The 72,089-nt window shown below is 46.2% G+C and overlaps 3 non-coding genes across 3 annotated transcripts; all 3 read right to left on the minus strand.

Moving 5' to 3' along the window:
- Window positions 1-8,349: 8,349 nt before the first annotated feature.
- Trnai-aau (transfer RNA isoleucine (anticodon AAU)) lies at window positions 8,350-8,421 on the minus strand. Its single transcript has one exon. It is a non-coding gene; the product is annotated as a tRNA-Ile (tRNA).
- Window positions 8,422-12,909: 4,488 nt separating this feature from the next.
- Trnai-aau (transfer RNA isoleucine (anticodon AAU)) lies at window positions 12,910-12,981 on the minus strand. Its single transcript has one exon. It is a non-coding gene; the product is annotated as a tRNA-Ile (tRNA).
- Window positions 12,982-17,464: 4,483 nt separating this feature from the next.
- Trnai-aau (transfer RNA isoleucine (anticodon AAU)) lies at window positions 17,465-17,538 on the minus strand. The gene has a single exon. It is a non-coding gene; the product is annotated as a tRNA-Ile (tRNA).
- Window positions 17,539-72,089: the final 54,551 nt, after the last annotated feature.

Here is a 72,089-nt window from a genome sequence, read left to right on the forward strand (position 1 = left end):
GGCACTCTGCCGACCATTTCGCTAGTTAACACCGGTCTTGTTGTGTGTGTTTCAAGCTCAAGAGCATCTCCAAGCAAAAAATGGTCAACAGCAACATTCAGACGGTTTCGTACTGCTCAATTGCTACATTAAAACGTTATGTTTCTTTTTCAGAACTGGAAAAACACAAGCGTGACAGCATTCGAACCTGTAATCTTCAGATCCGAAGTCCGACGCCTTATCCATTAGGCCACACGGTCACTGACGACCAACATTTACATGTATACGACTCATCTCGAAACGCTCACACCCCTGAGGATTTGTGTTTTCGTTCTACACAGCCGCTGCCCCTTGCTCTTTCCCACCCATTCGTTACATTCAACCTCTGACGAGACCGACCAAATATAGACTGAGAATCAAGACCACACACTTTGTGCATTCGGAATCGAAGGCAGGGCGACCCTCGCTGCATTTGCTACGATTGCCATTTGCTACTTCTGCAGAAGCGGCGGCGGCGGCGACGACGACGACGACGACGACGAATATCGCGAGAGGCTCTGAGATATGTGAGAAATACATCTATAAAATGTAATTCAGACTGCCTCGTCCCACATTATGCTGTACCGCTTTGGCAAATGCTTTATCTGCGCCATTCGCCTTAATCGCATATGAGAGTGATTCTTAAAAAAACGCCTGTCGCTAATTGTTCGTCATCACAGGTACTGTTTGCTATACGGCCACGACGCGCAACTGATTTCCAAAATTCATCTTTCTCCTGTGAGGATGGAACTTACGACCCCTGGTTTATTAGACCAGTGCTCTACCACTGAGCTAAAGAGGCGCGGCCTAGCGGTACTCTTGGGTACTTCGTCCTTACGGTCGTCTGCATCATCAGACTTTAGCTGACAACACTTCATATTACCGGCTAATATTTGCAGCTATGGCGACAAATTACTGCTTGGCTACACATCTGACACGTAACCGATGTGCTCTCCAAACAACAACACTTGCATTTCAGAACATGTCTTTCACACATGTCTACAAAATCACCTTCACCTTCAAATACAGCTTCCTTGCGACTGACAGAGACGTAGGCAAAGTTTAAAGTTGCTATTTCCATTAAATCTCGTTAATCAGAAAAACGGTAATTTACACCTGCAGCGGAACAAAATTCCGTTCCGCCCAGCGTCTGGCTCGAACCCACGACCCTGGGATTAAGAGTCTGACGCTCTACCGACTGAGCTAGCCGGCTACCTCGGTGAATACCTGCCGGGTAGCACGTCACACAGTAATCGTTTGGGTTGGGTGGTCCCATACAGAATCTCTCCATGATGCCTAATGTTTTCCTAACGTCACACTCGTCACGTACTTCACTTTTATGTCATAATCATTTCTGAGAGGTAAAGAAATTGCATGACAACATGCACAGCTAGTGGCGTCAAAATTAACGCACATACTTTATGTGACTCAAAAGCCGAACGAGTTACTTTCCAACGTTGTTTTAGATGTGCAAGTGATAGTCAAAACTCGCTGTGTCGGCACTCTGCCGACCATTTCGCTAGTTAACACCGGTCTTGTTGTGTGTGTTTCAAGCTCAAGAGCATCTCCAAGCAAAAAATGGTCAACAGCAACATTCAGACGGTTTCGTACTGCTCAATTGCTACATTAAAACGTTATGTTTCTTTTTCAGAACTGGAAAAACACAAGCGTGACAGCATTCGAACCTGTAATCTTCAGATCCGAAGTCCGACGCCTTATCCAATAGGCCACACGGTCACTGACGACCAACAACTACATGTATACGACTCATCTCGAAACGCTCACACCCCTGAGGATTTGTGTTTTCGTTCTACACAGCCGCTGCCCCTTGCTCTTTCCCACCCATTCGTTACATTCAACCTCTGACGAGACCGACCAAATATAGACTGTGAAACAAGACCACACACTTTGTGCATTCGGAATCGAAGGCAGGGCGTCCCTCGCCGCATTTGCTACGATTGCCATTTGCTACTTCTGCAGAAGCGGCGGCGGCGGCGACGACGACGACGACGACGACGACGACGAATATCGCGAGAGGCTCTGAGATATGTGAGAAATACATCTATAAAATGTAATTCAGACTGCCTCGTCCCACATTATGCTGTACCGCTTTGGCAAATGCTTTATCTGCGCCATTCGCCTTAATCGCATCTGAGAGTGATTCTTAAAAAAACGCCTGTCGCTAATTGTTCGTCATCACAGGTACTGTTTGCTATACGGCCACGACGCGCAACTGATTTCCAAAATTCATCTTTCTCCTGTGAGGATGGAACTTACGACCCCTGGTTTATTAGACCAGTGCTCTACCACTGAGCTAAAGAGGCGCGGCCTAGCGGTACTCTTGGGTACTTCGTCCTTACGGTCGTCTGCATCATCAGACTTTAGCTGACAACACTTCATATTACCGGCTAATATTTGCAGCTATGGCGACAAATTACTGCTTGGCTACACATCTGACACGTAACCGATGTGCTCTCCAAACAACAACACTTGCATTTCAGAACATGTCTTTCACACATGTCTACAAAATCACCTTCACCTTCAAATACAGCTTCCTTGCGACTGACAGAGACGTAGGCAAAGTTTAAAGTTGCTATTTCCATTAAATCTCGTTAATCAGAAAAACGGTAATTTACACCTGCAGCGGAACAAAATTCCGTTCCGCCCAGCGTCTGGCTCGAACCCACGACCCTGGGATTAAGAGTCTGACGCTCTACCGACTGAGCTAGCCGGCTACCTCGGTGAATACCTGCCGGGTAGCACGTCACACAGTACTCGTTTGGGTTGGGTGGTCCCATACAGAATCTCTCCATGATGCCTAATGTTTTCCTAACGTCACACTCGTCACGTACTTCACTTTTATGTCATAATCATTTCTGAGAGGTAAAGAAATTGCATGACAACATGCACAGCTAGTGGCGTCAAAATTAACGCACATACTTTATGTGACTCAAAAGCCGAACGAGTTACTTTCCAACGTTGTTTTAGATGTGCAAGTGATAGTCAAAACTCGCTGTGTCGGCACTCTGCCGACCATTTCGCTAGTTAACACCGGTCTTGTTGTGTGTGTTTCAAGCTCAAGAGCATCTCCAAGCAAAAAATGGTCAACAGCAACATTCAGACGGTTTCGTACTGCTCAATTGCTACATTAAAACGTTATGTTTCTTTTTCAGAACTGGAAAAACACAAGCGTGACAGCATTCGAACCTGTAATCTTCAGATCCGAAGTCCGACGCCTTATCCATTAGGCCACACGGTCACTGACGACCAACATTTACATGTATACGACTCATCTCGAAACGCTCACACCCCTGAGGATTTGTGTTTTCGTTCTACACAGCCGCTGCCCCTTGCTCTTTCCCACCCATTCGTTACATTCAACCTCTGACGAGACCGACCAAATATAGACTGAGAATCAAGACCACACACTTTGTGCATTCGGAATCGAAGGCAGGGCGACCCTCGCTGCATTTGCTACGATTGCCATTTGCTACTTCTGCAGAAGCGGCGGCGGCGGCGACGACGACGACGACGACGACGAATATCGCGAGAGGCTCTGAGATATGTGAGAAATACATCTATAAAATGTAATTCAGACTGCCTCGTCCCACATTATGCTGTACCGCTTTGGCAAATGCTTTATCTGCGCCATTCGCCTTAATCGCATCTGAGAGTGATTCTTAAAAAAACGCCTGTCGCTAATTGTTCGTCATCACAGGTACTGTTTGCTATACGGCCACGACGCGCAACTGATTTCCAAAATTCATCTTTCTCCTGTGAGGATGGAACTTACGACCCCTGGTTTATTAGACCAGTGCTCTACCACTGAGCTAAAGAGGCGCGGCCTAGCGGTACTCTTGGGTACTTCGTCCTTACGGTCGTCTGCATCATCAGACTTTAGCTGACAACACTTCATATTACCGGCTAATATTTGCAGCTATGGCGACAAATTACTGCTTGGCTACACATCTGACACGTAACCGATGTGCTCTCCAAACAACAACACTTGCATTTCAGAACATGTCTTTCACACATGTCTACAAAATCACCTTCACCTTCAAATACAGCTTCCTTGCGACTGACAGAGACGTAGGCAAAGTTTAAAGTTGCTATTTCCATTAAATCTCGTTAATCAGAAAAACGGTAATTTACACCTGCAGCGGAACAAAATTCCGTTCCGCCCAGCGTCTGGCTCGAACCCACGACCCTGGGATTAAGAGTCTGACGCTCTACCGACTGAGCTAGCCGGCTACCTCGGTGAATACCTGCCGGGTAGCACGTCACACAGTACTCGTTTGGGTTGGGTGGTCCCATACAGAATCTCTCCATGATGCCTAATGTTTTCCTAACGTCACACTCGTCACGTACTTCACTTTTATGTCATAATCATTTCTGAGAGGTAAAGAAATTGCATGACAACATGCACAGCTAGTGGCGTCAAAATTAACGCACATACTTTATGTGACTCAAAAGCCGAACGAGTTACTTTCCAACGTTGTTTTAGATGTGCAAGTGATAGTCAAAACTCGCTGTGTCGGCACTCTGCCGACCATTTCGCTAGTTAACACCGGTCTTGTTGTGTGTGTTTCAAGCTCAAGAGCATCTCCAAGCAAAAAATGGTCAACAGCAACATTCAGACGGTTTCGTACTGCTCAATTGCTACATTAAAACGTTATGTTTCTTTTTCAGAACTGGAAAAACACAAGCGTGACAGCATTCGAACCTGTAATCTTCAGATCCGAAGTCCGACGCCTTATCCAATAGGCCACACGGTCACTGACGACCAACAACTACATGTATACGACTCATCTCGAAACGCTCACACCCCTGAGGATTTGTGTTTTCGTTCTACACAGCCGCTGCCCCTTGCTCTTTCCCACCCATTCGTTACATTCAACCTCTGACGAGACCGACCAAATATAGACTGTGAAACAAGACCACACACTTTGTGCATTCGGAATCGAAGGCAGGGCGTCCCTCGCCGCATTTGCTACGATTGCCATTTGCTACTTCTGCAGAAGCGGCGGCGGCGGCGACGACGACGACGACGACGACGACGACGAATATTGCGAGAGGCTCTGAGATATGTGAGAAATACATCTATAAAATGTAATTCAGACTGCCTCGTCCCACATTATGCTGTACCGCTTTGGCAAATGCTTTATCTGCGCCATTCGCCTTAATCGCATCTGAGAGTGATTCTTAAAAAAACGCCTGTCGCTAATTGTTCGTCATCACAGGTACTGTTTGCTATACGGCCACGACGCGCAACTGATTTCCAAAATTCATCTTTCTCCTGTGAGGATGGAACTTACGACCCCTGGTTTATTAGACCAGTGCTCTACCACTGAGCTAAAGAGGCGCGGCCTAGCGGTACTCTTGGGTACTTCGTCCTTACGGTCGTCTGCATCATCAGACTTTAGCTGACAACACTTCATATTACCGGCTAATATTTGCAGCTATGGCGACAAATTACTGCTTGGCTACACATCTGACACGTAACCGATGTGCTCTCCAAACAACAACACTTGCATTTCAGAACATGTCTTTCACACATGTCTACAAAATCACCTTCACCTTCAAATACAGCTTCCTTGCGACTGACAGAGACGTAGGCAAAGTTTAAAGTTGCTATTTCCATTAAATCTCGTTAATCAGAAAAACGGTAATTTACACCTGCAGCGGAACAAAATTCCGTTCCGCCCAGCGTCTGGCTCGAACCCACGACCCTGGGATTAAGAGTCTGACGCTCTACCGACTGAGCTAGCCGGCTACCTCGGTGAATACCTGCCGGGTAGCACGTCACACAGTACTCGTTTGGGTTGGGTGGTCCCATACAGAATCTCTCCATGATGCCTAATGTTTTCCTAACGTCACACTCGTCACGTACTTCACTTTTATGTCATAATCATTTCTGAGAGGTAAAGAAATTGCATGACAACATGCACAGCTAGTGGCGTCAAAATTAACGCACATACTTTATGTGACTCAAAAGCCGAACGAGTTACTTTCCGACGTTGTTTTAGATGTGCAAGTGATAGTCAAAACTCGCTGTGTCGGCACTCTGCCGACCATTTCGCTAGTTAACACCGGTCTTGTTGTGTGTGTTTCAAGCTCAAGAGCATCTCCAAGCAAAAAATGGTCAACAGCAACATTCAGACGGTTTCGTACTGCTCAATTGCTACATTAAAACGTTATGTTTCTTTCTCAGAACTGGAACAACACAAGCGTGACAGCATTCGAAACTGTAATCTTCAGATCCGAAGTCCGACGCCTTAACCATTAGGCCACACGGTCACTGACGACCAACATTTACATGTATACGACTCATCTCGAAACGCTCACACCCCTGAGGATTTGTGTTTTCGTTCTACACAGCCGCTGCCCCTTGCTCTTTCCCACCCATTCGTTACATTCAACCTCTGACGAGACCGACCAAATATAGACTGAGAAACAAGACCACACACTTTGTGCATTCGGAATCGAAGGCAGGGCGACCCTCGCTGCATTTGCTACGCTGGTCATTTGCTACTTCTGCAGAAGCGGCGGCGGCGGCGACGACGACGACGACGAATATCGCGAGAGGCTCTGAGATATGTGAGAAATACATCTATAAAATGTAATTCAGACTGCCTCGTCCCACCTTATGCTGTACCGCTTTGGCAAATGCTTTATCTGCGCCATTCGCCTTAATCGCATCTGAGAGTGATTCTTAAAAAAACGCCTGTCGCTAATTGTTCGTCATCACAGGTACTGTTTGCTATACGGCCACGACGCGCAACTGATTTCCAAAATTCATCTTTCTCCTGTGAGGATGGAACTTACGACCCCTGGTTTATTAGACCAGTGCTCTACCACTGAGCTAAAGAGGCGCGGCCTAGCGGTACTCTTGGGTACTTCGTCCTTAGGGTCGTCTGCATCATCAGACTTTAGCTGACAACACTTCATATTACCGGCTAATATTTGCAGCTATGGCGACAAATTACTGCTTGGCTACACATCTGACACGTAACCGATGTGCTCTCCAAACAACAACACTTGCATTTCAGAACATGTCTTTCACACATGTCTACAAAATCACCTTCACCTTCAAATACAGCTTCCTTGCGACTGACAGAGCTGTAGGCAAAGTTTAAAGTTGCTATTTCCATTAAATCTCGTTAATCAGAAAAACGGTAATTTACACTTGCAGCGGAACAAAATTCCGTTGCGCCCAGCGTCTGGCTCAAACCCACGACCCTGGGATTAAGAGTCTGAAGCTCTACCGACTGAGCTAGCCGGCTACCTCGGTGAATACCTGCCGGGTAGCACGTCACACAGTACTCGTTTGGGTTGGGTGGTCCCATACAGAATCTCTCCATGATGCCTAATGTTATCCTAACGTCACACTCGTCACGTACTTCACTTTTATGTCATAATCATTTCTGAGAGGTAAAGAAATTGCATGACAACATGCAGAGCCAGTGGCGTCAAAATTAACGCACATACTTTATGTGACTCAAAAGCCGAACGAGTTACTTTCCAACGTTGTTTTAGATGTGCAAGTGATAGTCAAAACTCGCTGTGTCGGCACTCTGCCGACCATTTCGCTAGTTAACACCGGTCTTGTTGTGTGTGTTTCAAGCTCAAGAGCATCTCCAAGCAAAAAATGGTCAACAGCAACATTCAGACGGTTTCGTACTGCTCAATTGCTACATTAAAACGTTATGTTTCTTTTTCAGAACTGGAAAAACACAAGCTTGACAGCATTCGAACCTGTAATCTTCAGATCCGAAGTCCTACGCCTTATCCATTAGGCTACACGGTCACTGACGACCAACATTTACATGTATACGACTCATCTCGAAACGCTCACACCCCTGAGGATTTGCGTTTTCCTTCTACACAGCCGCTGCCCCTTGCTCTTTCCCACCCATTCGTTACATTCAACCTCTGATGTGACCGACCAAATATAGACTGAGAAACAAGACCACACACTTTGTGCATTCGGAATCGAAGGCAGGGCGTCACTCGCCGCATTTGCTACGATTGCCATTTGCTACTTCTGCAGAAGCGGCGGCGGCGGCGACGACGACGACGACGACGACGACGACGACGACGACGAATATCGCGAGAGACTCTGAGATATGTGAGAAATACATCTATAAAATGTAATTCAGACTGCCTCGTCCCACATTATGCTGTACCGCTTTGGCAAATGCTTTATCTGCGCCATTTGCCTTAATCGCATCTGAGAGTAATTCTTAAAAAAACGCCTGTCGCTAATTGTTCGTCATCACAGGTACTGTTTGCTATACGGCCACGACGCGCAACTGATTTCCAAAATTCATTTTTCTCCTGTGAGGATGGAACTTACGACCCCTGGTTTATTAGACCAGTGCTCTACCACTGAGCTAAAGAGGAGCGGCCTAGCGGTACTCTTGGGTACTTCGTCCTTACGGTCGTCTGCATCATCAGACTTTAGCTGACAACACTTCATATTACCGGCTAATATTTGCAGCTATGGCGACAAATTACTGCTTGGCTACACATCTGACACGTAACCGATGTGCTCTCCAAACAACAACACTTGCATTTCAGAACATGTCTTTCACACATGTCTACAAAATCACCTTCACCTTCAAATACAGCTTCCTTGCGACTGACAGAGACGTAGGCAAAGTTTAAAGTTGCTATTTCCATTAAATCTCGTTAATCAGAAAAACGGTAATTTATACCTGCAGCGGAACAAAATTCCGTTCCGCCCAGCGTCTGGCTCGAACCCACGTCCCTGGGATTAAGAGTCTGACGCTCTACCGACTGAGCTAGCCGGCTACCTCGGTGAATACCTGCCGGGTAGCACGTCACACAGTACTCGTTTGGGTTGGGTGGTCCCATACAGAATCTCTCCATGATGCCTAATGTTTTCCTAACGTCACACTCGTCACGTACTTCACTTTTATGTCATAATCATTTCTGAGAGGTAAAGAAATTGCATGACAACATGCACAGCTAGTGGCGTCAAAATTAACGCACATACTTTATGTGACTCAAAAGCCGAACGAGTTACTTTCCGACGTTGTTTTAGATGTGCAAGTGATAGTCAAAACTCGCTGTGTCGGCACTCTGCCGACCATTTCGCTAGTTAACACCGGTCTTGTTGTGTGTGTTTCAAGCTCAAGAGCATCTCCAAGCAAAAAATGGTCAACAGCAACATTCAGACGGTTTCGTACTGCTCAATTGCTACATTAAAACGTTATGTTTCTTTCTCAGAACTGGAACAACACAAGCGTGACAGCATTCGAAACTGTAATCTTCAGATCCGAAGTCCGACGCCTTAACCATTAGGCCACACGGTCACTGACGACCAACATTTACATGTATACGACTCATCTCGAAACGCTCACACCCCTGAGGATTTGTGTTTTCGTTCTACACAGCCGCTGCCCCTTGCTCTTTCCCACCCATTCGTTACATTCAACCTCTGACGAGACCGACCAAATATAGACTGAGAAACAAGACCACACACTTTGTGCATTCGGAATCGAAGGCAGGGCGTCCCTCGCCGCATTTGCTACGATTGCCATTTGCTACTTCTGCAGAAGCGGCGGCGACGACGACGACGACGACGACGACGACGACAAATATCGCGAGAGACTATGAGATATGTGAGAAATACATCTATAAAATGTAATTCAGACTGCCTCGTCCCACATTATGCTGTACCGCTTTGGCAAATGCTTTATCTGCGCCATTTGCCTTAATCGCATCTGAGAGTAATTCTTAAAAAAACGCCTGTCGCTAATTGTTCGTCATCACAGGTACTGTTTGCTATACGGCCACGACGCGCAACTGATTTCCAAAATTCATCTTTCTCCTGTGAGGATGGAACTTACGACCCCTGGTTTATTAGACCAGTGCTCTACCACTGAGCTAAAGAGGCGCGGCCTAGCGGTACTCTTGGGTACTTCGTCCTTACGGTCGTCTGCATCATCAGACTTTAGCTGACAACACTTCATATTACCGGCTAATATTTGCAGCTATGGCGACAAATTACTGCTTGGCTACACATCTGACACGTAACCGATGTGCTCTCCAAACAACAACACTTGCATTTCAGAACATGTCTTTCACACATGTCTACAAAATCACCTTCACCTTCAAATACAGCTTCCTTGCGACTGACAGAGACGTAGGCAAAGTTTAAAGTTGCTATTTCCATTAAATCTCGTTAATCAGAAAAACGGTAATTTATACCTGCAGCGGAACAAAATTCCGTTCCGCCCAGCGTCTGGCTCGAACCCACGTCCCTGGGATTAAGAGTCTGACGCTCTACCGACTGAGCTAGCCGGCTACCTCGGTAAATACCTGCCGGGTAGCACGTCACACAGTACTCGTTTGGTTTGGGTGGTCCCATACAGAATCTCTCCATGATGCCTAATGTTTTCCTAACGTCACACTCGTCACGTACTTCACTTTTATGTCATAATCATTTCTGAGAGGTAAAGAAATTGCATGACAACATGCACAGCTAGTGGCGTCAAAATTAACGCACATACTTTATGTGACTCAAAAGCCGAACGAGTTACTTTCCGACGTTGTTTTAGATGTGCAAGTGATAGTCAAAACTCGCTGTGTCGGCACTCTGCCGACCATTTCGCTAGTTAACACCGGTCTTGTTGTGTGTGTTTCAAGCTCAAGAGCATCTCCAAGCAAAAAATGGTCAACAGCAACATTCAGACGGTTTCGTACTGCTCAATTGCTACATTAAAACGTTATGTTTCTTTTTCAGAACTGGAACAACACAAGCGTGACAGCATTCGAAACTGTAACCTTCAGATCCGAAGTCCGACGCCTTATCCATTAGGCCACACGGTCACTGACGACCAACATTTACATGTATACGACTCATCTCGAAACGCTCACACCCCTGAGGATTTGTGTTTTCGTTCTACACAGCCGCTGCCCCTTGCTCTTTCCCACCCATTCGTTACATTCAACCTCTGACGAGACCGACCAAATATAGACTGAGAAACAAGACCACACACTTTGTGCATTCGGAATCGAAGGCAGGGCGTCCCTCGCCGCATTTGCTACGATTGCCATTTGCTACTTCTGCAGAAGCGGCGGCGGCGGCGACGACGACGACGACGATTATCGCGAGAGGCTCTGAGATATGTGAGAAATACATCTATAAAATGTAATTCAGACTGCCTCGTCCCACCTTATGCTGTACCGCTTTGGCAAATGCTTTATCTGCGCCATTCGCCTTAATCGCATCTGAGAGTGATTCTTAAAAAAACGCCTGTCGCTAATTGTTCGTCATCACAGGTACTGTTTGCTATACGGCCACGACGCGCAACTGATTTCCAAAATTCATCTTTCTCCTGTGAGGATGGAACTTACGACCCCTGGTTTATTAGACCAGTGCTCTACCACTGAGCTAAAGAGGCGCGGCCTAGCGGTACTCTTGGGTACTTCGTCCTTACGGTCGTCTGCATCATCAGACTTTAGCTGACAACACTTCATATTACCGGCTAATATTTGCAGCTATGGCGACAAATTACTGCTTGGCTACACATCTGACACGTAACCGATGTGCTCTCCAAACAACAACACTTGCATTTCAGAACATGTCTTTCACACATGTCTACAAAATCACCTTCACCTTCAAATACAGCTTCCTTGCGACTGACAGAGCTGTAGGCAAAGTTTAAAGTTGCTATTTCCATTAAATCTCGTTAATCAGAAAAACGGTAATTTACACTTGCAGCGGAACAAAATTCCGTTGCGCCCAGCGTCTGGCTCAAACCCACGACCCTGGGATTAAGAGTCTGAAGCTCTACCGACTGAGCTAGCCGGCTACCTCGGTGAATACCTGCCGGGTAGCACGTCACACAGTACTCGTTTGGGTTGGGTGGTCCCATACAGAATCTCTCCATGATGCCTAATGTTATCCTAACGTCACACTCGTCACGTACTTCACTTTTATGTCATAATCATTTCTGAGAGGTAAAGAAATTGCATGACAACATGCAGAGCCAGTGGCGTCAAAATTAACGCACATACTTTATGTGACTCAAAAGCCGAACGAGTTACTTTCCAACGTTGTTTTAGATGTGCAAGTGATAGTCAAAACTCGCTGTGTCGGCACTCTGCCGACCATTTCGCTAGTTAACACCGGTCTTGTTGTGTGTGTTTCAAGCTCAAGAGCATCTCCAAGCAAAAAATGGTCAACAGCAACATTCAGACGGTTTCGTACTGCTCAATTGCTACATTAAAACGTTATGTTTCTTTTTCAGAACTGGAAAAACACAAGCTTGACAGCATTCGAACCTGTAATCTTCAGATCCGAAGTCCTACGCCTTATCCATTAGGCTACACGGTCACTGACGACCAACATTTACATGTATACGACTCATCTCGAAACGCTCACACCCCTGAGGATTTGCGTTTTCCTTCTACACAGCCGCTGCCCCTTGCTCTTTCCCACCCATTCGTTACATTCAACCTCTGATGTGACCGACCAAATATAGACTGAGAAACAAGACCACACACTTTGTGCATTCGGAATCGAAGGCAGGGCGTCACTCGCCGCATTTGCTACGATTGCCATTTGCTACTTCTGCAGAAGCGGCGGCGGCGGCGACGACGACGACGACGACGACGACGACGACGACGACGAATATCGCGAGAGACTCTGAGATATGTGAGAAATACATCTATAAAATGTAATTCAGACTGCCTCGTCCCACATTATGCTGTACCGCTTTGGCAAATGCTTTATCTGCGCCATTTGCCTTAATCGCATCTGAGAGTAATTCTTAAAAAAACGCCTGTCGCTAATTGTTCGTCATCACAGGTACTGTTTGCTATACGGCCACGACGCGCAACTGATTTCCAAAATTCATTTTTCTCCTGTGAGGATGGAACTTACGACCCCTGGTTTATTAGACCAGTGCTCTACCACTGAGCTAAAGAGGAGCGGCCTAGCGGTACTCTTGGGTACTTCGTCCTTACGGTCGTCTGCATCATCAGACTTTAGCTGACAACACTTCATATTACCGGCTAATATTTGCAGCTATGGCGACAAATTACTGCTTGGCTACACATCTGACACGTAACCGATGTGCTCTCCAAACAACAACACTTGCATTTCAGAACATGTCTTTCACACATGTCTACAAAATCACCTTCACCTTCAAATACAGCTTCCTTGCGACTGACAGAGACGTAGGCAAAGTTTAAAGTTGCTATTTCCATTAAATCTCGTTAATCAGAAAAACGGTAATTTATACCTGCAGCGGAACAAAATTCCGTTCCGCCCAGCGTCTGGCTCGAACCCACGTCCCTGGGATTAAGAGTCTGACGCTCTACCGACTGAGCTAGCCGGCTACCTCGGTGAATACCTGCCGGGTAGCACGTCACACAGTACTCGTTTGGGTTGGGTGGTCCCATACAGAATCTCTCCATGATGCCTAATGTTTTCCTAACGTCACACTCGTCACGTACTTCACTTTTATGTCATAATCATTTCTGAGAGGTAAAGAAATTGCATGACAACATGCACAGCTAGTGGCGTCAAAATTAACGCACATACTTTATGTGACTCAAAAGCCGAACGAGTTACTTTCCGACGTTGTTTTAGATGTGCAAGTGATAGTCAAAACTCGCTGTGTCGGCACTCTGCCGACCATTTCGCTAGTTAACACCGGTCTTGTTGTGTGTGTTTCAAGCTCAAGAGCATCTCCAAGCAAAAAATGGTCAACAGCAACATTCAGACGGTTTCGTACTGCTCAATTGCTACATTAAAACGTTATGTTTCTTTCTCAGAACTGGAACAACACAAGCGTGACAGCATTCGAAACTGTAATCTTCAGATCCGAAGTCCGACGCCTTAACCATTAGGCCACACGGTCACTGACGACCAACATTTACATGTATACGACTCATCTCGAAACGCTCACACCCCTGAGGATTTGTGTTTTCGTTCTACACAGCCGCTGCCCCTTGCTCTTTCCCACCCATTCGTTACATTCAACCTCTGACGAGACCGACCAAATATAGACTGAGAAACAAGACCACACACTTTGTGCATTCGGAATCGAAGGCAGGGCGTCCCTCGCCGCATTTGCTACGATTGCCATTTGCTACTTCTGCAGAAGCGGCGGCGACGACGACGACGACGACGACGACGACGACGACAAATATCGCGAGAGACTATGAGATATGTGAGAAATACATCTATAAAATGTAATTCAGACTGCCTCGTCCCACATTATGCTGTACCGCTTTGGCAAATGCTTTATCTGCGCCATTTGCCTTAATCGCATCTGAGAGTAATTCTTAAAAAAACGCCTGTCGCTAATTGTTCGTCATCACAGGTACTGTTTGCTATACGGCCACGACGCGCAACTGATTTCCAAAATTCATCTTTCTCCTGTGAGGATGGAACTTACGACCCCTGGTTTATTAGACCAGTGCTCTACCACTGAGCTAAAGAGGCGCGGCCTAGCGGTACTCTTGGGTACTTCGTCCTTACGGTCGTCTGCATCATCAGACTTTAGCTGACAACACTTCATATTACCGGCTAATATTTGCAGCTATGGCGACAAATTACTGCTTGGCTACACATCTGACACGTAACCGATGTGCTCTCCAAACAACAACACTTGCATTTCAGAACATGTCTTTCACACATGTCTACAAAATCACCTTCACCTTCAAATACAGCTTCCTTGCGACTGACAGAGACGTAGGCAAAGTTTAAAGTTGCTATTTCCATTAAATCTCGTTAATCAGAAAAACGGTAATTTATACCTGCAGCGGAACAAAATTCCGTTCCGCCCAGCGTCTGGCTCGAACCCACGTCCCTGGGATTAAGAGTCTGACGCTCTACCGACTGAGCTAGCCGGCTACCTCGGTGACTACCTGCCGGGTAGCACGTCACACAGTACTCGTTTGGTTTGGGTGGTCCCATACAGAATCTCTCCATGATGCCTAATGTTTTCCTAACGTCACACTCGTCACGTACTTCACTTTTATGTCATAATCATTTCTGAGAGGTAAAGAAATTGCATGACAACATGCACAGCTAGTGGCGTCAAAATTAACGCACATACTTTATGTGACTCAAAAGCCGAACGAGTTACTTTCCGACGTTGTTTTAGATGTGCAAGTGATAGTCAAAACTCGCTGTGTCGGCACTCTGCCGACCATTTCGCTAGTTAACACCGGTCTTGTTGTGTGTGTTTCAAGCTCAAGAGCATCTCCAAGCAAAAAATGGTCAACAGCAACATTCAGACGGTTTCGTACTGCTCAATTGCTACATTAAAACGTTATGTTTCTTTTTCAGAACTGGAAAAACACAAGCGTGACAGCATTCGAACCTGTAATCTTCAGATCCGAAGTCCTACGCCTTATCCATTAGGCTACACGGTCACTGACGACCAACATTTACATGTATACGACTCATCTCGAAACGCTCACACCCCTGAGGATTTGCGTTTTCGTTCTACACAGCCGCTGCCCCTTGCTCTTTCCCACCCATTCGTTACATTCAACCTCTGACGTGACCGACCAAATATAGACTGAGAAACAAGACCACACACTTTGTGCATTCGGAATCGAAGGCAGGGCGTCCCTCGCCGCATTTGCTACGATTGCCATTTGCTACTTCTGCAGAAGCGGCGGCGACGACGACGACGACGACGACGACGACGACGACGACAAATATCGCGAGAGACTATGAGATATGTGAGAAATACATCTATAAAATGTAATTCAGACTGCCTCGTCCCACATTATGCTGTACCGCTTTGGCAAATGCTTTATCTGCGCCATTTGCCTTAATCGCATCTGAGAGTAATTCTTAAAAAAACGCCTGTCGCTAATTGTTCGTCATCACAGGTACTGTTTGCTATACGGCCACGACGCGCAACTGATTTCCAAAATTCATCTTTCTCCTGTGAGGATGGAACTTACGACCCCTGGTTTATTAGACCAGTGCTCTACCACTGAGCTAAAGAGGCGCGGCCTAGCGGTACTCTTGGGTACTTCGTCCTTACGGTCGTCTGCATCATCAGACTTTAGCTGACAACACTTCATATTACCGGCTAATATTTGCAGCTATGGCGACAAATTACTGCTTGGCTACACATCTGACACGTAACCGATGTGCTCTCCAAACAACAACACTTGCATTTCAGAACATGTCTTTCACACATGTCTACAAAATCACCTTCACCTTCAAATACAGCTTCCTTGCGACTGACAGAGACGTAGGCAAAGTTTAAAGTTGCTATTTCCATTAAATCTCGTTAATCAGAAAAACGGTAATTTATACCTGCAGCGGAACAAAATTCCGTTCCGCCCAGCGTCTGGCTCGAACCCACGTCCCTGGGATTAAGAGTCTGACGCTCTACCGACTGAGCTAGCCGGCTACCTCGGTGAATACCTGCCGGGTAGCACGTCACACAGTACTCGTTTGGTTTGGGTGGTCCCATACAGAATCTCTCCATGATGCCTAATGTTTTCCTAACGTCACACTCGTCACGTACTTCACTTTTATGTCATAATCATTTCTGAGAGGTAAAGAAATTGCATGACAACATGCACAGCTAGTGGCGTCAAAATTAACGCACATACTTTATGTGACTCAAAAGCCGAACGAGTTACTTTCCGACGTTGTTTTAGATGTGCAAGTGATAGTCAAAACTCGCTGTGTCGGCACTCTGCCGACCATTTCGCTAGTTAACACCGGTCTTGTTGTGTGTGTTTCAAGCTCAAGAGCATCTCCAAGCAAAAAATGGTCAACAGCAACATTCAGACGGTTTCGTACTGCTCAATTGCTACATTAAAACGTTATGTTTCTTTTTCAGAACTGGAACAACACAAGCGTGACAGCATTCGAAACTGTAATGTTCAGATCCGAAGTCCGACGCCTTATCCATTAGGCCACACGGTCACTGACGACCAACATTTACATGTATACGACTCATCTCGAAACGCTCACACCCCTGAGGATTTGTGTTTTCGTTCTACACAGCCGCTGCCCCTTGCTCTTTCCCACCCATTCGTTACATTCAACCTCTGACGAGACCGACCAAATATAGACTGAGAAACAAGACCACACACTTTGTGCATTCGGAATCGAAGGCAGGGCGTCCCTCGCCGCATTTGCTACGATTGCCATTTGCTACTTCTGCAGAAGCGGCGGCGGCGGCGACGACGACGACGACGATTATCGCGAGAGGCTCTGAGATATGTGAGAAATACATCTATAAAATGTAATTCAGACTGCCTCGTCCCACCTTATGCTGTACCGCTTTGGCAAATGCTTTATCTGCGCCATTCGCCTTAATCGCATCTGAGAGTGATTCTTAAAAAAACGCCTGTCGCTAATTGTTCGTCATCACAGGTACTGTTTGCTACACGGCCACGACGCGCAACTGATTTCCAAAATTCATGTTTCTCCTGTGAGGATGGAACTTACGACCCCTGGTTTATTAGACCAGTGCTCTACCACTGAGCTAAAGAGGCGCGGCCTAGCGGTACTCTTGGGTACTTCGTCCTTACGGTCGTCTGCATCATCAGACTTTAGCTGACAACACTTCATATTACCGGCTAATATTTGCAGCTATGGCGACAAATTACTGCTTGGCTACACATCTGACACGTAACCGATGTGCTCTCCAAACAACAACACTTGCATTTCAGAACATGTCTTTCACACATGTCTACAAAATCACCTTCACCTTCAAATACAGCTTCCTTGCGACTGACAGAGATGTAGGCAAAGTTTAAAGTTGCTATTTCCATTAAATCTCGTTAATCAGAAAAACGGTAATTTACACTTGCAGCGGAACAAAATTCCGTTCCGCCCAGCGTCTGGCTCAAACCCACGACCCTGGGATTAAGAGTCTGAAGCTCTACCGACTGAGCTAGCCGGCTACCTCGGTGAATACCTGCCGGGTAGCACGTCACACAGTACTCGTTTGGGTTGGGTGGTCCCATACAGAATCTCTCCATTATGCCTAATGTTATCCTAACGTCACACTCGTCACGTACTTCACTTTTATGTCATAATCATTTCTGAGAGGTAAAGAAATTGCATGACAACATGCAGAGCCAGTGGCGTCAAAATTAACGCACATACTTTATGTGACTCAAAAGCCGAACGAGTTACTTTCCAACGTTGTTTTAGATGTGCAAGTGATAGTCAAAACTCGCTGTGTCGGCACTCTGCCGACCATTTCGCTAGTTAACACCGGTCTTGTTGTGTGTGTTTCAAGCTCAAGAGCATCTCCAAGCAAAAAATGGTCAACAGCAACATTCAGACGGTTTCGTACTGCTCAATTGCTACATTAAAACGTTATGTTTCTTTTTCAGAACTGGAAAAACACAAGCGTGACAGCATTCGAACCTGTAATCTTCAGATCCGAAGTCCTACGCCTTATCCATTAGGCTACACGGTCACTGACGACCAACATTTACATGTATACGACTCATCTCGAAACGCTCACACCCCTGAGGATTTGCGTTTTCGTTCTACACAGCCGCTGCCCCTTGCTCTTTCCCACCCATTCGTTACATTCAACCTCTGACGTGACCGACCAAATATAGACTGAGAAACAAGACCACACACTTTGTGCATTCGGAATCGAAGGCAGGGCGTCCCTCGCCGCATTTGCTACGATTGCCATTTGCTACTTCTGCAGAAGCGGCGGCGGCGGCGACGACGACGACGACGACGACGACGACGACAAATTACGCGAGAGACTATGAGATATGTGAGAAATACATCTATAAAATGTAATTCAGACTGCCTCGTCCCACATTATGCTGTACCGCTTTGGCAAATGCTTTATCTGCGCCATTTGCCTTAATCGCATCTGAGAGTAATTCTTAAAAAAACGCCTGTCGCTAATTGTTCGTCATCACAGGTACTGTTTGCTATACGGCCACGACGCGCAACTGATTTCCAAAATTCATCTTTCTCCTGTGAGGATGGAACTTACGACCCCTGGTTTATTAGACCAGTGCTCTACCACTTTTTTTTTTTTTTTTTTTTTTTTTTTTTTTTTTTTTTTTTTTTCTATGGCCGTCGTGTGTCTGCTTCCCTCGTCTATATTCTGCTGACTGTCACGAAACAGTAGCTATATTGCGAGCAGGACGGGAAACGGCAGCTCGCACAGCTCAAACTTGTCACGAGTAGTGTGGAAAAAATTCCGTTCCGGTACCGGGAATCGAACCCGGGCCTCCTGGGTGAAAGCCAGGTATCCTAGCCACTTTTTTTTTTTTTTTTTTATCGCGAAACTTTCTGCTCGTTTGTACGCAAAATCGCACGCAGCCGGTAGGATACGAACCTACGCTCCCAGAGGGAATCTGATTTCGAGTCAGACGCCTTAACCACTTTTTTTTTTTTTTTTTTTACCCAGTCCTGTTGCTGAGGCGTGTCTTTATCATAGTTTTCAATAAGAAATTTTACATCTTGTGTATACGTAGATATATGCTGTTTTGCCTTCGAAATCCTGAACCAAAAGATGCTTCATTTGAAACAAAAAATTTATGTCATGCCGAGGCAATAGAGATTGAAGGTTATAGCTTTAGTGCTTTTTTTTTTTTTTTTTTTTTTTTTTCTCGTCCACTGCTTCTCGGCAACCTAGCATACTTCTTTGTAATATATAATAAAGTTGTAGGAAGTAGTGGACCCTGAACCTGTATATTATTTTTTTAATTTCTGTTTAGTTTTTTTATTGTTATTATTATTATTTTTGTTTGTTTGTTATTTTTTTTATTGTAAAAGAAAAATCTTCATGGAATGTGAAGAAGGAATTTTATGTTAAGGCACTAATTCCATAGCCTCCTTTCCTTCTTGAGATTAATAATAATAATAAAAAAGTATGTTCCCTTCCATGGAAACAAATGAGACTTCCTTCTCAGTCATAAAATGAATGTATAAGAAAACAATTTATCTTTAACCCTGCGATACTGGCTTTCGGCTTCGGCTTCTTCTGTGCAATAAACAAAATAGCCTTCTTTGCCAGCAGAGGATAAGTGATTGTAATATGAAACTGTAAAATTGTACTTCTCCCCAATTGTTTTTGTTTAAGCGTCGTTTCGCTTAAATAAACGATTTTTGTTTATCTCGTTGGCTTGTCAACCAATGCCCAGTCGCTCGAATACAATTTTAAGCATATTGCCGTAGTTTTTCTTGTGGTCTTTATATTTCAGGGCGTTATAAAAAGCACACTTCAAGTACATGTAAAAATCAGTGGAATTGTCATTTCCCAGGTGATTAATTACGTAATTCACATAGTGTCCCATTAACCAATGGACCGAGTTGTTTTTTGCTGCTGGAAAATAGCAAGTCTGAGGCCTGAGGAAAGTAACAGGGGGAAAATTTTCCACCGAAGATCTCGTAAGAAAAGCCAGTTGTTCCCTAATCCAATTACAGAGTTGTAGATTGCCACCGCACGTGAATCTGTGCACTAACGTGTCGATCAATTTACATTTGAGACATAGGTTCGTGTCGCTAACGCCGATTGCATGTAACCTTTCATTGGTGCTTACGGTCTCATTCACTGTTTTATACCACGCTGACTTGACGTCCGATGGTAGACCACGCATATTAATATTTTTCCATATGGCGTCCCAATCAGTGTGTGGGTATTTACTTTCCAATTTGTTTCTCCCCTCCATTTTCTTTCGATGGCACAGAATATCGCGGGCCGTGATCCGTCGTGAGTTGATGATGACACCGCCGAGATAGCTGAATTCCACAAAATATACACGAACGTACTGGAGCCGGTTATTTATTTTTTGCACATTCACCGGCGCCTGTAAACTGGCAGGCCTGACAACTTCAAATAATTTAGTTGTAATGCTATCAGCGTGGTCGCTAAGGATAGTGGCGGTCCTTTTTATAAAAAGCGCAGACGCCTTATTTCTGATGTCAACTAACCCCAAACCTCCATTCCTGGGATCTAAGGTCGCAGTTTTTGCGTCGACTCTGAATATGTCCCCTCTCCAAAGATAGCTGGCAATGGTAGACATTATCTTTTTTCCAATCATTTTCGGTAGTGGGAAGATCTGTGCTATAAAGTAACTCCTGGAGAGAATGCAGTGGTTAATGAAAATCACCCTCTGAACTTGGTTCATGTTACGGTGGAGGTTTTCCCTTGTTGTTCCAAGAAGTTGTCCCGACGTATTTCTCCAATTGATAGCTGCCATTTTTAACGGACAAGGTGTCAGTGTTATTCCTAGTGCTTTGCATTGGGTGACCATTGTGGCCCAGGCTAAGGTGGTATGTTGAAAACCCCGCAGGTTTAGGAGTTTGCTTTTGTTTGCGTTGACACCTGCTCCGGAGACTCTACAGTACATTTTAATTAGCGTTTCCAATTTCAAAATGTCGTCGGGATTTCGCAGGACGACTCCGACATCATCGGCATAGGCGTTTATGACTGTTCGGTGACCAGATAATGTGATGCCAGTTAGAGTGGCATGAACACTGCGGAGGAAAGGTTCTAATGAAAGCACGAATAGGAACATGGAAAGGGGGCTTCCTTGAGGAACGCCGCGCCTGATCTGAATCTGCTTTGTCCTCTGGCAGTTAACTGATATACAAGCGCTGATGCCTGTTGCAACATTTCTGATCACACTTACGACTCGCTCATTAAAACCTATTTTGTTCAGTGTGGCACTAAGGAATCTATGATCCACACGATCAAATGCTTTCTGGAAGTCAATAAACATGATAGCACATTTTATGGTGGTCACAGCAGTGATTGCAATTATATCTCTATATTCAGCTATGCTTTTGAAAATGCTCTTGGTAGGCACACAGGACTGGTATGGACTTACTATCTTTTTGGCCAACTGTGAGAGTCTGTTGTTTAAAATTCTGCCGATGATTTTATAATCGGAGTTTAACAGGGAGATAGGACGAAAGTTGTTGAGGTTTCTTTTTGCAGCATTTTTTGGGATTAGTACTATTGTGCTCTCTTTAAAAACAGCAGGTAAATGCTTTCCCTGAAGCACCTCGTTCGTCATTCGGGTAAACATGTCACCAATCAGTGGCCAGTATCGTTTATAAAATTCAACAGGCAAACCATCCGGTCCCGGCGATTTCCTCAGAGGAGATTTGCAGATGATTCTGTGGATATCTTCGTTAGTACACTCAACGAGAAGGTCTTCGTTTTCCTCGTCCGAGACCTGTGGAGCTATGTAACTAAGGAACTCATCGAAGGACTCTTCACATACCGGGTTGGCAGTGTATAGGTCTTCGTAATATTTGTGCACTGCATTGACGATGTCTCTCTGAGTCGTGAGTGTCTCGCCAGTTTCAGACTGAAGTCCATCAATGAAGGTGCGTCTCCTGTTTCTTTCGTGCTTCAGTAGATGGTACAAGGAAGCATGTTCATCCTCCACGACTGTCTTAGCCTTGGATTTTAATTTCAGACCCTCCATCTGCTGTCTTTTAAGACTGAGCAATTTGGCCTTAGTTTGCTTGATATCTGCCAGACGGACGTTGGAAGTGTTTGCCTGCTCATATAAATTTCGCAGCATGGTATAATAAAATTCTATGGAATTTTTCAAGTCTTTCGATCGTTGTACACTATACTGGATGAGAACTTTTCTCAGTTTAGGCTTTGCCCTGTTGCACCACCAGTCTAGTACTGAGACGTGTCTATCTGCAGAGCGGAGGCACAATGCCCACGCTTCTGTCAAACTTTCTTCTAATCCGTCGTCCTGCATCAGTGACGTATTAAGGTGCCATGAACTTCTAAAACGGCGAGTGGGTTGCGCAGTAAGGTTGATGGAAGCTAGCACGGAGCTATGATCAGAAAAGTAAACTGGAATCGTCTCTGCTTTAATGAAGGAGCTAACTAGACTTTGCGATATGTAGAGTCTGTCGATCCTGCTACGTGAGTGAGGACCTAGGAATGTAAATGCCACAAATGTGGGATACATTATTTCCCAAGCATCTTTAAGCTGTAAAACAGTGACGAAACGCTTCAGTTCACTGCAGGTATTAAAATTCGGAACCTGGTCTTTCTTATTTATCACACAATTAAAATCACCGCCTATTATAAGATCTTTTGGGTTTTTCCGTAATAAATAAATGATTTCTTCTTTATAGAACTGTGCTCTTTCCATTCTATTAGATGTGCCAGAAGGGGCATACAGATTGATAAGGGTAGAACCAAAGACTTTTATACCTATCGCTCTGCCGGAGTCCAACCTCTCGATATCCGAGACAGGAATCCCCTCCCTGACTAAAATTGCTGTACCGACGTTGGTGTCAAGTGAGACATTTAAAATCGCCAAATATCCAGGCACTGTAAGATTAGTCAGCACTACTTCCTGTAGGAAAGCAATGTCCGTCCCTGACTCATATAAATAATCCTTGAGCGCTGTAACTTTAGTCACGGATGTAATCCTGTTAATGTTGATAGTCGTAATTGTATATGCCTGGGACATTTAGTTTGCATAAAAAGTAAATAAGTGATTAAAAAGATAACAAAAAAAAAAAAAAAAAGAGATGTGCAGCTCCTAGAAGGGAGAAACGACTCTGCTTAAACAAACATCTAAAAGAATAGTCAGTATTTGAAGCTCGGTAAACACTTCATCTGGTTCCTCTGAAATATGACTAAGACAGTAGTACAATTAGAAATGAAACTGGTTCAACAAAATCCTTTTGTTTTTTCATCTTACAGCCTCATTTTGGTGCAGGATTCCGAACATCTCGGGTTTTAGTTTTACCGAGGGGCTTTGCATCACTAATGTCACTTGAAGGTACCTCCTTAGGTCTTTCCGTGATGATTTCATACAAGACGTTCTTGGCCGTCGCTTCCTCTTGTGCTGGTTGTTGTTTGCTTTGGTTACGGGAAGCTTTGAGATTAGGTTGCAGTTTGAGTCGGCGTCTTCGGACATCTTGGTTCAACGCGCCGTCATTCGGATTGTCTATCTTTACCACCGTTGTGACCGAAGCTGTCTCAACAGCGTCCTTTTTACGAGTGCCATTTCCTTGTTCATCCGTCACTAGCTCCAGAGCACTGACTGAGTCGGCGGTTTGTGGGTCTGTAAATTCTTGAGTTGGGTTCCGCTCCGTCACCTCTTGTGCTTCGGAGTGCGCCTCTTCCGTCTCCGCGACAATCGTTACTGCGTCCCCTCCGTGGACCGTTTGTACCCGTTCAGCCGCCGACAGTGGCCGGGTTGCCTTAGCGGCTGTCGTCACGTCAATACATGTACTGTTTGTTTCCTCGAGCACATCCGCATTACACTGCTTCTGCTTGCGGGTGGAAGGCGAATTACGGGCGGACTCGCCGTCCGAGCCGTCATCGGTCGTTTCCAACGGTCGCTTCTTATTCTGGAGATCGCAATCGGGAACAGAAGGGTGTGATGTAATGACGCTCAGGGGAGGGAACTCCGTAGTAGTTATGGCGGGCACTGCAGAAGTACATGCACCACTGTCGTTAACCGAAAGAAGGGAAGTGCTATTTGGTAAGACATCGCTGAGGGTCAGTTTTTGACGCTGTGTTAGATTGTTCCGAAGAACAAAAACACGGCGCGGACAATCTTGTCGGAAATGACCTGTCTCATTGCAAATATTGCACGTGCGCTCCTGACCAGAATACACAACATGTGCTTTATGGCCTGCAACGGATATATGGGACGGAATGTTGGCTTTCACCTCCATTTCAACGGATCTAATGCCATTAAAACACTGTATCTTGTATAGCTTCGACCATCTTTCGTTATAGATAGATTTAACTTCGCCATATTTAGATAGAGCGTCCTTGATCAACTGATTATCAATTTCAATTGGAACATTCAAAATCCTGACATTGGTGTACATGATATCAGCTTTTCGTACAGAGACATTACTTTTTGAACCGTCTCGATGAACAAATTCGACGGAATTACCCCATTTTGCAAGCAACTTATCGACTGTCACTGAGTTCAGAAATTTAACAAAAACACAGTATTTTTCAGCATCTAATTGCGTGGTATGAACAGAGTCAGAATTTATACCGATTACCTCAGTCAGCCAATCGTGGATTTCCAGCGCAGTGGGTTGGACCGGCCGTGTTTCTTTCTCGAACGAGAAGACTAAAGTATTCTTCCTGACGGTGTCAGACATGGTCGTCGGTTCCGACGAAATTCCGGCAACAACCGAAATTGCGGCGAAGCACGAGACGTGGAACGGACGAAAGCACTATAAAAACACTTATCAGAGACACCACTCAAAAAATAACAGCGAAAATGTACAGCGAACTTCACGTAAACACCAAACACCGGCGATAGCGCTAACGTACGCGGAGTAAACAACAAGCACGTCCGACCGCGGCGACGGCTAAAGCCAGAATGCCACTGAGCTAAAGAGGCGCGGCCTAGCGGTACTCTTGGGTACTTCGTCCTTACGGTCGTCTGCATCATCAGACTTTAGCTGACAACACTTCATATTACCGGCTAATATTTGCAGCTATGGCGACAAATTACTGCTTGGCTACACATCTGACACGTAACCGATGTGCTCTCCAAACAACAACACTTGCATTTCAGAACATGTCTTTCACACATGTCTACAAAATCACCTTCACCTTCAAATACAGCTTCCTTGCGACTGACAGAGACGTAGGCAAAGTTTAAAGTTGCTATTTCCATTAAATCTCGTTAATCAGAAAAACGGTAATTTATACCTGCAGCGGAACAAAATTCCGTTCCGCCCAGCGTCTGGCTCGAACCCACGTCCCTGGGATTAAGAGTCTGACGCTCTACCGACTGAGCTAGCCGGCTACCTCGGTGAATACCTGCCGGGTAGCACGTCACACAGTACTCGTTTGGTTTGGGTGGTCCCATACAGAATCTCTCCATGATGCCTAATGTTTTCCTAACGTCACACTCGTCACGTACTTCACTTTTATGTCATAATCATTTCTGAGAGGTAAAGAAATTGCATGACAACATGCACAGCTAGTGGCGTCAAAATTAACGCACATACTTTATGTGACTCAAAAGCCGAACGAGTTACTTTCCGACGTTGTTTTAGATGTGCAAGTGATAGTCAAAACTCGCTGTGTCGGCACTCTGCCGACCATTTCGCTAGTTAACACCGGTCTTGTTGTGTGTGTTTCAAGCTCAAGAGCATCTCCAAGCAAAAAATAGTCAACAGCAACATTCAGACGGTTTCGTACTGCTCAATTGCTACATTAAAACGTTATGTTTCTTTTTCAGAACTGGAACAACACAAGCGTGACAGCATTCGAAACTGTAATCTTCAGATCCGAAGTCCGACGCCTTATCCATTAGGCCACACGGTCACTGACGACCAACATTTACATGTATACGACTCATCTCGAAACGCTCACACCCCTGAGGATTTGTGTTTTCGTTCTACACAGCCGCTGCCCCTTGCTCTTTCCCACCCATTCGTTACATTCAACCTCTGACGAGACCGACCAAATATAGACTGAGAAACAAGACCACACACTTTGTGCATTCGGAATCGAAGGCAGGGCGACCCTCGCTGCATTTGCTACGCTGGTCATTTGCTACTTCTGCAGAAGCGGCGGCGGCGGCGACGACGACGACGACGAATATCGCGAGAGGCTCTGAGATATGTGAGAAATACATCTATAAAATGTAATTCAGACTGCCTCGTCCCACCTTATGCTGTACCGCTTTGGCAAATGCTTTATCTGCGCCATTCGCCTTAATCGCATCTGAGAGTGATTCTTAAAAAAACGCCTGTCGCTAATTGTTCGTCATCACAGGTACTGTTTGCTATAAGGCCACGACGCGCAACTGATTTCCAAAATTCATCTTTTTCCTGTGAGGATGGAACTTACGACCCCTGGTTTATTAGACCAGTGCTCTACCACTGAGCTAAAGAGTCGCGGCCTAGCGGTACTCTTGGGTACTTCGTCCTTACGGTCGTCTGCATCATCAGACTTTAGCTGACAACACTTCATATTACCGGCTAATATTTGCAGCTATGGCGACAAATTACTGCTTGGCTACACATCTGACACGTAACCGATGTGCTCTCCAAACAACAACACTTGCATTTCAGAACATGTCTTTCACACATGTCTACAAAATCACCTTCACCTTCAAATACAGCTTCCTTGCGACTGACAGAGACGTAGGCAAAGTTTAAAGTTGCTATTTCCATTAAATCTCGTTAATCAGAAAAACGGTAATTTACACCTGCAGCGGAACAAAATTCCGTTCCGCCCAGCGTCTGGCTCGAACCCACGACCCTGGGATTAAGAGTCTGACGCTCTACCGACTGAGCTAGCCGGCTACCTCGGTGAATACCTGCCGGGTAGCACGTCACACAGTACTCGTTTGGGTTGGGTGGTCCCATACAGAATCTCTCCATGATGCCTAATGTTTTCCTAACGTCACACTCGTCACGTACTTCACTTTTATGTCATAATCATTTCTGAGAGGTAAAGAAATTGCATGACAACATGCACAGCTAGTGGCGTCAAAATTAACGCACATACTTTATGTGACTCAAAAGCCGAACGAGTTACTTTCCGACGTTGTTTTAGATGTGCAAGTGATAGTCAAAACTCGCTGTGTCGGCACTCTGCCGACCATTTCGCTAGTTAACACCGGTCTTGTTGTGTGTGTTTCAAGCTCAAGAGCATCTCCAAGCAAAAAATGGTCAACAGCAACATTCAGACGGTTTCGTACTGCTCAATTGCTACATTAAAACGTTATGTTTCTTTTTCAGAACTGGAAAAACACAAGCGTGACAGCATTCGAACCTGTAATCTACAGATCCGAAGTCCGACGCCTTATCCATTAGGCCACACGGTCACTGACGACCATCATTTACATGTATACGACTCATCTCGAAACGCTCACACCCCTGAGGATTTGTGTTTTCATTCTACACAGCCGCTGCCCCTTGCTCTTTCCCACCCATTCGTTAAATTCAACCTCTGACGAGACCGACCAAATATAGACTGAGAAACAAGACCACACACTTTGTGCATTCGGAATCGAAGGCAGGGCGTCCCTCGCCGCATTTGCTACGATTGCCATTTGCTACTTCTGCAGAAGCGGCGACGACGACGACGACGACGACGAATATCGCGAGAGGCTCTGAGATATGTGAGAAATACATCTATAAAATGTAATTCAGACTGCCTCGTCCCACCTTATGCTGTACCGCTTTGGCAAATGCTTTATCTGCGCCATTCGCCTTAATCGCATCTGAGAGTGATTCTTAAAAAAACGCCTGTCGCTAATTGTTCGTCATCACAGGTACTGTTTGCTATACGGCCACGACGCGCAACTGATTTCCAAAATTCATCTTTCTCCTGTGAGGATGGAACTTACGACCCCTGGTTTATTAGACCAGTGCTCTACCACTGAGCTAAAGAGGCGCGGCCTAGCGGTACTCTTGGGTACTTCGTCCTTACGGTCGTCTGCATCATCAGACTTTAGCTGACAACACTTCATATTACCGGCTAATATTTGCAGCTATGGCGACAAATTACTGCTTGGCTACACATCTGACACGTAACCGATGTGCTCTCCAAACAACAACACTTGCATTTCAGAACATGTCTTTCACACATGTCTACAAAATCACCTTCACCTTCAAATACAGCTTCCTTGCGACTGACAGAGACGTAGGCAAAGTTTAAAGTTGCTATTTCCATTAAATCTCGTTAATCAGAAAAACGGTAATTTACACTTGCAGCGGAACAAAATTCCGTTCCGCCCAGCGTCTGGCTCGAACCCACGACCCTGGGATTAAGAGTCTGACGCTCTACCGACTTTTTTTTTTTTTTTTAAGTAACAGTTTTTTTTTAGACATAATAATTAACATTACCACTTGGAATCTTACTCTAAACAGAATATACAAGCATTTAGAACAATTATACACAGTAGTAGTTTTGTAGAGTATTCATCATTCATCTGGCGTCGAAAACAACTAATCTTTTTGTTCTCTTCTTGTACATAATTCTGTAGCCACATTCTCGACATCGAATTGGGTCGCGTGCTCTTATTTCATTTTCATGATGACATTCTCCACATGTGTATACCATCGGGATTTTAACTTGTTCCTTTGGCTGGTCCATGGCCACCTGCACAAAATGTCAGAAATCTTGATCCCAAATTCCATGACATTGTTGAATGAAAATAAGCAAAGTATACTGTGCAACTGAAAGACCTCCGTTTCTCTCTCACAGCGTGGCCAATGTGTAGGAAAAAAATTAAGACAGAAGCAACAAAAATCTTCCTTAGTTGATGAAGTGCATTTACGTTATACTCTACATGCGGATCCTTATTGAAAGTTTCTTTGTTGCTACACTGTATCGCTGTAAGTACAATTGTTGGTAGAACTGTTCTACCTTAGATCGCTGTGACAAACCTGTTGAACACAAGTTTGATCTTCTTCGCACCACTACTAACAGTAAGCAGCATAATGTTGGCCGTCACACCTCGTTGTGGATCGACTCAGTTAAGCATTCAAAATCTTCAATTAACTAACAACAATCATTTGTTTGGTCATAAAATTCATGCCCGTGAGAGTATTAGCTGTAATCATCCTAGGTACATAGAACATATTTTTTAAAAAAAACAATGTAACGCCAGATTTATTATAGCCCTACACTGAGCGTGAAGAATGAATAAGTAACTAAAAATAAAAATGTTTGACCCCGACGTGATTTTTTTTTTTTTTTTTTTTTTTTTTTTTGGAGAACAAAGTTTATTTACCACAACATAACAGTATCACAGTGGTATCAACACATGTATTCAGACAACAAAAACAAGTTCCTAGGCAATAGCCTTGATTTAAATAAAATTAAACAGTAAAATGAACTAGAATAGTACAATGAATTTATAGATTGGAGCGACTGGTGATTACCCTGTGAAATTTTGTCAATAAAGCATTTTTATAAGTTTTTTTTTAAATGTTTAAAGGGAATTATAGGAATTAAAGAAAACGCCCTCCTGGCAGAACAGACAAAGCAGCATCCGCGTCCCGCCAACTTGTGGGTAGACGCACACCGAATCCCAAGGCAGTCAAGCATGTTCCAGGCACGTCTTCACGAAGAATATTGCATTTTCCGGTACATGGGACTGAGTCCTGGTATTACACACTCTCATTGAAGTCATCTTCTCATACCTGGGACACCCCAGCTGCAGGGGGGATCGAAGAAGGCACTACCCAAAAGTTGGCATAGTACTGACGGTATCGCGGATGGTGCATGAGAAAAGTAAAGCGATCTTGCAGGAATGTCCAAAAATCAAGAACACTCTTATCACCTTCATGGAACAAATAAGAGATCGAGAGACCTTTTATCCAGATCACAGCGTTGGTCTTCGTACTTGGGAAGTATGTCTCATCTGGGAACAGAAGAGATTTCGGTGTAATGGCATGGGGATCCGTACGTAGAAGAAAGGCAAGCATCTTCTGAATCAGCTGCCACACCTCTGCAGAAGATCCACACATCAGTCGATGTTCGTCCGTATCAAGCGTTTGACAGCGAGGACACAGCGGCGAATCTGTCATTTTTATGGCATGTAGACGAAGTTGTGTCATGTATTTTCCATTAACGACCAAATACCAGGTCGCACGTGCGCTCGTGTCTAGGTATATATGGTGTACAGAACGCCATACCACGGGCCATGCGATCGTAGGATATCGCCTTTCCACAACATTCCAAGTGTGATTTCTCATCATGATTCGGTAAACATCACGTGCCATAGGGGGTCTGGTACTAGGCAAGTCGGCATGGACATAACTGTATTCGATGAAAAAGGTCCGGATATGTGAGAGAGGGGAAGAAATATGGGCTACTGCAACGGGTGCCACTCGAGAGGGAGGGGCCACTTCATCAATCAGGCTTCCCGATAATCCGTTTCGGTGGCGGATCCACGATTTAACCATCGTACTTACATAAAGGGCAGCTGCTCTCGCTCGGACGTTGACAAGGCCGAGGCCGCCATCTCGAGGAGGAAGTGTCAGCGTGTCGTAGCGGACTTTGAAGATAAGACCCGCGCTAACAAAGTGGCCGAACGCCGCCTGAAGTCTGTGTGCCATTGCCTTTGGCATCGGTAAAATCTGTGCTAAATGGGGTAGTCGCGAGACTAGATGAGTGTTAACAAAATCCACCCTTTGTAACATGTCCAATGCTCTCAGGAGGTTGCCACGAACGTTCGTGCGGATAGCTTGAAGCAGGCGTTTGTAGTTAAATGAGATCGTGCGCTGTATATCACGCGTGAAGGTGATCCCCAAACATTTGAGCTTGTCCACTAATGGCAATGGTGCCACACTCTCAGCTGGAAGGCCTCTACCGACGGACATAGCACTAGATTTCGTCAGGTTCACACGGCTGCCCGCAGCAGCCCCGTACTGGTTGATCCACGCCAGTGCCTCTCGCACTTCATCCTCCGATAGAACCAAGAACACCAAGTCATCTGCATAGGCGCGGCAGATGAAAGAAGTCCCCCTCATTGTTATGCCTGTCAACCGGCTCCTCAAACCGTGTAATAGTGGCTCAAGGGCAATGGCGAAAAGCAGCATCGACAGCGGACATCCTTGACGGACCGACCGCATGACGTTAATAGGGCCCGCCACACGGCCATTGACCAGCACCCGCGACGTGGCACCTCGGAGAAGCCGCAAGACGAGGTGTATAAACCTGTGGGGAAAGGCCATCCGTCGAAGTACGTTTTCGAGAAAGTCATGACTCACTCTATCAAAGGCGTGGACGAAGTCCACTGTCACTAAGGCACCACGACTGCGACAGGTCATGGTCAGGGCTATAACGTCACGGTAATCGCTGAGTGCCGTCTGAATGTTACTGTCACCTCCAAAGCACGTTTGATCCAGAGAGATAACTTGAGGGACGACGCGCCTAATGCGAGCGCCAAGAATATGGGTAAAAATCTTGAAGTCACAATTTAACATGGTCAGCGGCCGATAATGTTCCACTCCTCGACCTCCCGATGGCTTGGGGATCGGGATAAGCAAGCCTTCTACGAATTCGGGTGGGAGAGGAAAGTCAGGGTTCATCAGTTCTTCATACATCGCAGTCCAGCGTGAGCCCATGATGTCATGAAATGTGCGGTAAAACTCCAGCGGGAACCCATCTGGACCTGGGGCTTTGTTTGCCGCACCCTTATGAAGAGCATCGGCGACGTCATCAGCCGTAATTGTCGCCGTGAGAATCTCCGCAGCAGACTCGTCCAGGGTATCTGTCAAGGAACGGAGGACATCAGACATTACCGCCACGTTCCGGTCCTCTGCTGCATAGAACTCGTTGTAGTGATCCACAAAGGCTCTTACGATACCATTCTGGGACGTCAATCGACGACCATCTGGCATGTCGAGGGCGTTGATCAACTTTCTACGACACCGCTGCTTCTCTCGGATAACATGATGCATGGACGGGAGCTCTCCTGGTACACATTCGTGACATCTTGCGCGTACTACTGTGCCTTCAAGGCGGTGACGCATAAGAGAAATTATCTTCGCCTTAATACGTTGAATTTCAACCTGTCGTTGAACTGAGGGGGCAAGGTTTGAGAGTTCCCGGAGAATTGTGAAATAGTATTCCATGGTATGTCGGTGCCATAACATTTTATCGCGACCGTAATTCATCATAGAACGACGTAAAGCAGGCTTGGCGCAGTCGATCCACCACCGAAGTGTTGAAGGATACGCTGGAAGGCGTCTCACACAGTTGTTCCACGTCGTCTCTACGACCTGCCTAAATTCCGGATCCTTGAGATGGGCCACATTCAGCTTCCACAGGCCTCGACCGCGCCACACCTTCTGCCTCTGGAGCGAAACAGTGCAAATGTAGGCGATATGGTCGGAAAAGGCGGTAGGCCATAACTCAGCGTCAAGCGTGGCAGTTACGAGTCCTGGGGACACGTAGACACGGTCAAGACGACTTGCTGAATGGCTGGTGACGTACGTATATCCAGGCCGATCGCCATGCACGCGGTCCCAAGTATCGGTGAGTTTCAGTTCATGCACAAGCAGCTTGAGTTCCTGGCATGTGGTGAAATGGGGATGTTGGTCCTTTTGGGATAACACACAATTGAAGTCGCCGCCAAGAACAACATGGTCGTAGCGTCCGACAAACAAAGGAGCGATCTGTTCTGAATAGAATCGCGACCGCTCCCGTCGCTTGGCCGTGCCCGAGGGAGCGTAAACATTGATGACTCGAACACCGTGGAAAGTCACAGCAAGACCCCTAGCCGATGGTAGGTAAATCACGTCATCTACATCAATGCCTTCCTTTAAAAGAATAGCTGTCCCACTGCCACCGTCGGCACACGGCGTGAGGTAGGAAACATAGCCATAGACATTAGGAAACGTCGCCAGGCGAACTTCCTGCAAAAGGGCAACATCTAGGTCCGACGCCCTCAACATATCACGGAGCAATTGTAGTTTGACAGGGGTGCCAATGGTGTTGACATTGATGGAGCCAATCCTGTAAGCTTGTTGTAGAATTGGGACTACAGGGACGCTCATGGAGGCACGAAGAGCAGCAGCGAACAAGAATGTTGTCCCAGTAGGCTGCACATCCCCATCCTGTAACCCTGTCGATTAGGAGTCGTGGGCTGGAGCAGCGGCATTCGCGGCTGTCTCACTAGTTGGTGTTTCGTCGGCTACATCGTCAGACCACGCAAGGGTGCGTGGATGGTGTGCGTCCAGTGGAGTACCAGCAGAGTCCGAAGGCAGTGTCACGTCGGTGGTGGAAGAGTTGTCCTGGCTCAGCTGTTGTTCAACGTCCATAGGTACAGCGCCTGGTGCATGCAAGGATGGTTGTACGTCCGACGGAGTGCAAGTTGGTGCTTCCACCATAGATTCGTCCTTCGGAGGAACAACTTGATAATTTTGATCTTCATCGTCTTGAGACTGCGTCCTGCAGGTGTCAGACGGGGCGATCCGCCGTTTCCGACGTCTCTTCGGCGACCGTTGCTTGCGCACGTGATCTTCAGTGTCCGAAGACGCCTGGGGATCCGGATGTTCAGACACAAAAGCATCGGTAGGCACAATCATGGAGTCAAGGGCCATCCTCTGTCCTTGAGATTGCTCACCACTGCACACGTCGGGAGGAGGAGGCAAGGGCGTTGGTCCGTCCGCAACAGCCTGAGGCAGTACCGGAGACGACGATGTACCAGTAGTAGGAGCCAGTGGTGTTCGCGGTCGGGGGTCGCTATGGAGAGCTTCGACAAACGTCAGCGGTAGCGACGTCGGAGCGATCGTGGCCGGCAGGTCCGCAGGCGGTAACTGTGTGATTCTGCGCTGCAGACAGCTGGAACGGAGGTGTCCTTCTTTGCCACATCCCGAGCATGTCTTCGGCTGTCCATCATAAATAATAATTGCACGGCAGCCACCAATATATAAGTAGGACGGCACATGTTTGGTTAGTTCTATGCGGATCTGCCGTACTCCATTGAGAACCGGGTATGTAGTGAACTGAACCCACTTCTCAGCTGTGTGGCTAATCACTTTTCCATATGGATGGAATGCAGATACCACTACCTCTGAAGGCACCTCGAAAGGGAGTTCAAAAACACGTATCGTGCGCAGTCCAAGTCCCGCATGTTCCACAGTTACGTCACCGATGTGTCCATCAGAGTGACGGAACTTAAGACCACTTCGAGTTGCATCTAGAATTTTTTCACATATGTCTTCGTTGACCAATTTCACGTATACCACACTGCTCACTATAGAAAGGTGGATGCCAACAAGATCGTTGCAGTCAATCTTGACTTCATCTCTGATAAACTGTTCGATTTCCAGTGCTTTTGGTCGGGCATATTCAGGTGCAAAGCTAATCTTCAGTGTCGATTTTCGGTGGGCATAAGCCATTCTCTGTCGAATGAAATATAGCGCGCTAAGACGGCAGAATCACGTAAACAACTCCGCGAGCGAGCTGCGCGGCGAGGACGTAAACAAGACGTCCGTGCCGCTAGCGTGCCGAAAGGCGACTGGAATTCATCTTTCTCCTGTGACGATGGAACTTACAACCCCTGGTTTATTAGACCAGTGCTCTACCACTGAGCTAAAGAGGCGCGGCCCGACTGAGCTAGCCGGCTACCTCGGTGAATACCTGCCGGGTAGCACGTCACACAGTACTCGTTTGGGTTGGGTGGTCCCATACAGAATCTCTCCATGATGCCTAATGTTTTCCTAACGTCACACTCGTCACGTACTTCACTTTTATGTCATAATCATTTCTGAGAGGTAAAGAAATTGCATGACAACATGCACAGCTAGTGGCGTCAAAATTAACACACATACTTTATGTGACTCAAAAGCCGAACGAGTTACTTTCCGACGTTGTTTTAGATGTGCAAGTGATAGTCAAAACTCGCTGTGTCGGCACTCTGCCGACCATTTCGCTAGTTAACACCGGTCTTGTTGTGTGTGTTTCAAGCTCAAGAGCATCTCCAAGCAAAAAATGGTCAACAGCAACATTCAGACGGTTTCGTACTGCTCAATTGCTACATTAAAACGTTATGTTTCTTTTTCAGAACTGGAAAAACACAAGCGTGACAGCATTCGAACCTGTAATCATCAGATCCGAAGTCCGACGCCTTATCCATTAGGCCACACGGTCAATGACGACCAACATTTACATGTATACGACTCATCTCGAAACGCTCACACCCATGAGGATTTGCGTTTTCGTTCTACACAGCCGCTGCCCCTTGCTCTTTCCCACCCATTCGTTACATTCAACCTCTGACGTGACCGACCAAATATAGACTGAGAAACAAGACCACACACTTTGTGCATTCGGAATCGAAGGCAGGGCGACCCTCGCCGCATTTGCTACGATTGCCATTTGCTACTTCTGCAGAAGCGGCGGCGGCGGCGACGACGACGACGACGACGACGACGACGACGACGAATATCGCGAGAGGCTCTGAGATATGTGAGAAATACATCTATAAAATGTAATTCAGACTGCCTCGTCCCACCTTATGCTGTACCGCTTTGGCAAATGCTTTATCTGCGCCATTCGCCTTAATCGCATCTGAGAGTGATTCTTAAAAAAACGCCTGTCGCTAATTGTTCGTCATCACAGGTACTGTTTGCTATACGGCCACGACGCGCAACTGATTTCCAAAATTCATCTTTCTCCTGTGAGGATGGAACTTACGACCCCTGGTTTATTAGACCAGTGCTCTACCACTGAGCTAAAGAGGCGCGGCCTAGCGGTACTCTTGGGTACTTCGTCCTTACGGTCGTCTGCATCATCAGACTTTAGCTGACAACACTTCATATTACCGGCTAATATTTGCAGCTATGGCGACAAATTACTGCTTGGCTACACATCTGACACGTAACCGATGTGCTCTCCAAACAACAACACTTGCATTTCAGAACATGTCTTTCACACATGTCTACAAAATCACCTTCACCTTCAAATACAGCTTCCTTGCGTCTGACAGAGACGTAGGCAAAGTTTAAAGTTGCTATTTCCATTAAATCTCGTTAATCAGAAAAACGGTAATTTACACCTGCAGCGGAACAAAATTCCGTTCCGCCCAGCGTCTGGCTCGAACCCACGACCCTGGGATTAAGATTCTGACGCTCTACCGACTGAGCTAGCCGGCTACCTCGGTGAATACCTGCCGGGTCGCACGTCACACAGTACTCGTTTGGGTTGGGTGGTCCCATACAGAATCTCTCCATGATGCCTAATGTTTTCCTAACGTCACACTCGTCACGTACTTCACTTTTATGTCATAATCCTTTCTGAGAGGTAAAGAAATTGCATGACAACATGCAGAGCTAGTGGCGTCAAAATTAACACACATACTTTATGTGACTCAAAAGCCGAACGAGTTACTTTCCGACGTTGTTTTAGATGTGCACGTGATAGTCAAAACTCGCTGTGTCGGCACTCTGCCGACCATTTCGATAGTTAACACCGGTCTTGTTGCGTGTGTTTCAAGCTCAAGAGCATCTCCAAGCAAAAAATGGTCAACAGCACATGCAGACGGTTTCGTACTGCTCAATTGCTACATTAAAACGTTATGTTTCTTTTTCAGAACTGGAAAAACACAAGCGTGACAGCATTCGAACCTGTAATCTTCAGATCCGAAGTCCTACGCCTTATCCATTAGGCCACACGGTCACTGACGACCAACATTTACATGTATACGACTCATCTCGAAACGCTCACACCCCTGAGGATTTGCGTTTTTGTTCTACACAGCCGCTGCCCCTTGCTCTTTCCCACCCATTCGTTACATTCAACCTCTGACGTGACAGACCAAATATAGACTGAGAAACAAGACCACACACTTTGTGCATTCGGAATCGAAGGCAGGGCGTCCCTCGCCGCATTTGCTACGATTGCCATTTGCTACTTCTGCAGAAGCGGCGGCGGCGGCGGCGGCGGCGACGGCGACGACGACGACGACGACGACGACGACGACGAATATCGCGAGAGGCTCTGAGATATGTGAGAAATACATCTATAAAATGTAATTCAGACTGCCTCGTCCCACCTTATGCTGTACCGCTTTGGCAAATGCTTTATCTGCGCCATTCGCCTTAATCGCATCTGAGAGTGATTCTTAAAAAAACGCCTGTAGCTAATTGTTCGTCATCACATGTACTGTTTGCTATACGGCCACGACGCGCAACTGATTTCCAAAATTCATCTTTCTCCTGTGAGGATGGAACTTACGACCCCTGGTTTATTAGACCAGTGCTCTACCACTGAGCTAAAGAGGCGCGGCCTAGCGGTACTCTAGGGTACTTCGTCCTTACGGTCGTCTGCATCATCAGACTTTAGCTGACAACACTTCATATTACCGGCTAATATTTGCAGCTATGGCGACAAATTACTGCTTGGCTACACATCTGACACGTAACCGATGTGCTCTCCAAACAACAACACTTGCATTTCAGAACATGTCTTTCACACATGTCTACAAAATCACCTTCACCTTCAAATATAGCTTCCTTGCGTCTCACAGAGACGTAGGCAAAGTTTAAAGTTGCTATTTCCATTACATCTCGTTAATCAGAAAAACGGTAATTTACACCTGCAGCGGAACAAAATTCCGTTCCGCCCAGCGTCTGGCTCTAACCCACGACCCTGGGATTAAGAGTCTGACGCTCTACCGACGGAGCTAGCCGGCTACCTCGGTGAATACCTGCCGGGTAGCACGTCACACACTACTCGTTTGGGTTGGGTGGTCCCATACAGAATCTCTCCATGATGCCTAATGTTTTCCTAACGTCACACTCGTCACGTACTTCACTTTTATGTCATAATCCTTTCTGAGAGGTAAAGAAATTGCATGACAACATGCAGAGCTAGTGGCGTCAAAATTAACGCACATACTTTATGTGACTCAAAAGCCGAACGAGTTACTTTCCGACGTTGTTTTAGATGTGCACGTGATAGTCAAAACTCGCTGTGTCGGCACTCTGCCGACCATTTCGATAGTTAACACCGGTCTTGTTGTGTGTGTTTCAAGCTCAAGAGCATCTCCAAGCAAAAAATGGTCAACAGCAACATTCAGACGGTTTCGTACTGCTCAATTGCTACATTAAAACGTTATGTTTCTTTTTCAGAACTGGAAAAACACAAGCGTGACAGCATTCGAACCTGTAATCTTCAGATCCGAAGTCCTACGCCTTATCCATTAGGCCACACGGTCACTGACGACCAACATTTATATGTATACGACTCATCTCGAAACGCTCACACCCCTGAGGATTTGCGTTTTTGTTCTACACAACCGCTGCCCCTTGCTCTTTCCCACCCATTCGTTACATTCAACCTCTGACGTGACAGACCAAATATAGACTGAGAAACAAGACCACACACTTTGTGCATTCGGAATCGAAGGCAGGGCGTCCCTCGCCGCATTTGCTACGATTGCCATTTGCTACTTCTGCAGAAGCGGCGGCGGCGACGACGACGACGACGACGACGACGAATATCGCGAGAGGCTCTGAGATATGTGAGAAATACATCTATAAAATGTAATTCAGACTGCCTCGTCCCACCTTATGCTGTACCGCTTTGGCAAATGCTTTATCTGCGCCATTCGCCTTAATCGCATCTGAGAGTGATTCTTAAAAAAACGCCTGTCGCTAATTGTTCGTCATCACAGGTACTGTTTGCTATACGGCCACGACGCGCAACTGATTTCCAAAATTCATCTTTCTCCTGTGAGGATGGAACTTACGACCCCTGGTTTATTAGACCAGTGCTCTACCACTGAGCTAAAGAGGCGCGGCCTAGCGGTACTCTTGGGTACTTCGTCCTTACGGTCGTCTGCATCATCAGACTTTAGCTGACAACACTTCATATTACCGGCTAATATTTGCAGCTATGGCGACAAATTACTGCTTGGCTACACATCTGACACGTAACCGATGTGCTCTCCAAACAACAACACTTGCATTTCAGAACATGTCTTTCACACATGTCTACAAAATCACCTTCACCTTCAAATACAGCTTCCTTGCGTCTGACAGAGACGTAGGCAAAGTTTAAAGTTGCTATTTCCATTAAATCTCGTTAATCAGAAAAACGGTAATTTACACCTGCAGCGGAACAAAATTCCGTTCCGCCCAGCGTCTGGCTCTAACCCACGACCCTGGGATTAAGAGTCTGACGCTCTACCGACTGAGCTAGCCGGCTACCTCGGTGAATACCTGCCGGGTAGCACGACACACAGTACTCGTTTGGGTTGGGTGGTCCCATACAGAATCTCTCCATGATGCCTACTGTTTTCCTAACGTCACACTCGTCACGTACTTCACTTTTATGTCATAATCCTTTCTGAGAGGTAAAGAAATTGCATGACAACATGCAGAGCTAGTGGCGTCAAAATTAACACACATACTTTATGTGACTCAAAAGCCGAACGAGTTACTTTCCGACGTTGTTTTAGATGTGCACGTGATAGTCAAAACTCGCTGTGTCGGCACTCTGCCGACCATTTCGATAGTTAACACCGGTCTTGTTGTGTGTGTTTCAAGCTCAAGAGCATCTCCAAGCAAAAAATGGTCAACAGCAACATTCAGACGGTTTCGTACTGCTCAATTGCTACATTAAAACGTTATGTTTCTTTTTCAGAACTGGAAAAACACAAGCGTGACAGCATTCGAACCTGTAATCTTCAGATCCGAAGTCCTACGCCTTATCCATTAGGCCACACGGTCACTGACGACCAACATTTACATGTATACGACTCATCTCGAAACGCTCACACCCCTGAGGATTTGCGTTTTTGTTCTACACAACCGCTGCCCCTTGCTCTTTCCCACCCATTCGTTACATTCAACCTCTGACGTGACAGACCAAATATAGACTGAGAAACAAGACCACACACTTTGTGCATTCGGAATCGAAGGCAGGGCGTCCCTCGCCGCATTTGCTACGATTGCCATTTGCTACTTCTGCAGAAGCGGCGGCGGCGACGACGACGACGACGACGACGACGACGACGAATATCGCGAGAGGCTCTGAGATATGTGAGAAATACATCTATAAAATGTAATTCAGACTGCCTCGTCCCACCTTATGCTGTACCGCTTTGGCAAATGCTTTATCTGCGCCATTCGCCTTAATCGCATCTGAGAGTGATTCTTAAAAAAACGCCTGTAGCTAATTGTTCGTCATCACAGGTACTGTTTGCTATACGGCCACGACGCGCAACTGATTTCCAAAATTCATCTTTCTCCTGTGAGGATGGAACTTACGACCCCTGGTTTATTAGACCAGTGCTCTACCACTGAGCTAAAGAGGCGCGGCCTAGCGGTACTCTTGGGTACTTCGTCCTTACGGTCGTCTGCATCATCAGACTTTAGCTGACAACACTTCATATTACCGGCTAATATTTGCAGCTATGGCGACAAATTACTGCTTGGCTACACATCTGACACGTAACCGATGTGCTCTCCAAACAACAACACTTGCATTTCAGAACATGTCTTTCACACATGTCTACAAAATCACCTTCACCTTCAAATACAGCTTCCTTGCGACTGACAGAGACGTAGGCAAAGTTTAAAGTTGCTATTTCCATTAAATCTCGTTAATCAGAAAAACGGTAATTTACACCTGCAGCGGAACAAAATTCCGTTCCGCCCAGCGTCTGGCTCGAACCCACGACCCTGGGATTAAGAGTCTGACGCTCTAACGACTGAGCTAGCCGGCTACCTCGGTGAATACCTGCCGGGTAGCACGTCACACAGTACTCGTTTGGGTTGGGTGGTCCCATACAGAATCTCTCCATGATGCCTAATGTTTTCCTAACGTCACACTCGTCACGTACTTCACTTTTATGTCATAATCATTTCTGAGAGGTAAAGAAATTGCATGACAACATGCAGAGCTAGTGGCGTCAAAATTAACACACATACTTTATGTGACTCAAAAGCCGAACGAGTTACTTTCCGACGTTGTTTTAGATGTGCACGTGATAGTCAAAACTCGCTGTGTCGGCACTCTGCCGACCATTTCGATAGTTAACACCGGTCTTGTTGTGTGTGTTTCAAGCTCAAGAGCATCTCCAAGCAAAAAATGGTCAACAGCAACATGCAGACGGTTTCGTACTGCTCAATTGCTACATTAAAACGTTATGTTTCTTTTTCAGAACTGGAAAAACACAAGCGTGACAGCATTCGAACCTGTAATCTTCAGATCCGAAGTCCTACGCCTTATCCATTAGGCCACACGGTCACTGACGACCAACATTTACATGTATACGACTCATCTCGAAACGCTCACACCCCTGAGGATTTGCGTTTTCCTTCTACACAGCCGCTGCCCCTTGCTCTTTCCCACCCATTCGTTACATTCAACCTCTGATGTGACCGACCAAATATAGACTGAGAAACAAGACCACACACTTTGTGCATTCGGAATCGAAGGCAGGGCGTCACTCGCCGCATTTGCTACGATTGCCATTTGCTACTTCTGCAGAAGCGGCGGCGGCGGCGACGACGACGACGACGACGACGACGACGACGACGACGAATATCGCGAGAGGCTCTGAGATATGTGAGAAATACATCTATAAAATGTAATTCAGACTGCCTCGTCCCACCTTATGCTGTACCGCTTTGGCAAATGCTTTATCTGCGCCATTCGCCTTAATCGCATCTGAGAGTGATTCTTAAAAAAACGCCTGTCGCTAATTGTTCGTCATCACAGGTACTGTTTGCTATACGGCCACGACGCGCAACTGATTTCCAAAATTCATCTTTCTCCTGTGAGGATGGAACTTACGACCCCTGGTTTATTAGACCAGTGCTCTACCACTGAGCTAAAGAGGCGCGGCCTAGCGGTACTCTTGGGTACTTCGTCCTTACGGTCGTCTGCATCATCAGACTTTAGCTGACAACACTTCATATTACCGGCTAATATTTGCAGCTATGGCGACAAATTACTGCTTGGCTACACATCTGACACGTAACCGATGTGCTCTCCAAACAACAACACTTGCATTTCAGAACATGTCTTTCACACATGTCTACAAAATCACCTTCACCTTCAAATACAGCTTCCTTGCGTCTGACAGAGACGTAGGCAAAGTTTAAAGTTGCTATTTCCATTAAATCTCGTTAATCAGAAAAACGGTAATTTACACCTGCAGCGGAACAAAATTCCGTTCCGCCCAGCGTCTGGCTCTAACCCACGACCCTGGGATTAAGAGTCTGACGCTCTACCGACTGAACTAGCCGGCTACCTCGGTGAATACCTGCCGGGTAGCACGTCACACAGTACTCGTTTGGGTTGGGTGGTCCCATACAGAATCTCTCCATGATGCCTAATGTTTTCCTAACGTCACACTCGTCACGTACTTCACTTTTATGTCATAATCCTTTCTGAGAGGTAAAGAAATTGCATGACAACATGCAGAGCTAGTGGCGTCAAAATTAACACACATACTTTATGTGACTCAAAAGCCGAACGAGTTACTTTCCGACGTTGTTTTAGATGTGCACGTGATAGTCAAAACTCGCTGTGTCGGCACTCTGCCAACCATTTCGATAGTTAACACCGGTCTTGTTGTGTGTGTTTCAAGCTCAAGAGCATCTCCAAGCAAAAAATGGTCAACAGCAACATTCAGACGGTTTCGTACTGCTCAATTGCTACATTAAAACGTTATGTTTCTTTTTCAGAACTGGAAAAACACAAGCGTGACAGCATTCGAACCTGTAATCTTCAGATCCGAAGTCCTACGCCTTATCCATTAGGCCACACGGTCACTGACGACCAACATTTACATGTATACGACTCATCTCGAAACGCTGACACCCCTGAGGATTTGCGTTTTTGTTCTACACAGCCGCTGCCCCTTGCTCTTTCCCACCCATTCGTTACATTCAACCTCTGACGTGACAGACCAAATATAGACTGAGAAACAAGACCACACACTTTGTGCATTCGGAATCGAAGGCAGGGCGTCCCTCGCCGCATTTGCTACGATTGCCATTTGCTACTTCTGCAGAAGCGGCGGCGGCGACGACGACGACGACGACGACGACGACGACGACGAATATCGCGAGAGGCTCTGAGATATGTGAGAAATACATCTATAAAATGTAATTCAGACTGCCTCGTCCCACCTTATGCTGTACCGCTTTGGCAAATGCTTTATCTGCGCCATTCGCCTTAATCGCATCTGAGAGTGATTCTTAAAAAAACGCCTGTCGCTAATTGTTCGTCATCACAGGTACTGTTTGCTATACGGCCACGACGCGCAACTGATTTCCAAAATTCATCTTTCTCCTGTGAGGATGGAACTTACGACCCCTGGTTTATTAGACCAGTGCTCTACCACTGAGCTAAAGAGGCGCGGCCTAGCGGTACTCTTGGGTACTTCGTCCTTACGGTCGTCTGCATCATCAGACTTTAGCTGACAACACTTCATATTACCGGCTAATATTTGCAGCTATGGCGACAAATTACTGCTTGGCTACACATCTGACACGTAACCGATGTGCTCTCCAAACAACAACACTTGCATTTCAGAACATGTCTTTCACACATGTCTACAAAATCACCTTCACCTTCAAATACAGCTTCCTTGCGTCTGACAGAAACGTAGGCAAAGTTTAAAGTTGCTATTTCCATTAAATCTCGTTAATCAGAAAAACGGTAATTTACACCTGCAGCGGAACAAAATTCCGTTCCGCCCAGCGTCTGGCTCTAACCCACGACCCTGGGATTAAGAGTCTGACGCTCTACCGACTGAACTAGCCGGCTACCTCGGTGAATACCTGCCGGGTAGCACGTCACACAGTACTCGTTTGGGTTGGGTGGTCCCATACAGAATCTCTCCATGATGCCTAATGTTTTCCTAACGTCACACTCGTCACGTACTTCACTTTTATGTCATAATCCTTTCTGAGAGGTAAAGAAATTGCATGACAACATGCAGAGCTAGTGGCGTCAAAATTAACACACATACTTTATGTGACTCAAAAGCCGAACGAGTTACTTTCCGACGTTGTTTTAGATGTGCACGTGATAGTCAAAACTCGCTGTGTCGGCACTCTGCCGACCATTTCGATAGTTAACACCGGTCTTGTTGTGTGTGTTTCAAGCTCAAGAGCATCTCCAAGCAAAAAATGGTCAACAGCAACATTCAGACGGTTTCGTACTGCTCAATTGCTACATTAAAACGTTATGTTTCTTTTTCAGAACTGGAAAAACACAAGCGTGACAGCATTCGAACCTGTAATCTTCAGATCCGAAGTCCTACGCCTTATCCATTAGGCCACACGGTCACTGACGACCAACATTTACATGTATACGACTCATCTCGAAACGCTCACACCCCTGAGGATTTGCGTTTTCCTTCTACACAGCCGCTGCCCCTTGCTCTTTCCCACCCATTCGTTACATTCAACCTCTGACGTGACAGACCAAATATAGACTGAGAAACAAGACCACACACTTTGTGCATTCGGAATCGAAGGCAGGGCGTCCCTCGCCGCATTTGCTACGATTGCCATTTGCTACTTCTGCAGAAGCGGCGGCGGCGACGACGACGACGACGACGAATATCGCGAGAGGCTCTGAGATATGTGAGAAATACATCTATAAAATGTAATTCAGACTGCCTCGTCCCACCTTATGCTGTACCGCTTTGGCAAATGCTTTATCTGCGCCATTCGCCTTAATCGCATCTGAGAGTGATTCTTAAAAAAACGCCTGTCGTTAATTGTTCGTCATCACAGGTACTGTTTGCTATACGGCCACGACGCGCAACTGATTTCCAAAATTCATCTTTCTCCTGTGAGGATGGAACTTACAACCCCTGGTTTATTAGACCAGTGCTCTACCACTGAGCTAAAGAGGCGCGGCCTAGCGGTACTCTTGGGTACTTCGTCCTTACGGTCGTCTGCATCATCAGACTTTAGCTGACAACACTTCATATTACCGGCTAATATTTGCAGCTATTGCGACAAATTACTGCTTGGCTACACATCTGACACGTAACCGATGTGCTCTCCAAACAACAACACTTGCATTTCAGAACATGTCTTTCACACATGTCTACAAAATCACCTTCACCTTCAAATACAGCTTCCTTGCGTCTGACAGAGACGTAGGCAAAGTTTAAAGTTGCTATTTCCATTAAATCTCGTTAATCAGAAAAACGGTAATTTACACCTGCAGCGGAACAAAATTCCGTTCCGCCCAGCGTCTGGCTCTAACCCACGACCCTGGGATTAAGAGTTTGACGCTCTACCGACTGAACTAGCCGGCTACCTCGGTGAATACCTGCCGGGTAGCACGCCACACAGTACTCGTTTGGGTTGTGTGGTCCCATACAGAATCTCTCCATGATGCCTAATGTTTTCCTAACGTCACACTCGTCACGTACTTCACTTTTATGTCATAATCCTTTCTGAGAGGTAAAGAAATTGCATGACAACATGCAGAGCTAGTGGCGTCAAAATTAACACACATACTTTATGTGACTCAAAAGCCGAACGAGTTACTTTCCGACGTTGTTTTAGATGTGCACGTGATAGTCAAAACTCGCTGTGTCGGCACTCTGCCGACCATTTCGATAGTTAACACCGGTCTTGTTGTGTGTGTTTCAAGCTCAAGAGCATCTCCAAGCAAAAAATGGTCAACAGCAACATTCAGACGGTTTCGTACTGCTCAATTGCTACATTAAAACGTTATGTTTCTTTTTCAGAACTGGAAAAACACAAGCGTGACAGCATTCGAACCTGTAATCTTCAGATCCGAAGTCCTACGCCTTATCCATTAGGCCAGACGGTCACTGACGACCAACATTTACATGTATACGACTCATCTCGAAACGCTCACACCCCTGAGGATTTGCGTTTTCCTTCTACACAGCCGCTGCCCCTTGCTCTTTCCCACCCATTCGTTACATTCAACCTCTGACGTGACAGACCAAATATAGACTGAGAAACAAGACCACACACTTTGTGCATTCGGAATCGAAGGCAGGGCGTCCCTCGCCGCATTTGCTACGATTGCCATTTGCTACTTCTGCAGAAGCGGCGGCGGCGACGACGACGACGACGACGAATATCGCGAGAGGCTCTGAGATATGTGAGAAATACATCTATAAAATGTAATTCAGACTGCCTCGTCCCACCTTATGCTGTACCGCTTTGGCAAATGCTTTATCTGCGCCATTCGCCTTAATCGCATCTGAGAGTGATTCTTAAAAAAACGCCTGTAGCTAATTGTTCGTCATCACAGGTACTGTTTGCTATACGGCCACGACGCGCAACTGATTTCCAAAATTCATCTTTCTCCTGTGAGGATGGAACTTACGACCCCTGGTTTATTAGACCAGTGCTCTACCACTGAGCTAAAGAGGCGCGGCCCAGCGGTACTCTTGGGTACTTCGTCCTTACGGTCGTCTGCATCATCAGACTTTAGCTGACAACACTTCATATTACCGGCTAATATTTGCAGCTATGGCGACAAATTACTGCTTGGCTACACATCTGACACGTAACCGATGTGCTCTCCAAACAACAACACTTGCATTTCAGAACATGTCTTTCACACATGTCTACAAAATCACCTTCACCTTCAAATACAGCTTCCTTGCGTCTGACAGAGACGTAGGCAAAGTTTGAAGTTGCTATTTCCATTAAATCTCGTTAATCAGAAAAACGGTAATTTACACCTGCAGCGGAACAAAATTCCGTTCCGCCCAGCGTCTGGCTCTAACCCACGACCCTGGGATTAAGAGTCTGACGCTCTACCGACTGAACTAGCCGGCTACCTCGGTGAATACCTGCCGGGTAGCACGTCACACAGCACTCGTTTGGGTTGGGTGGTCCCATACAGAATCTCTCCATGATGCCTACTGTTTTCCTAACGTCACACTCGTCACGTACTTCACTTTTATGTCATAATCCTTTCTGAGAGGTAAAGAAATTGCATGACAACATGCAGAGCTAGTGGCGTCAAAATTAACACACATACTTTATGTGACTCAAAAGCCGAACGAGTTACTTTCCGACGTTGTTTTAGATGTGCACGTGATAGTCAAAACTCGCTGTGTCGGCACTCTGCCGACCATTTCGATAGTTAACACCGGTCTTGTTGTGTGTGTTTCAAGCTCAAGAGCATCTCCAAGCAAAAAATGGTCAACAGCAACATTCAGACGGTTTCGTACTGCTCAATTGCTACATTAAAACGTTATGTTTCTTTTTCAGAACTGGAAAAACACAAGCGTGACAGCATTCGAACCTGTAATCTTCAGATCCGAAGTCCTACGCCTTATCCATTAGGCCACACGGTCACTGACGACCAACATTTACATGTATACGACTCATCTCGAAACGCTCACACCCCTGAGGATTTGCGTTTTCCTTCTACACAGCCGCTGCCCCTTGCTCTTTCCCACCCATTCGTTACATTCAACCTCTGACGTGACAGACCAAATATAGACTGAGAAACAAGACCACACACTTTGTGCATTCGGAATCGAAGGCAGGGCGTCCCTCGCCGCATTTGCTACGATTGCCATTTGCTACTTCTGCAGAAGCGGCGGCGGCGACGACGACGACGACGACGAATATCGCGAGAGGCTCTGAGATATGTGAGAAATACATCTATAAAATGTAATTCAGACTGCCTCGTCCCACCTTATGCTGTACCGCTTTGGCAAATGCTTTATCTGCGCCATTCGCCTTAATCGCATCTGAGAGTGATTCTTAAAAAAACGCCTGTCGTTAATTGTTCGTCATCACAGGTACTGTTTGCTATACGGCCACGACGCGCAACTGATTTCCAAAATTCATCTTTCTCCTGTGAGGATGGAACTTACAACCCCTGGTTTATTAGACCAGTGCTCTACCACTGAGCTAAAGAGGCGCGGCCTAGCGGTACTCTTGGGTACTTCGTCCTTACGGTCGTCTGCATCATCAGACTTTAGCTGACAACACTTCATATTACCGGCTAATATTTGCAGCTATTGCGACAAATTACTGCTTGGCTACACATCTGACACGTAACCGATGTGCTCTCCAAACAACAACACTTGCATTTCAGAACATGTCTTTCACACATGTCTACAAAATCACCTTCACCTTCAAATACAGCTTCCTTGCGTCTGACAGAGACGTAGGCAAAGTTTAAAGTTGCTATTTCCATTAAATCTCGTTAATCAGAAAAACGGTAATTTACACCTGCAGCGGAACAAAATTCCGTTCCGCCCAGCGTCTGGCTCTAACCCACGACCCTGGGATTAAGAGTTTGACGCTCTACCGACTGAACTAGCCGGCTACCTCGGTGAATACCTGCCGGGTAGCACGCCACACAGTACTCGTTTGGGTTGTGTGGTCCCATACAGAATCTCTCCATGATGCCTAATGTTTTCCTAACGTCACACTCGTCACGTACTTCACTTTTATGTCATAATCCTTTCTGAGAGGTAAAGAAATTGCATGACAACATGCAGAGCTAGTGGCGTCAAAATTAACACACATACTTTATGTGACTCAAAAGCCGAACGAGTTACTTTCCGACGTTGTTTTAGATGTGCACGTGATAGTCAAAACTCGCTGTGTCGGCACTCTGCCGACCATTTCGATAGTTAACACCGGTCTTGTTGTGTGTGTTTCAAGCTCAAGAGCATCTCCAAGCAAAAAATGGTCAACAGCAACATTCAGACGGTTTCGTACTGCTCAATTGCTACATTAAAACGTTATGTTTCTTTTTCAGAACTGGAAAAACACAAGCGTGACAGCATTCGAACCTGTAATCTTCAGATCCGAAGTCCTACGCCTTATCCATTAGGCCAGACGGTCACTGACGACCAACATTTACATGTATACGACTCATCTCGAAACGCTCACACCCCTGAGGATTTGCGTTTTCCTTCTACACAGCCGCTGCCCCTTGCTCTTTCCCACCCATTCGTTACATTCAACCTCTGACGTGACAGACCAAATATAGACTGAGAAACAAGACCACACACTTTGTGCATTCGGAATCGAAGGCAGGGCGTCCCTCGCCGCATTTGCTACGATTGCCATTTGCTACTTCTGCAGAAGCGGCGGCGGCGACGACGACGACGACGACGAATATCGCGAGAGGCTCTGAGATATGTGAGAAATACATCTATAAAATGTAATTCAGACTGCCTCGTCCCACCTTATGCTGTACCGCTTTGGCAAATGCTTTATCTGCGCCATTCGCCTTAATCGCATCTGAGAGTGATTCTTAAAAAAACGCCTGTAGCTAATTGTTCGTCATCACAGGTACTGTTTGCTATACGGCCACGACGCGCAACTGATTTCCAAAATTCATCTTTCTCCTGTGAGGATGGAACTTACGACCCCTGGTTTATTAGACCAGTGCTCTACCACTGAGCTAAAGAGGCGCGGCCCAGCGGTACTCTTGGGTACTTCGTCCTTACGGTCGTCTGCATCATCAGACTTTAGCTGACAACACTTCATATTACCGGCTAATATTTGCAGCTATGGCGACAAATTACTGCTTGGCTACACATCTGACACGTAACCGATGTGCTCTCCAAACAACAACACTTGCATTTCAGAACATGTCTTTCACACATGTCTACAAAATCACCTTCACCTTCAAATACAGCTTCCTTGCGTCTGACAGAGACGTAGGCAAAGTTTGAAGTTGCTATTTCCATTAAATCTCGTTAATCAGAAAAACGGTAATTTACACCTGCAGCGGAACAAAATTCCGTTCCGCCCAGCGTCTGGCTCTAACCCACGACCCTGGGATTAAGAGTCTGACGCTCTACCGACTGAACTAGCCGGCTACCTCGGTGAATACCTGCCGGGTAGCACGTCACACAGCACTCGTTTGGGTTGGGTGGTCCCATACAGAATCTCTCCATGATGCCTACTGTTTTCCTAACGTCACACTCGTCACGTACTTCACTTTTATGTCATAATCCTTTCTGAGAGGTAAAGAAATTGCATGACAACATGCAGAGCTAGTGGCGTCAAAATTAACACACATACTTTATGTGACTCAAAAGCCGAACGAGTTACTTTCCGACGTTGTTTTAGATGTGCACGTGATAGTCAAAACTCGCTGTGTCGGCACTCTGCCGACCATTTCGATAGTTAACACCGGTCTTGTTGTGTGTGTTTCAAGCTCAAGAGCATCTCCAAGCAAAAAATGGTCAACAGCAACATTCAGACGGTTTCGTACTGCTCAATTGCTACATTAAAACGTTATGTTTCTTTTTCAGAACTGGAAAAACACAAGCGTGACAGCATTCGAACCTGTAATCTTCAGATCCGAAGTCCTACGCCTTATCCATTAGGCCACACGGTCACTGACGACCAACATTTACATGTATACGACTCATCTCGAAACGCTCACACCCCTGAGGATTTGCGTTTTTGTTCTACACAACCGCTGCCCCTTGCTCTTTCCCACCCATTCGTTACATTCAACCTCTGACGTGACAGACCAAATATAGACTGAGAAACAAGACCACACACTTTGTGCATTCGGAATCGAAGGCAGGGCGTCCCTCGCCGCATTTGCTACGATTGCCATTTGCTACTTCTGCAGAAGCGGCGGCGGCGACGACGACGACGACGACGACGACGACGAATATCGCGAGAGGCTCTGAGATATGTGAGAAATACATCTATAAAATGTAATTCAGACTGCCTCGTCCCACCTTATGCTGTACCGCTTTGGCAAATGCTTTATCTGCGCCATTCGCCTTAATCGCATCTGAGAGTGATTCTTAAAAAAACGCCTGTAGCTAATTGTTCGTCATCACAGGTACTGTTTGCTATACGGCCACGACGCGCAACTGATTTCCAAAATTCATCTTTCTCCTGTGAGGATGGAACTTACGACCCCTGGTTTATTAGACCAGTGCTCTACCACTGAGCTAAAGAGGCGCGGCCTAGCGGTACTCTTGGGTACTTCGTCCTTACGGTCGTCTGCATCATCAGACTTTAGCTGACAACACTTCATATTACCGGCTAATATTTGCAGCTATGGCGACAAATTACTGCTTGGCTACACATCTGACACGTAACCGATGTGCTCTCCAAACAACAACACTTGCATTTCAGAACATGTCTTTCACACATGTCTACAAAATCACCTTCACCTTCAAATACAGCTTCCTTGCGACTGACAGAGACGTAGGCAAAGTTTAAAGTTGCTATTTCCATTAAATCTCGTTAATCAGAAAAACGGTAATTTACACCTGCAGCGGAACAAAATTCCGTTCCGCCCAGCGTCTGGCTCGAACCCACGACCCTGGGATTAAGAGTCTGACGCTCTAACGACTGAGCTAGCCGGCTACCTCGGTGAATACCTGCCGGGTAGCACGTCACACAGTACTCGTTTGGGTTGGGTGGTCCCATACAGAATCTCTCCATGATGCCTAATGTTTTCCTAACGTCACACTCGTCACGTACTTCACTTTTATGTCATAATCATTTCTGAGAGGTAAAGAAATTGCATGACAACATGCAGAGCTAGTGGCGTCAAAATTAACACACATACTTTATGTGACTCAAAAGCCGAACGAGTTACTTTCCGACGTTGTTTTAGATGTGCACGTGATAGTCAAAACTCGCTGTGTCGGCACTCTGCCGACCATTTCGATAGTTAACACCGGTCTTGTTGTGTGTGTTTCAAGCTCAAGAGCATCTCCAAGCAAAAAATGGTCAACAGCAACATGCAGACGGTTTCGTACTGCTCAATTGCTACATTAAAACGTTATGTTTCTTTTTCAGAACTGGAAAAACACAAGCGTGACAGCATTCGAACCTGTAATCTTCAGATCCGAAGTCCTACGCCTTATCCATTAGGCCACACGGTCACTGACGACCAACATTTACATGTATACGACTCATCTCGAAACGCTCACACCCCTGAGGATTTGCGTTTTCCTTCTACACAGCCGCTGCCCCTTGCTCTTTCCCACCCATTCGTTACATTCAACCTCTGACGTGACAGACCAAATATAGACTGAGAAACAAGACCACACACTTTGTGCATTCGGAATCGAAGGCAGGCCGTCCCTCGCCGCATTTGCTACGATTGCCATTTGCTACTTCTGCAGAAGCGGCGGCGGCGACGACGACGACGACGACGACGACGACGACGACGACGACGACGACGACGAATATCGCGAGAGGCTCTGAGATATGTGAGAAATACATCTATAAAATGTAATTCAGACTGCCTCGTCCCACCTTATGCTGTACCGCTTTGGCAAATGCTTTATCTGCGCCATTCGCCTTAATCGCATCTGAGAGTGATTCTTAAAAAAACGCCTGTCGCTAATTGTTCGTCATCACAGGTACTGTTTGCTATACGGCCACGACGCGCAACTGATTTCCAAAATTCATCTTTCTCCTGTGAGGATGGAACTTACGACCCCTGGTTTATTAGACCAGTGCTCTACCACTGAGCTAAAGAGGCGCGGCCTAGCGGTACTCTTGGGTACTTCGTCCTTACGGTCGTCTGCATCATCAGACTTTAGCTGACAACACTTCATATTACCGGCTAATATTTGCAGCTATGGCGACAAATTACTGCTTGGCTACACATCTGACACGTAACCGATGTGCTCTCCAAACAACAACACTTGCATTTCAGAACATGTCTTTCACACATGTCTACAAAATCACCTTCACCTTCAAATACAGCTTCCTTGCGTCTGACAGAGACGTAGGCAAAGTTTAAAGTTGCTATTTCCATTAAATCTCGTTAATCAGAAAAACGGTAATTTACACCTGCAGCGGAACAAAATTCCGTTCCGCCCAGCGTCTGGCTCTAACCCACGACCCTGGGATTAAGAGTCTGACGCTCTACCGACTGAACTAGCCGGCTACCTCGGTGAATACCTGCCGGGTAGCACGTCACACAGTACTCGTTTGGGTTGGGTGGTCCCATACAGAATCTCTCCATGATGCCTAATGTTTTCCTAACGTCACACTCGTCACGTACTTCACTTTTATGTCATAATCCTTTCTGAGAGGTAAAGAAATTGCATGACAACATGCAGAGCTAGTGGCGTCAAAATTAACACACATACTTTATGTGACTCAAAAGCCGAACGAGTTACTTTCCGACGTTGTTTTAGATGTGCACGTGATAGTCAAAACTCGCTGTGTCGGCACTCTGCCGACCATTTCGATAGTTAACACCGGTCTTGTTGTGTGTGTTTCAAGCTCAAGAGCATCTCCAAGCAAAAAATGGTCAACAGCAACATTCAGACGGTTTCGTACTGCTCAATTGCTACATTAAAACGTTATGTTTCTTTTTCAGAACTGGAAAAACACAAGCGTGACAGCATTCGAACCTGTAATCTTCAGATCCGAAGTCCTACGCCTTATCCATTAGGCCACACTTTCACTGACGACCAACATTTACATGTATACGACTCATCTCGAAACGCTCACACCCCTGAGGATTTGCGTTTTTGTTCTACACAGCCGCTGCCCCTTGCTCTTTCCCACCCATTCGTTACATTCAACCTCTGACGTGACAGACCAAATATAGACTGAGAAACAAGACCACACACTTTGTGCATTCGGAATCGAAGGCAGGCCGTCCCTCGCCGCATTTGCTACGATTGCCATTTGCTACTTCTGCAGAAGCGGCGGCGGCGACGACGACGACGACGACGACGACGACGACGACGACGACGACGAATATCGCGAGAGGCTCTGAGATATGTGAGAAATACATCTATAAAATGTAATTCAGACTGCCTCGTCCCACCTTATGCTGTACCGCTTTGGCAAATGCTTTATCTGCGCCATTCGCCTTAATCGCATCTGAGAGTGATTCTTAAAAAAACGCCTGTAGCTAATTGTTCGTCATCACATGTACTGTTTGCTATACGGCCACGACGCGCAACTGATTTCCAAAATTCATCTTTCTCCTGTGAGGATGGAACTTACGACCCCTGGTTTATTAGACCAGTGCTCTACCACTGAGCTAAAGAGGCGCGGCCCAGCGGTACTCTTGGGTACTTCGTCCTTACGGTCGTCTGCATCATCAGACTTTAGTTGACAACACTTCATATTACCGGCTAATATTTGCAGCTATGGCGACAAATTACTGCTTGGCTACACATCTGACACGTAACCGATGTGCTCTCCAAACAACAACACTTGCATTTCAGAACATGTCTTTCACACATGTCTACAAAATCACCTTCACCTTCAAATACAGCTTCCTTGCGACTGACAGAGACGTAGGCAAAGTTTAAAGTTGCTATTTCCATTAAATCTCGTTAATCAGAAAAACGGTAATTTACACCTGCAGCGGAACAAAATTCCGTTCCGCCCAGCGTCTGGCTCGAACCCACGACCCTGGGATTAAGAGTCTGACGCTCTACCGACTGAGCTAGCCGGCTACCTCGGTGAATACCTGCCGGGTAGCACGTCACACAATACTCGTTTGGGTTGGGTGGTCCCATACAGAATCTCTCCATGATGCCTAATGTTTTCCTAACGTCACACTCGTCACGTACTTCACTTTTATGTCATAATCATTTCTGAGAGGTAAAGAAATTGCATGACAACATGCAGAGCTAGTGGCGTCAAAATTAACACACATACTTTATGTGACTCAAAAGCCGAACGAGTTACTTTCCGACGTTGTTTTAGATGTGCAAGTGATAGTCAAAACTCGCTGTGTCGGCACTCTGCCGACCATTTCGCTAGTTAACACCGGTCTTGTTGTGTGTGTTTCAAGCTCAAGAGCATCTCCAAGCAAAAAATGGTCAACAGCAACATTCAGACGGTTTCGTACTGCTCAATTGCTACATTAAAACGTTATGTTTCTTTTTCAGAACTGGAAAAACACAAACGTGACAGCATTCGAACCTGTAATCATCAGATCCGAAGTCCGACGCCTTATCCATTAGGCCACACGGTCACTGACGACCAACATTTACATGTATACGACTCATCTCGAAACGCTCACACCCATGAGGATTTGCGTTTTTGTTCTACACAGCCGCTGCCCCTTGCTCTTTCCCACCCATTCGTTACATTCAACCTCTGACGTGACCGACCAAATATAGACTGAGAAACAAGACCACACACTTTGTGCATTCGGAATCGAAGGCAGGGCGACCCTCGCCACATTTGCTACGATTGCCATTTGCTACTTCTGCAGAAGCGGCGGCGGCGGCGGCGACGACGACGACGACGACGACGACGAATATCGCGAGAGGCTCTGAGATATGTGAGAAATACATCTATAAAATGTAATTCAGACTGCCTCGTCCCACCTTATGCTGTACCGCTTTGGCAAATGCTTTATCTGCGCCATTCGCCTTAATCGCATCTGAGAGTGATTCTTAAAAAAACGCCTGTCGTTAATTGTTCGTCATCACAGGTACTGTTTGCTATACGGCCACGACGCGCAACTGATTTCCAAAATTCATCTTTCTCCTGTGAGGATGGAACTTACAACCCCTGGTTTATTAGACCAGTGCTCTACCACTGAGCTAAAGAGGCGCGGCCTAGCGGTACTCTTGGGTACTTCGTCCTTACGGTCGTCTGCATCATCAGACTTTAGCTGACAACACTTCATATTACCGGCTAATATTTGCAGCTATGGCGACAAATTACTGCTTGGCTACACATCTGACACGTAACCGATGTGCTCTCCAAACAACAACACTTGCATTTCAGAACATGTCTTTCACACATGTCTACAAAATCACCTTCACCTTCAAATACAGCTTCCTTGCGTCTGACAGAGACGTAGGCAAAGTTTAAAGTTGCTATTTCCATTAAATCTCGTTAATCAGAAAAACGGTAATTTACACCTGCAGCGGAACAAAATTCCGTTCCGCCCAGCGTCTGGCTCTAACCCACGACCCTGGGATTAAGAGTTTGACGCTCTACCGACTGAACTAGCCGGCTACCTCGGTGAATACCTGCCGGGTAGCACGTCACACAGTACTCGTTTGGGTTGTGTGGTCCCATACAGAATCTCTCCATGATGCCTAATGTTTTCCTAACGTCACACTCGTCACGTACTTCACTTTTATGTCATAATCCTTTCTGAGAGGTAAAGAAATTGCATGACAACATGCAGAGCTAGTGGCGTCAAAATTAACACACATACTTTATGTGACTCAAAAGCCGAACGAGTTACTTTCCGACGTTGTTTTAGATGTGCACGTGATAGTCAAAACTCGCTGTGTCGGCACTCTGCCGACCATTTCGATAGTTAACACCGGTCTTGTTGTGTGTGTTTCAAGCTCAAGAGCATCTCCAAGCAAAAAATGGTCAACAGCAACATTCAGACGGTTTCGTACTGCTCAATTGCTACATTAAAACGTTATGTTTCTTTTTCAGAACTGGAAAAACACAAGCGTGACAGCATTCGAACCTGTAATCTTCAGATCCGAAGTCCTACGCCTTATCCATTAGGCCAGACGGTCACTGACGACCAACATTTACATGTATACGACTCATCTCGAAACACTCACACCCCTGAGGATTTGCGTTTTTGTTCTACACAACCGCTGCCCCTTGCTCTTTCCCACCCATTCGTTACATTCAACCTCTGACGTGACAGACCAAATATAGACTGAGAAACAAGACCACACACTTTGTGCATTCGGAATCGAAGGCAGGGCGTCCCTCGCCGCATTTGCTACGATTGCCATTTGCTACTTCTGCAGAAGCGGCGGCGGCGACGACGACGACGACGACGACGACGACGACGACGACGACGAATATCGCGAGAGGCTCTGAGATATGTGAGAAATACATCTATAAAATGTAATTCAGACTGCCTCGTCCCACCTTATGCTGTACCGCTTTGGCAAATGCTTTATCTGCGCCATTCGCCTTAATCGCATCTGAGAGTGATTCTTAAAAAAACGCCTGTAGCTAATTGTTCGTCATCACAGGTACTGTTTGCTATACGGCCACGACGCGCAACTGATTTCCAAAATTCATCTTTCTCCTGTGAGGATGGAACTTACGACCCCTGGTTTATTAGACCAGTGCTCTACCACTGAGCTAAAGAGGCGCGGCCCAGCGGTACTCTTGGGTACTTCGTCCTTACGGTCGTCTGCATCATCAGACTTTAGCTGACAACACTTCATATTACCGGCTAATATTTGCAGCTATGGCGACAAATTACTGCTTGGCTACACATCTGACACGTAACCGATGTGCTCTCCAAACAACAACACTTGCATTTCAGAACATGTCTTTCACACATGTCTACAAAATCACCTTCACCTTCAAATACAGCTTCCTTGCGTCTGACAGAGACGTAGGCAAAGTTTAAAGTTGCTATTTCCATTAAATCTCGTTAATCAGAAAAACGGTAATTTACACCTGCAGCGGAACAAAATTCCGTTCCGCCCAGCGTCTGGCTCTAACCCACGACCCTGGGATTAAGAGTCTGACGCTCTACCGACTGAACTAGCCGGCTACCTCGGTGAATACCTGCCGGGTAGCACGTCACACAGCACTCGTTTGGGTTGTGTGGTCCCATACAGAATCTCTCCATGATGCCTACTGTTTTCCTAACGTCACACTCGTCACGTACTTCACTTTTATGTCATAATCCTTTCTGAGAGGTAAAGAAATTGCATGACAACATGCAGAGCTAGTGGCGTCAAAATTAACACACATACTTTATGTGACTCAAAAGCCGAACGAGTTACTTTCCGACGTTGTTTTAGATGTGCACGTGATAGTCAAAACTCGCTGTGTCGGCACTCTGCCGACCATTTCGATAGTTAACACCGGTCTTGTTGTGTGTGTTTCAAGCTCAAGAGCATCTCCAAGCAAAAAATGGTCAACAGCAACATTCAGACGGTTTCGTACTGCTCAATTGCTACATTAAAACGTTATGTTTCTTTTTCAGAACTGGAAAAACACAAGCGTGACAGCATTCGAACCTGTAATCTTCAGATCCGAATTCCTACGCCTTATCCATTAGGCCACACGGTCACTGACGACCAACATTTACATGTATACGACTCATCTCGAAACGCTCACACCCCTGAGGATTTGCGTTTTTGTTCTACACAACCGCTGCCCCTTGCTCTTTCCCACCCATTCGTTACATTCAACCTCAGACGTGACAGACCAAATATAGACTGAGAAACAAGACCACACACTTTGTGCATTCGGAATCGAAGGCAGGGCGTCCCTCGCCGCATTTGCTACGATTGCCATTTGCTACTTCTGCAGAAGCGGCGGCGGCGACGACGACGACGACGACGACGACGACGACGACGACGAATATCGCGAGAGGCTCTGAGATATGTGAGAAATACATCTATAAAATGTAATTCAGACTGCCTCGTCCCACCTTATGCTGTACCGCTTTGGCAAATGCTTTATCTGCGCCATTCGCCTTAATCGCATCTGAGAGTGATTCTTAAAAAAACGCCTGTAGCTAATTGTTCGTCATCACATGTACTGTTTGCTATACGGCCACGACGCGCAACTGATTTCCAAAATTCATCTTTCTCCTGTGAGGATGGAACTTACGACCCCTGGTTTATTAGACCAGTGCTCTACCACTGAGCTAAAGAGGCGCAGCCCAGCCTTGCTCTTGGGTACTTCGTCCTTACGGTCGTCTGCATCATCAGACTTTAGCTGACAACACTTCATATTACCGGCTAATATTTGCAGCTATGGCGACAAATTACTGCTTGGCTACACATCTGACACGTAACCGATGTGCTCTCCAAACCACAACACTTGCATTTCAGAACATGTCTTTCACACATGTCTACAAAATCACCTTCACCTTCAAATACAGCTTCCTTGCGACTGACAGAGACGTAGGCAAAGTTTAAAGTTGCTATTTCCATTAAATCTCGTTAATCAGAAAAACGGTAATTTACACCTGCAGCGGAACAAAATTCCGTTCCGCCCAGCGTCTGGCTCGAACCCACGACCCTGGGATTAAGAGTCTGACGCTCTACCGACTGAGCTAGCCGGCTACCTCGGTGAATACCTGCCGGGTAGCACGTCACACAGTACTCGTTTGGGTTGGGTGGTCCCATACAGAATCTCTCCATGATGCCTAATGTTTTCCTAACGTCACACTCGTCACGTACTTCACTTTTATGTCATAATCATTTCTGAGAGGTAAAGAAATTGCATGACAACATGCACAGCTAGTGGCGTCAAAATTAACACACATACTTTATGTGACTCAAAAGCCGAACGAGTTACTTTCCGACGTTGTTTTAGATGTGCACGTGATAGTCAAAACTCGCTGTGTCGGCACTCTGCCGACCATTTCGATAGTTAACACCGGTCTTGTTGTGTGTGTTTCAAGCTCAAGAGCATCTCCAAGCAAAAAATGGTCAACAGCAACATGCAGACGGTTTCGTACTGCTCAATTGCTATATTAAAACGTTATGTTTCTTTTTCAGAACTGGAAAAACACAAGCGTGACAGCATTCGAACCTGTAATCTTCAGATCCGAAGTCCTACGCCTTATCCATTAGGCCACACGGTCACTGACGACCAACATTTACATGTATACGACTCATCTCGAAACGCTCACACCCCTGAGGATTTGCGTTTTTGTTCTACACAGCCGCTGCCCCTTGCTCTTTCCCACCCATTCGTTACATTCAACCTCTGACGTGACAGACCAAATATAGACTGAGAAACAAGACCACACACTTTGTGCATTCGGAATCGAAGGCAGGGCGTCCCTCGCCGCATTTGCTACGATTGCCATTTGCTACTTCTGCAGAAGCGGCGGCGGCGGCGACGACGACGACGACGACGAATATCGCGAGAGGCTCTGAGATATGTGAGAAATACATCTATAAAATGTAATTCAGACTGCCTCGTCCCACCTTATGCTGTACCGCTTTGGCAAATGCTTTATCTGCGCCATTCGCCTTAATCGCATCTGAGAGTGATTCTTAAAAAAACGCCTGTCGCTAATTGTTCGTCATCACAGGTACTGTTTGCTATACGGCCACGACGCGCAACTGATTTCCAAAATTCATCTTTCTCCTGTGAGGATGGAACTTACGACCCCTGGTTTATTAGACCAGTGCTCTACCACTGAGCTAAAGAGGCGCGGCCTAGCGGTACTCTTGGGTACTTCGTCCTTACGGTCGTCTGCATCATCAGACTTTAGCTGACAACACTTCATATTACCGGCTAATATTTGCAGCTATGGCGACAAATTACTGCTTGGCTACACATCTGACACGTAACCGATGTGCTCTCCAAACAACAACACTTGCATTTCAGAACATGTCTTTCACACATGTCTACAAAATCACCTTCACCTTCAAATACAGCTTCCTTGCGTCTGACAGAGACGTAGGCAAAGTTTAAAGTTGCTATTTCCATTAAATCTCGTTAATCAGAAAAACGGTAATTTACACCTGCAGCGGAACAAAATTCCGTTCCGCCCAGCGTCTGGCTCTAACCCACGACCCTGGGATTAAGAGTCTGACGCTCTACCGACTGAACTAGCCGGCTACCTCGGTGAGTACCTGCCGGGTAGCACGTCACACAGTACTCGTTTGGGTTGGGTGGTCCCATACAGAATCTCTCCATGATGCCTAATGTTTTCCTAACGTCACACTCGTCACGTACTTCACTTTTATGTCATAATCCTTTCTGAGAGGTAAAGAAATTGCATGACAACATGCAGAGCTAGTGGCGTCAAAATTAACACACATACTTTATGTGACTCAAAAGCCGAACGAGTTACTTTCCGACGTTGTTTTAGATGTGCACGTGATAGTCAAAACTCGCTGTGTCGGCACTCTGCCGACCATTTCGATAGTTAACACCGGTCTTGTTGTGTGTGTTTCAAGCTCAAGAGCATCTCCAAGCAAAAAATGGTCAACAGCAACATTCAGACGGTTTCGTACTGCTCAATTGCTACATTAAAACGTTATGTTTCTTTTTCAGAACTGGAAAAACACAAGCGTGACAGCATTCGAACCTGTAATCTTCAGATCCGAAGTCCGACGCCTTATCCATTAGGCCACACGGTCACTGACGACAAACAGTTACATGTATACGACTCATCTCGAAACGCTCACACCCCTGAGGATTTGCGTTTTTGTTCTACACAGCCGCTGCCCCTTGCTCTTTCCCACCCATTCGTTACATTCAACCTCTGACGTGACAGACCAAATATAGACTGAGAAACAAGACCACACACTTTGTGCATTCGGAATCGAAGGCAGGGCGTCCCTCGCCGCATTTGCTACGATTGCCATTTGCTACTTCTGCAGAAGCGGCGGCGGCGACGACGACGACGACGACGACGACGACGACGACGACGAATATCGCGAGAGGCTCTGAGATATGTGAGAAATACATCTATAAAATGTAATTCAGACTGCCTCGTCCCACCTTATGCTGTACCGCTTTGGCAAATGCTTTATCTGCGCCATTCGCCTTAATCGCATCTGAGAGTGATTCTTAAAAAAACGCCTGTAGCTAATTGTTCGTCATCACATGTACTGTTTGCTATACGGCCACGACGCGCAACTGATTTCCAAAATTCATCTTTCTCCTGTGAGGATGGAACTTACGACCCCTGGTTTATTAGACCAGTGCTCTAACACTGAGCTAAAGAGGCGCGGCCCAGCCTTACTCTTGGGTACTTCGTCCTTACGGTCGTCTGCATCATCAGGCTTTAGCTGACAACACTTCATATTACCGGCTAATATTTGCAGCTATGGCGACAAATTACTGCTTGGCTACACATCTGACACGTAACCGATGTGCTCTCCAAACAACAACACTTGCATTTCAGAACATGTCTTTCACACATGTCTACAAAATCACCTTCACCTTCAAATACAGCTTCCTTGCGACTGACAGAGACGTAGGCAAAGTTTAAAGTTGCTATTTCCATTAAATCTCGTTAATCAGAAAAACGGTAATTTACACCTGCAGCGGAACAAAATTCCGTTCCGCCCAGCGTCTGGCTCGAACCCACGACCCTGGGATTAAGAGTCTGACGCTCTACCGACTGAGCTAGCCGGCTACCTCGGTGACTACCTGCCGGGTAGCACGTCACACAGTACTCGTTTGGGTTGGGTGGTCCCATACAGAATCTCTCCATGATGCCTAATGTTTTCCTAACGTCACACTCGTCACGTACTTCACTTTTATGTCGTAATCATTTCTGAGAGGTAAAGAAATTGCATGACAACATGCAGAGCTAGTGGCGTCAAAATTAACACACATACTTTATGTGACTCAAAAGCCGAACGAGTTACTTTCCGACGTTGTTTTAGATGTGCAAGTGATAGTCAAAACTCGCTGTGTCGGCACTCTGCCGACCATTTCGCTAGTTAACACCGGTCTTGTTGTGTGTGTTTCAAGCTCAAGAGCATCTCCAAGCAAAAAATGGTCAACAGCAACATTCAGACGGTTTCGTACTGCTCAATTGCTACATTAAAACGTTATGTTTCTTTTTCAGAACTGGAAAAACACAAGCGTGACAGCATTCGAACCTGTAATCATCAGATCCGAAGTCCGACGCCTTATCCATTAGGCCACACGGTCACTGACGACCAACATTTACATGTATACGACTCATCTCGAAACGCTCACACCCATGAGGATTTGCGTTTTCGTTCTACACAGCCGCTGCCCCTTGCTCTTTCCCACCCATTCGTTACATTCAACCTCTGACGTGACCGACCAAATATAGACTGAGAAACAAGACCACACACTTTGTGCATTCGGAATCGAAGGCAGGGCGACCCTCGCCGCATTTGCTACGATTGCCATTTGCTACTTCTGCAGAAGCGGCGGCGGCGGCGACGACGACGACGACGACGAATATCGCGAGAGGCTCTGAGATATGTGAGAAATACATCTATAAAATGTAATTCAGACTGCCTCGTCCCACCTTATGCTGTACCGCTTTGGCAAATGCTTTATCTGCGCCATTCGCCTTAATCGCATCTGAGAGTGATTCTTAAAAAAACGCCTGTCGTTAATTGTTCGTCATCACAGGTACTGTTTGCTATACGGCCACGACGCGCAACTGATTTCCAAAATTCATCTTTCTCCTGTGAGGATGGAACTTACAACCCCTGGTTTATTAGACCAGTGCTCTACCACTGAGCTAAAGAGGCGTGGCCTAGCGGTACTCTTGGGTACTTCGTTCTTACGGTCGTCTGCATCATCAGACTTTAGCTGACAACACTTCATATTACCGGCTAATATTTGCAGCTATGGCGACAAATTACTGCTTGGCTACACATCTGACACGTAACCGATGTGCTCTCCAAACAACAACACTTGCATTTCAGAACATGTCTTTCACACATGTCTACAAAATCACCTTCACCTTCAAATACAGCTTCCTTGCGACTGACAGAGACGTAGGCAAAGTTTAAAGTTGCTATTTCCATTAAATCTCGTTAATCAGAAAAACGGTAATTTACACCTGCAGCGGAACAAAATTCCGTTCCGCCCAGCGTCTGGCTCGAACCCACGACCCTGGGATTAAGAGTCTGACGCTCTACCGACTGAGCTAGCCGGCTACCTCGGTGAATACCTGCCGGGTAGCACGTCACACAGTACTCGTTTGGGTTGGGTGGTCCCATACAGAATCTCTCCATGATGCCTAATGTTTTCCTAACGTCACACTCGTCACGTACTTCACTTTTATGTCATAATCATTTCTGAGAGGTAAAGAAATTGCATGACAACATGCAGAGCTAGTGGCGTCAAAATTAACACACATACTTTATGTGACTCAAAAGCCGAACGAGTTACTTTCCGACGTTGTTTTAGATGTGCAAGTGATAGTCAAAACTCGCTGTGTCGGCACTCTGCCGACCATTTCGATAGTTAACACCGGTCTTGTTGTGTGTGTTTCAAGCTCAAGAGCATCTCCAAGCAAAAAATGGTCAACAGCAACATTCAGACGGTTTCGTACTGCTCAATTGCTACATTAAAACGTTATGTTTCTTTTTCAGAACTGGAAAAACACAAGTGTGACAGCATTCGAACCTGTAATCTTCAGATCCGAAGTCCGACGCCTTATCCATTAGGCCACGCGGTCACTGACGGCTAACATTTACATGTATACGACTCATCTCGAAACGCTCACACCCCTGAGGATTTGTGTTTTCGTTCTACACAGCAGCTGCCCCTTGCTCTTTCCCACCCATTCGTTACATTCAACCTCTGACGAGACCGACCAAATATAGACTGAGAAACAAGACCACACACTTTGTGCATTCGGAATCGAAGGCAGGGCGTCCCTCGCCGCATTTGCTACGATTGCCATTTGCTACTTCTGCAGAAGCGGCGGCGACGACGACGACGACGACGACGACGACGACGACGAATATCGCGAGAGGCTCTGAGATATGTGAGAAATACATCTATAAAATGTAATTCAGACTGCCTCGTCCCACCTTATGCTGTACCGCTTTGGCAAATGCTTTATCTGCGCCATTCGCCTTAATCGCATCTGAGAGTGATTCTTAAAAAAACGCCTGTCGCTAATTGTTCGTCATCACAGGTACTGTTTGCTATACGGCCACGACGCGCAACTGATTTCCAAAATTCATCTTTCTCCTGTGAGGATGGAACTTACGACCCCTGGTTTATTAGACCAGTGCTCTACCACTGAGCTAAAGAGGCGCGGCCTAGCAGTACTCTTGGGTACTTCGTCCTTACGGTCGTCTGCATCATCAGACTTTAGCTGACAACACTTCATATTACCGGCTAATATTTGCAGCTATGGCGACAAATTACTGCTTGGCTACACATCTGACACGTAACCGATGTGCTCTCCAAACAACAACACTTGCATTTCAGAACATGTCTTTCACACATGTCTACAAAATCACCTTCACCTTCAAATACAGCTTCCTTGCGACTGACAGAGACGTAGGCAAAGTTTAAAGTTGCTATTTCCATTAAATCTCGTTAATCAGAAAAACGGTAATTTACACTTGCAGCGGAACAAAATTCCGTTCCGCCCAGCGTCTGGCTCGAACCCACGACCCTGGGATTAAGAGTCTGACGCTCTACCGACTGAGCTAGCCGGCTACCTCGGTGAATACCTGCCGGGTAGCACGTCACACAGTACTCGTTTGGGTTGGGTGGTCCCATACAGAATCTCCCCATGATGCCTAATGTTTTCCTAACGTCACACTCGTCACGTACTTCACTTTTATGTCATAATCATTTCTGAGAGGTAAAGAAATTGCATGACAACATGCACAGCTAGTGGCGTCAAAATTAACACACATACTTTATGTGACTCAAAAGCCGAACGAGTTACTTTCCGACGTTGTTTTAGATGTGCAAGTGATAGTCAAAACTCGCTGTGTCGGCACTCGGCCGACCATTTCGATAGTTAACACCGGTCTTGTTGTGTGTGTTTCAAGCTCAAGAGCATCTCCAAGCAAAAAATGGTCAACAGCAACATTCAGACGGTTTCGTACTGCTCAATTGCTACATTAAAACGTTATGTTTCTTTTTCAGAACTGGAAAAACACAAGCGTGACAGCATTCGAACCTGTAATCATCAGATCCGAAGTCCGACGCCTTATCCATTAGGCCACACGGTCACTGACGACCAACATTTACATGTATACGACTCATCTCGAAACGCTCACACCCCTGAGGATTTGCGTTTTCGTTCTACACAGCCGCTGCCCCTTGCTCTTTCCCACCCATTCGTTACATTCAACCTCTGACGTGACCGACCAAATATAGACTGAGAAACAAGACCACACACTTTGTGCATTCGGAATCGAAGGCAGGGCGACCCTCGCCGCATTTGCTACGATTGCCATTTGCTACTTCTGCAGAAGCGGCGGCGGCGGCGGCGACGACGACGACGACGACGAATATCGCGAGAGGCTCTGAGATATGTGAGAAATACATCTATAAAATGTAATTCAGACTGCCTCGTCCCACCTTATGCTGTACCGCTTTGGCAAATGCTTTATCTGCGCCATTCGCCTTAATCGCATCTGAGAGTGATTCTTAAAAAAACGCCTGTCGCTAATTGTTCGTCATCACAGGTACTGTTTGCTATACGGCCACGACGCGCAACTGATTTCCAAAATTCATCTTTCTCCTGTGAGGATGGAACTTACAACCCCTGGTTTATTAGACCAGTGCTCTACCACTGAGCTAAAGAGGCGCGGCCTTGTGGTACTCTTGGGTACTTCGTCCTTACGGTCGTCTGCATCATCAGACTTTAGCTGACAACACTTCATATTACCGGCTAATATTTGCAGCTATGGCGACAAATTACTGCTTGGCTACACATCTGACACGTAACCGATGTGCTCTCCAAACAACAACACTTGCATTTCAGAACATGTCTTTCACACATGTCTACAAAATCACCTTCACCTTCAAATACAGCTTCCTTGCGACTGACAGAGACGTAGGCAAAGTTTAAAGTTGCTATTTCCATTAAATCTCGTTAATCAGAAAAACGGTAATTTACACTTGCAGCGGAACAAAATTCCGTTCCGCCCAGCGTCTGGCTCGAAACCACGACCCTGGGATTAAGAGTCTGACGCTCTACCGACTGAGCTAGCCGGCTACCTCGGTGAAAACCTGCCGGGTAGCACGTCACACAGTACTCGTTTGGGTTGGGTGGTCCCATACAGAATCTCCCCATGATGCCTAATGTTTTCCTAACGTCACACTCGTCACGTACTTCACTTTTATGTCATAATCATTTCTGAGAGGTAAAGAAATTGCATGACAACAAGCAGAGCTAGTGGCGTCAAAATTAACACACATACTTTATGTAACTCAAAAGCCGAACGAGTTACTTTCCGACGTTGTTTTAGATGTGCAAGTGATAGTCAAAACTCGCTGTGTCGGCACTCTGCCGACCATTTCGATAGTTAACACCGGTCTTGTTGTGTGTGTTTCAAGCTCAAGAGCATCTCCAAGCAAAAAATGGTCAACAGCAACATTCAGACGGTTTCGTACTGCTCAATTGCTACATTAAAACGTTATGTTTCTTTTTCAGAACTGGAAAAACACAAGCGTGACAGCATTCGAACCTGTAATCATCAGATCCGAAGTCCGACGCCTTATCCATTAGGCCACACGGTCACTGACGACCAACATTTACATGTATACGACTCATCTCGAAACGCTCACACCCCTGAGGATTTGTGTTTTCGTTCTACACAGCAGCTGCCCCTTGCTCTTTCCCACCCATTCGTTACATTCAACCTCTGACGAGACCGACCAAATATAGACTGAGAAACAAGACCACACACTTTGTGCATTCGGAATCGAAGGCAGGGCGTCCCTCGCCGCATTTGCTACGATTGCCATTTGCTACTTCTGCAGAAGCGGCGGCGGCGGCGGCGGCGACGACGACGACGACGAATATCGCGAGAGGCTCTGAGATATGTGAGAAATACATCTATAAAATGTAATTCAGACTGCCTCGTCCCACCTTATGCTGTACCGCTTTGGCAAATGCTTTATCTGCGCCATTCGCCTTAATCGCATCTGAGAGTGATTCTTAAAAAAACGCCTGTCGCTAATTGCTCGTCATCACAGGTACTGTTTGCTATACGGCCACGACGCGCAACTGATTTCCAAAATTCATCTTTCTCCTGTGAGGATGGAACTTACGACCCCTGGTTTATTAGACCAGTGCTCTACCACTGAGCTAAAGAGGCGCGGCCTAGCAGTACTCTTGGGTACTTCGTCCTTACGGTCGTCTGCATCATCAGACTTTAGCTGACAACACTTCATATTACCGGCTAATATTTGCAGCTATGGCGACAAATTACTGCTTGGCTACACATCTGACACGTAACCGATGTGCTCTCCAAACAACAACACTTGCGTTTCAGAACATGTCTTTCACACATGTCTACAAAATCACCTTCACCTTCAAATACAGCTTCCTTGCGACTGACAGAGACGTAGGCAAAGTTTAAAGTTGCTATTTCCATTAAATCTCGTTAATCAGAAAAACGGTAATTTACACTTGCAGCGGAACAAAATTCCGTTCCGCCCAGCGTCTGGCTCGAACCCACGACCCTGGGATTAAGAGTCTGACGCTCTACCGACTGAGCTAGCCGGCTACCTCGGTGAATACCTGCCGGGTAGCACGTCACACAGTACTCGTTTGGGTTGGGTGGTCCCATACAGAATCTCCCCATGATGCCTAATGTTTTCCTAACGTCACACTCGTCACGTACTTCACTTTTATGTCATAATCATTTCTGAGAGGTAAAGAAATTGCATGACAACATGCAGAGCTAGTGGCGTCAAAATTAACACACATACTTTATGTGACTCAAAAGCCGAACGAGTTACTTTCCGACGTTGTTTTAGATGTGCAAGTGATAGTCAAAACTCGCTGTGTCGGCACTCGGCCGACCATTTCGATAGTTAACACCGGTCTTGTTGTGTGTGTTTCAAGCTCAAGAGCATCTCCAAGCAAAAAATGGTCAACAGCAACATTCAGACGGTTTCGTACTGCTCAATTGCTACATTAAAACGTTATGTTTCTTTTTCAGAACTGGAAAAACACAAGCGTGACAGCATTCGAACCTGTAATCTACAGATCCGAAGTCCGACGCCTTATCCATTAGGCCACACGGTCACTGACGACCAACATTTACATGTATACGACTCATCTCGAAACGCTCACACCCCTGAGGATTTGCGTTTTCGTTCTACACAGCCGCTGCCCCTTGCTCTTTCCCACCCATTCGTTACATTCAACCTCTGACGTGACCGACCAAATATAGACTGAGAAACAAGACCACACACTTTGTGCATTCGGAATCGAAGGCAGGGCGACCCTCGCCGCATTTGCTACGATTGCCATTTGCTACTTCTGCAGAAGCGGCGGCGGCGGCGGCGGCGACGACGACGACGACGAATATCGCGAGAGGCTCTGAGATATGTGAGAAATACATCTATAAAATGTAATTCAGACTGCCTCGTCCCACCTTATGCTGTACCGCTTTGGCAAATGCTTTATCTGCGCCATTCGCCTTAATCGCATCTGAGAGTGATTCTTAAAAAAACGCCTGTCGCTAATTGCTCGTCATCACAGGTACTGTTTGCTATACGGCCACGACGCGCAACTGATTTCCAAAATTCATCTTTCTCCTGTGAGGATGGAACTTACGACCCCTGGTTTATTAGACCAGTGCTCTACCACTGAGCTAAAGAGGCGCGGCCTAGCAGTACTCTTGGGTACTTCGTCCTTACGGTCGTCTGCATCATCAGACTTTAGCTGACAACACTTCATATTACCGGCTAATATTTGCAGCTATGGCGACAAATTACTGCTTGGCTACACATCTGACACGTAACCGATGTGCTCTCCAAACAACAACACTTGCGTTTCAGAACATGTCTTTCACACATGTCTACAAAATCACCTTCACCTTCAAATACAGCTTCCTTGCGACTGACAGAGACGTAGGCAAAGTTTAAAGTTGCTATTTCCATTAAATCTCGTTAATCAGAAAAACGGTAATTTACACTTGCAGCGGAACAAAATTCCGTTCCGCCCAGCGTCTGGCTCGAACCCACGACCCTGGGATTAAGAGTCTGACGCTCTACCGACTGAGCTAGCCGGCTACCTCGGTGAATACCTGCCGGGTAGCACGTCACACAGTACTCGTTTGGGTTGGGTGGTCCCATACAGAATCTCCCCATGATGCCTAATGTTTTCCTAACGTCACACTCGTCACGTACTTCACTTTTATGTCATAATCATTTCTGAGAGGTAAAGAAATTGCATGACAACATGCAGAGCTAGTGGCGTCAAAATTAACACACATACTTTATGTGACTCAAAAGCCGAACGAGTTACTTTCCGACGTTGTTTTAGATGTGCAAGTGATAGTCAAAACTCGCTGTGTCGGCACTCGGCCGACCATTTCGATAGTTAACACCGGTCTTGTTGTGTGTGTTTCAAGCTCAAGAGCATCTCCAAGCAAAAAATGGTCAACAGCAACATTCAGACGGTTTCGTACTGCTCAATTGCTACATTAAAACGTTATGTTTCTTTTTCAGAACTGGAAAAACACAAGCGTGACAGCATTCGAACCTGTAATCTACAGATCCGAAGTCCGACGCCTTATCCATTAGGCCACACGGTCACTGACGACCAACATTTACATGTATACGACTCATCTCGAAACGCTCACACCCCTGAGGATTTGCGTTTTCGTTCTACACAGCCGCTGCCCCTTGCTCTTTCCCACCCATTCGTTACATTCAACCTCTGACGTGACCGACCAAATATAGACTGAGAAACAAGACCACACACTTTGTGCATTCGGAATCGAAGGCAGGGCGACCCTCGCCGCATTTGCTACGATTGCCATTTGCTACTTCTGCAGAAGCGGCGGCGGCGGCGGCGACGACGACGACGACGACGACGAATATCGCGAGAGGCTCTGAGATATGTGAGAAATACATCTATAAAATGTAATTCAGACTGCCTCGTCCCACCTTATGCTGTACCGCTTTGGCAAATGCTTTATCTGCGCCATTCGCCTTAATCGCATCTGAGAGTGATTCTTAAAAAAACGCCTGTCGCTAATTGTTCGTCATCACAGGTACTGTTTGCTATACGGCCACGACGCGCAACTGATTTCCAAAATTCATCTTTCTCCTGTGAGGATGGAACTTACAACCCCTGGTTTATTAGACCAGTGCTCTACCACTGAGCTAAAGAGGCGCGGCCTAGCAGTTCTCTTGGGTACTTCGTCCTTACGGTCGTCTGCATCATCAGACTTTAGCTGACAACACTTCATATTACCGGCTAATATTTGCAGCAATGGCGACAAATTACTGCTTGGCTACACATCTGACACGTAACCGATGTGCTCTCCAAACAACAACACTTGCATTTCAGAACATGTCTTTCACACATGTCTACAAAATCACCTTCACCTTCAAATACAGCTTCCTTGCGACTGACAGAGACGTAGGCAAAGTTTAAAGTTGCTATTTCCATTAAATCTCGTTAATCAGAAAAACGGTAATTTACACTTGCAGCGGAACAAAATTCCGTTCCGCCCAGCGTCTGGCTCGAACCCACGACCCTGGGACTAAGAGTCTGACGCTCTACCGACTGAGCTAGCCGGCTACCTTGGTGAATACCTGCCGGGTAGCACGTCACACAGTACTCGTTTGGGTTGGGTGGTCCCATACAGAATCTCCCCATGATGCCTAATGTTTTCCTAACGTCACACTCGTCACGTACTTCACTTTTATGTCATAATCATTTCTGAGAGGTAAAGAAATTGCATGACAACATGCAGAGCTAGAGGCGTCAAAATTAACACACATACTTTATGTGACTCAAAAGCCGAACGAGTTACTTTCCGACGTTGTTTTAGATGTGCAAGTGATAGTCAAAACTCGCTGTGTCGGCACTCGGCCGACCATTTCGATAGTTAACACCGGTCTTGTTGTGTGTGTTTCAAGCTCAAGAGCATCTCCAAGCAAAAAATGGTCAACAGCAACATTCAGACGGTTTCGTACTGCTCAATTGCTACATTAAAACGTTATGTTTCTTTTTCAGAACTGGAAAAACACAAGCGTGACAGCATTCGAACCT

Source organism: Schistocerca gregaria, chromosome 6, assembly GCF_023897955.1.
Source record: "Schistocerca gregaria isolate iqSchGreg1 chromosome 6, iqSchGreg1.2, whole genome shotgun sequence".
In the NCBI taxonomy this organism is placed as follows: domain Eukaryota; kingdom Metazoa; phylum Arthropoda; class Insecta; order Orthoptera; family Acrididae; genus Schistocerca; species Schistocerca gregaria.